The sequence below is a fragment of the Mustela nivalis genome (genome assembly GCF_964662115.1).
Source record: "Mustela nivalis genome assembly, chromosome: 3".
Lineage (NCBI taxonomy): Eukaryota > Metazoa > Chordata > Mammalia > Carnivora > Mustelidae > Mustela > Mustela nivalis.
In genome coordinates, this window is record NC_139022.1 from 139877867 (window position 1) to 139949637 (window position 71771).

At 41.3% G+C, this 71771-nt stretch overlaps 1 protein-coding gene across 14 annotated transcripts; it reads left to right on the forward strand.

The window, feature by feature from the left end:
* The first annotated feature begins 3827 nt into the window (after positions 1-3827).
* On the forward strand, positions 3828-47386 carry CSNK1A1 (casein kinase 1 alpha 1). Of its 14 annotated transcripts, none has more exons than XM_082724422.1 (12): positions 3851-4556; positions 5183-5289; positions 21584-21710; positions 23569-23667; positions 26078-26161; positions 30222-30361; positions 32132-32210; positions 33408-33482; positions 35912-36018; positions 37466-37614; positions 39393-39449; positions 41143-41587. In XM_082724422.1, the coding sequence occupies exons 1-11, from the start codon at positions 4434-4436 to the stop codon at positions 39425-39427; spliced, it is 1125 nt and encodes a 374-aa protein (XP_082580548.1). In that variant the 5' UTR covers positions 3851-4433; the 3' UTR covers positions 39428-39449; positions 41143-41587. The 14 variants fall into 14 exon arrangements, 12 of the variants coding, with proteins under 12 accessions (XP_082580544.1, XP_082580548.1, XP_082580549.1 ...); XM_082724423.1 differs by having other exon boundaries at positions 41315-41587; XM_082724426.1 differs by having other exon boundaries at positions 3864-4556; positions 37466-37578; positions 41315-41587.
* The last annotated feature ends 24385 nt before the right edge of the window (positions 47387-71771 follow it).

Sequence of the window (71771 nt, forward strand, 5' to 3'; positions counted from 1 at the left end):
AGAGGTTTAACTAAATAAAGGTGCCCCAAATATTTGTCACTTATAAGAAAAAGAACAAAGTCATTGGGTAGCATATGATGGAACTTACAGAATCTTGAAGTCACATGGGTGAAAAGCATAAATAAGTTCAAAGAATGAAATTAATTGAAATAAACCTATGGCTAATGACTCCATTGAAAGTAAGAAATGTTCACAGCCTGCTTCAAATGTGGCTGAAGTAGCTATGGTAGGTACTATCATAGACAGCTACTTCATAGGTATCATAGGGGCAGCAACCCCTTTTTATAAAACCTCATGAACAGAGCAGAGGGAGAAAAGAGGAATTGAGATAAGAAAGGGACACAGAAATTGCTGTCACTATCAAAGACTGGAAAAGAGACTAAATGAATTATCACTCTGATCCAACAGGACATTTCTGATGGTCTTGTTTTAAAGTACTCCACTCACTCACTCACTCATCTGATCCTGATTGTGCACAAAGCAATAAAACAATGGAACACCACCTAAGAACCTAAGACAGTATTTGACATTTTCTAAGACATTCCATTTTTTCTATTTATTTGTCCCAAACAACTCTGAGATGGGCAGACCATCCTTGTTTTCATTTTCCTCCTTACAGCCTCTGTCTATAATTGTTGTGCTTTTCTTTATTATCTTATTCAAATTGCACTCTGGTTACCAGTGATCTTTCCTTGGGTAAATACTGTGGCTTTACAAAGATGTTTTCAATTCATCTTGACCTATCTATGAACATGGAAGTAATCACTAAGGCGTGATTACTCCAATCTCCATTCTACTCCTTTTTCTAATTCCTTTGGTTACAGGTTGGGGTTCTAGTTCTTTTTTTGCTACGAAGACCAGTGTGATCTTGGACAAGCCTCTTGTGTCCTAGTGGACACACTGTTATGTGTGAAGCCACTCTGTACATTGCAAAGCATTTCAAAATATGATCATTGAAGCAGGTGATCTCTAAGTTTCCCTCAAGGTCTAAAATTTTTAGTCTATATTTTTGGTTATATTTTTAGTGAATTCCTGTGATCTAAGAATTGCATTTTGGCACATTTTAGAAGACTCCTTCCATTACACCAAAGCTGCTGCTGATTCAATAAGTACAGAATGATTTGTAACTTTAATAGTAACACCAAAAACAGGTACTTCTTCAATTGCTGAAGTTGAAAATTACCAGAAATGATGCTTGATTTTAAGGAAAAGGCTGTGTTATAGTCTGTGCCTAAAACCTTTATTTTCTATGTTAACCACCCTTCAACATTTGCCCTTCTAAAATCTGACAAATTTAAATTTTTTTTTTTTGGACAAATTTTAAATCTTAACATAGAGGCAACCGAAATCAAATTTGAAAAGGGTATGACTACTCATACAGCATTTTGCTGGATATTGTCAGTGTTGGAATAGTGACTATAGCAGGCAGGAAACAAATGAGGAGGCTCACCACATATATACATAGAATCATCATCAAATCTCAGAGGTGGAAGGGCTTCTAAAAGTCATTTAGACTGGTGGGTCCCAGAGGGTTTGATTTCAAAAGCTTATAAAAGTTCAAAACAGGGACGCCTGGGTGGCTCAGTGGGTTAAGCCGCTGCCTTCGGCTCAGGTCATGATTCCAGGGTCCTGGGATCGAGTCCCACATTGGGCTCTCTGCTCAGCAGGGGGCCTGCTTCCCTTCCTCTCTCTCTGTCTGCCTCTCTGCCTACTTGTGATTTCCCTCTGTCAAATAAATAAATAAAATCTTAAAAAAAAAAAAAAAGTTCAAAACAAACAGCAACAACAAAAAGGAGGGCAAACATAAAAATGTCAGTTTATAATTTGACAAATAAGTATACCAACAAAAGAATAAAATAACCATCTATCATCAGCGCCATTTTATAAAAAAGGTTGCTTTAATGACATGTGTAGGACGATAAACTCTCAGAATAAAGTATGATTTGAAATTAAATAAATGAAGGTGCACCTGCGTAGCTCAGTCCTTAATCATCTGCCTTTTGCTGGTCATGATCCTGGGACTGAGTTCCAGGTTCAGCTCTCTGCTCACTGGGGTGCCTGCTTCTCCCTCTGCCCCCCCCCCCCCGTGCGCTCAATCTCTCTCTCTCTCTTTGTCCCCGTCAAATAAATAAAATCTAAAAAAAAAAAAAAAAAAATTAAATGAAGAAAAAAATGCATTATACGGCTCATAGTTTTCTAATATCTTTATGGAAAACTGTTAGACTTGGCCCATCTCTGTACACATACCTTTGGGAATCCCTAATCTAGTGCATTCTATGCACACCTCTACCCCCCACCCCATCCTATCTCCCACAATGGAGCAACTGTATCCTCACTACACCAAGAAATCCCTTTAAATGTGTACTCCACCCACTGTGGGGAACTCCTCAAGCTTTGTAGTCCATTAAATTTTGGAGTCTGGTAGAAAATCAGCATAAGAGCTGCTATCCCTGGGAACTTCAAGATGCTTACACTTGGCTTTTTTTTTTTTTTAAGACCAGACTCTAACAGCAGAGAATTTTAAGTAGGCCAAACGTGCCTAAGAGTCACTAAACAAAAATGTCTAACAGTGCTGATTTGGGAGTCAGGCAGCCTGGGTTTCGGTAGTGCATCAAAACTCCATTCTAAACCTTAGAGGATCTGTTTTCACATTCAACACATTTGGATTAGAGCTTTATGAATTAGAAGTATTTAAATCGGCATTAGAGTAGCAGGGAGGAATTTCAGTTATCTCTCAGGATGAACTCCACTAATGACTCGATCAGCTTTCAAAGTTGCAGTTAAGTCTACATTTTTTTCCACTTCCATTTTAATGAAATTATTTTGAGAGATTCCGTTTAAATTTTTACAACCGAGGTTTGATTCATTCACCGGGGTTTGATTCATATTACAGACGACAGCATCAACTACAGAGCTTTCTTTTGTTATCATTACTACCAGGCCGTTTCCTCAGGTCAAATTTTGTAAACCCAAATGTGGTCAAGATTTGATTTTTTAATCGATTTTTAGTAAAAAAAGGAAAAAAAATTACTGTATAAAGGTTAACAGTAACTTTTAACGTTTACTGCTTCAAACGTTATCAATTTTATTAATAGTTCTTTCCATCCTGTTTTTTGTATCAGTACTGCAGTTTTCAACATGACCAAGATATGATGATTATAGAGGTTTTTTTGGGAGGGGTGGGGTGGATGGGGATAATTTCTACTATGGCTTTTTCAGGGTTGTAAATTTTATTCTTTTGAGACATCTGCTACTAAAATAATGAATAGGGCATTGGGGGTTTTTTCCCCCTTGGGGACCAAATTTATCAGTGGAGCAACAACACAAAGGCATAGGATAATTCCTGCTTTCCCTCTTTTCGGTAAAACGATTCTCCAACAGTCTGTGGAGCGCAGAATCCTAATGCTTAAGACTTCATCAACTGCTCTCCGCTAAAACCGGGAGCCAAGACTAAACCGAGCCCGGCCAGGGATGCTTTTCTCTTCCTCTCCACCAGAGGCGATAGCCTCTCGCAAAACAAAATTGGGCTGGAACAGGCTGGTCTGAGGGAGTGGCCCAGAAAAAGATCAAAGGTTAAAAATCGCCTTAAACAAAGAGCAAAGGTCAAAACTCCCAAGGAAGCCAGAAGTTCCCATCCTCCACGAAGAATGAAGGTTACTCCTCCCTAACGTGCTCTCGGGGCCCGAGGACGCGCGGCCTTTCAGAGACCAGGCGGGTCGGACGTGACTAACAGGTAGCTGGATCCAAACAGCCAAGAACCGGAAGTGGAAGTGAGCCCCGGGCGGGGGAGAGGAGAGGCCACCTCACGCCTGCGCAATCAGCAGGTTTGCAGTACGCATGCGTGATTGGGCGGTGACGGGGTGACGCTCGGAGCGTGGGCCGTGACTATCACGGATCCGGTTCCGCCCTCCCTCTCGTTGCCGACCCTCCGGGTCTAGCGCCCGAGATCCCTTTCCCAGAGTGCTCTGCGCCGTGAAGAAGCGGCTCCCGGGGACTAGGGGCATTTTGTGTTGGCTGGAGCCGGAGTAACAAGATGGCGGCGTCGGCGGAGTGACAGGGGTCCCTCCGGGCGGGAGCCGGCGGCAGTGGTGGCAGCGGTATCGCCGCCCTAAACCACCGCGCCCCTTTTCCAGCCCGCGACGTCGCCTTGAAAGCGAGCCAGCGGCGGCCGCCCAGAAACAAGTGGCCCAGGCTGGTAACCGCGAGAACCCCCTCAAACAAACTGCGGCCTGGCGAAAAGAAGCCTGAGTGAGCGGCGGTGATCAGGTTCCCCTCGGCCAATTCTGGGCCTTGTAACGCCTTGAAAGAGCCACCGTTTTCCGTTTCCTGCCGCCATCCTCCGCAGCCTTGTTCCGCGGACGAGCCCCAGAGGCCTCCGTCCCCCCCTCAGAGGTGTCGGGGCTCGGCCCCAGCCTCCATCTTCATCTCTCAGGATGGCGAGCAGCAGCGGCTCCAAGGCCGAATTCATTGTCGGAGGGAAATATAAACTGGTACGGAAGATCGGGTCTGGCTCCTTCGGGGACATTTACCTGGCGATCAACATTACCAACGGCGAGGTAATTACCCGGGGTGGGGTTCACGACCACGCTGCGCCAGTCCTCACCCCCCACCCCAACCCCCGAGTGCTCGGGCTTTTCCCCATCACACGCACGTACTGGGGAGGGGAGTCCAGAGAGAGGGAGCCAGTTTTCTTGGCTTTAGGAGCCTCCCCCGCTCTCTTTCCCTAAAAGGCAAAGAACCCGACAGAAGGGTTGGGAGAACCCATGAAGTTTCCCAGCTTGTTAAAAATGGATCTTGGTCGAACTTTTTAAGGTGTCGTTTAAGGTGAGATCGGCAAAATTGTATTTCTCTAATCCCCATGTTTCCCTACTGTATGGATTTATTTCATTGGGGTTCTTGATTTCGATCGTCAGTTCCCTTCAAAATCTCTCATTACGTTTTCTGGATGAATCATTTTTCTGCACCTTGGAGGACGTGCCGATTTCGTCACTACCCCCTGAAGAGGCCTTTGAGGCTATTTGCCTCATTTTATAATTACAAAGAGAGCTTTCTCTTCTGAGCCTCTTATTTCTTCTCCTAGTCTCGAGTTTGAGTTTTGCTAATGTCTCCCCTCCTCCCAAGTGACATTGAATCATTGAATCCTTAGGGATGTTGATGCCATCGTCCCCTTTCTTCCCTGCAGGAAGTGGCAGTGAAGCTAGAATCTCAGAAGGCCAGGCATCCCCAGTTGCTGTACGAGAGCAAACTCTATAAGATTCTTCAAGGTGGGGTGGGCATCCCCCACATACGGTAAGAACTCGTGAGCACACAGGCTGTGCACCTAGGGAAGTAGGGCATGGGGGAAATGGGTAGAGGCAAGCAATAGCACCAGCTGAATCCGGGCCTTGTTATCTGAGTTCCCTGGGTTTACTAGCGCTGGTGGTTTCCTGAGAACCGAAAGACACCACAGTCACTGAGTCAATTTTTAGTTTGGCAACTTCGTTTAGAATTTCAGTTGGTTGCACTCTGCTCCATGTAGCTTCCGTCATTCTTCTCGAGGCTTTCATTTGTAGTTAAGTATGCGGGTCATCTTTGATCTCTGCGCGGCAGGGTTGTCTGCTGCTTTCTTTATGCCGGCACCTCTGATGTTCTTAGATTTATCCAGTGAAGTGGATTTGAAGGTGCCAAGTGACCGGGTTCGGCCAGTTCGGGTTGCTATTGGAGCTGGCTTGGGAAATGGCTGCTCTTTTGTTGTGTTTTTGTTCCAACATGTCTTCCTCCTCCGCTTAGAAAATGGCGGAACGACGTGACTCAACCGCAAATTCCTGCCCTTTTCTAGGCTTGGGTTCACAAGTTACTCTTCCTTGATTGGCCCTTTAGCAGCTCTGAGTGGATTAAACCTTTGAAAAGCCAAGAATAAAGGTGCGGCGGCGGTGGGGTTCAAGGAAAGAGATGGCATAATGACAGCCTGTTGGTGATCTCTGCAGCAGATGCGACGTGAAATTGTTAAATTATACTATGGAAAATCCCTCAGAGTCCATTTAAAAGTGTTAATTATTCTTTCTTGAAGGGTAATGTTGGCTGCATTTCAGCTTGTGTACTAAATTTCTGTGAGTAATGGAAGAGGCAGTTTGACCACTACTGTGTTGAAATTGACTCAAATCTTATGTATTAAAAAGATTAATCAGGTAACCACAGTGTGATAAGTAACTTTAACCTGTTGAGTTACTTGTTCAGTAACTCCTCACCTCGGGGAAACTGTGGCCTTTTGGGGGGATGGGATATTGGTGAAGGCAAACAGCAGTAGTAATCAGGATAAAAGATGACCACATAAAAACATTGTGGTTTGTTAAATGGTTAACTTTAAAGATTGGTAGTTTGACTTTGAGATTAGAGATCATCTTCTTTGAATAGGGGCTAAAATGTACTGTAAAGCCAAGCAGTTTTTCAACACACAAAAATAACATTTGTAAAAAAGAACCAGAGACATTTAAGAATTAAGTGGAGCAATAGTTATATCTCTTTATCTGCTTGAGTTTATGTTTCTAAATCTTGAGTTAAGGACTAAATTGCGTATATTAATTCAGATGTGGAAACAACCAGAGTAGAGTGCTGATAGATATTTTTAATGGAGAAGTTGAATGATAAAATATTCTATTGGTTGTAAGTGAAAAATTATTTAGAAGAAACTTCCAGGTTTATTTTGTAAGGTAAATTAATGGGAAATCCAAGATGATGGGAGATTTTAAATGATTACTATCCCTCTATCCTAGCTCCCAAAAAGCTGCTGGGAAGAATGAATGTCATTCTGGGAGAATGAAAAAATTGTCATTCTGGGAGAATGAAAAAAATTTTTAAAGAATGGAAGTCTTACTAAAATGTCTAGCTTTTTATTCCTTCAAAGTAAAAAGTCCATTGCATTAGGCAGAAATTAAAATGTCTTGTCTTTTGCCTTTAAACATCTCTCTCCATCCCGGCCCTCATTAATTTGCTTTCCATCACTAGTTTTTCCTAGAATTACACATAAATACAGTATACAGTATGAGGTAATATGTGTCTGACTTCTCTCACATAATGCTCTTGAAATTCATCCATGTTGGGAAGTTTTAGAAATTTCACAAATCATGTTGAATTTAATGTATTAGAAATAATTTTCAAAAAGCATTAAAGCATCTGGCATTTTCAGTGCTAAACCTTTTATCTGGTAGCTTTTATTTAAAGGCAGTGCTGATACAGAACATCAAGAGCTGTAGTTAATACACTGAATAAACATGAATAAATGAAAATAACTTGTGAGCAAAATAATAGGCATCTATAATAAGATGTTGAGTGCAGAGAGAGTTGTAGTTATAAACTGTGGGTGGAGCTAAGGAGAGATTAACCTGGCTTTCAGAGTAATGCTTCCTGGGAGAGGAAATGGGTTTTCAGGATCAGGCTCTAAGGAAGAAAGCTTGGTTGAACTGGTTGGGGAGGGCAGCCAAGAATACAGTGTGGCTTCCTGGAGTAGTCTCTAATGCAAAAGGTAATAATTGCATGAGGGTGGGGAAAGAGTAAATTTGCTTTAGGAGTGGTAGAGTATGGTACACAGAAACAGTAGTGGTTCATTGGTTGTAAAGTGTGAGAACGGTTTTTCTCCTGAAGTGAAAGGGTAGGAAGGACTTTACATAAGCATTTTTTATTTGGGTGGCAACATCATCTTGTCCCCTCAGTTTGTTCTCCACTATTTCCACATCACATCTATATAGCATACAGGTAAATATTTATTTGGTAAATACTGGACTAAGTTGACTTTAGTTTATCGAGATTAAATGAAGCAATCATGTGTTATTCATTGTTTTAGATGGATATAAATATAAAAATTTTAAATTTGAGGTGTCTGGCTGTCTAAGTTGGTAGAGTATATCGCTCTTGATCCTGGGGTCATGAGTTCAAGCCCTGTGTTGGGTGTAGAAATGACTTGTAAAAAACAATTTGGATTTTGCTGCAATTACACTTAACTCCATCTTCTCTCCTGCACCCCGCAGCCCCTTGAATTTACTAAGGTACTTTGGGATATCCTAAAACAAGGGCTGAAGATGATCTGCCGGCGCAGCCTACCTAATGTTTACCTGGCAAGGGATCTGTTGTTATGCAGAAGCATGACACTCAGTGTATAAGGAGCCAAGTAAGGGTGGTGTTCAGACTCCATATTTTTAGGAAACTGAGGACATTGTTTAGTTAAGAAACTGAAATCGTCAATTAACTTCTGGAAGCTCATTAAAAATCTCTGTTTCTGTTACAACCTTCTCTATCTTCCGTCGTGCTCAGTTTGAATTGAATTAATGTGATCTCTAAAGCATTTATGATAGCAAGCTCTAGATCTATCATATGGTATTGACAATGAACTTGGGTCAGTTAGTCCGTCAACAGTTCTTTGGGCCTATCAGTTAGTTTGCTGATCTGTTAAATGCAAAAAGGATTTTACCATGTTACCAATTTTTTAATTCTTACGGAGTAGGAAAGAAGAATACTGGACAGAAATGTTTAGAGTTTCCTACTCTTCTAGAAAAAGTTTTGCATACTGAGCTTTTGGATAGGGTTTTATTTGAACAGAGTTCACTATTTAAGTCACTGGCCTAGTTGATCTCAGAACTTCTGGCTCTGAAATTTTGAGACTTCTTTTTGGATGATAGTAGCTAGAAAGCATTTCATCACAGTTCAATGTTAGGTCTACATCTTACTTTTAAATCTTATATTTTAGTACAGAGACCTCTCTCAAGACTCTAAAAAATGCCATCTGCATCAGATAAAGTTACCAGTTACCATTTAGAAGGAAGTAAATTAATGGAATATATTTTTATAGGGAAATGAATAAAGAAGATGGGAGGGGGAATGGAAGAATTGCTGCCTTCTTTTCAACCACTTTTTGCCTTTTCAGTGTCAAGTATTATAGAAAATATTTGTAAAGAACTAGTTAACCCTTTTCAGTGTTAAAAGCAGCTTAAATTTTAATATTAGCTTTTTGGCACTGAGCATATATCTTGCAGATAAGTTATAACGCTTTTATCAGAGAACAAAGATGACATCTGCACTGGATATGTATTTATTACAGATCACTGAGTCCATGAGAAATGTGATTCTTAACTCAGAGTAACTGAATCCCTATAGATATGCTATATGTAGTGTATATATATCTATACACAGTATATTACAGGTGCTTTACATTGGCATGTAATGGATTTCTAGTTACTGAATAACGTAACGATGCTTAAGTAGCATTCGTGAGCTAAATGAATCCTGAATAAAGCCTAGTATCTCACAAATTAGAATTCTTTCTCTGAAGGGTTACTAGAGTCTCAGCCATTTTCTGAGCCATTTTCACCTTTCCGTCAGAGTCAGCATGCCTGCTTGTATACCCCACACCTTTTTTATTTGATGCTACAGAGCCATGCTATGCCTCCTTTACTTAAAGGCATTTGGCCTCATTCAGAGAAAATGAAAAACTCTTCTGTAAATGTAAGTAACTTGTTTGTATTAATTGGATGCTTGTAAGTTTTTCAGTAAGTTTGTTTTTTAAAAAGATAAATTTCTTTTAGAGAGAGAGCAGCAGGGAGGGGCAGAGGGAGAGAATCCCCATTATACCCCTGTGGAGTGGGAAGCTCAATGTGAGGCTCAGTCTCACAACCTCAAAAGCCATGACCCTAGCTGAAACCAAGAATTGGACACCTAACTGACTGAGCTACCCAGGTGCCTCCCTCTAATAGTTCTCAAAATATAAGTGAATACCTAGTTAAAATGAAGGGTTTTGTTACTGTTTTTGTTTCCAAAGCAATCCGAGGTGGCTCTTGAAATTTAAATGACCAGTAATCACATAACATGGGCTAATGCATGTTTTATTTATTTTTTTTTTAAAGATTTTATTTATTTATCAGAGAGAGAGAGGGGGGAGAGAGCGAGCACAGGCAGACAGAATGGCAGGCAGAGGCAGAGGGAGAAGCAGGCTCCCTGCTGAGCAAGGAGCCCGATGTGGGACTCGATCCCAGGACACTGGGATCATGACCTGAGCCAAAGGCAGCTGCTTAACCAACTGAGCCACCCAGGCGTCCCCTAATGCATGTTTTAATGCTTTTTTTATGAGATGTAATTTATTTATAGTGAAATGCCTAGCTTTCATTGTGCCATCAGATAGATGAGTTTTGACAAATGTCAAATATATACACTGGTATAGCTCACACTCCCTACTGAGATAAAGAATGTTTTATTTTTTGAAAATAATCCATTGTAAACTGGATTTTGTGGCAAGAAAGGGGTTTTTTTTTTTTTAAGTTGGTCTTTTGGATCATATTACATGGTTTTGTTTTTTTTTCTGGATGTGATGTTGATTTGTTCGTATACAAGACTGTAGGTTAATGTTTCTATCTCCATGAAGTACTCTCTACGACTTGTCTAATAAAATAATCAGGTGGGGGTGGTGAACAATGAGTTGCAGTTGAGATCTTTGCCTCATTTTCCCTTGTAGAACAGGGATACTGCCTTTTCCTTTTCTGAAAGTCCTCAGTGGGGTATGTTTTACGGGGACTTTGGAGGTGTTGTACAAAAAGATTCAGCTGGAGAGTACATTCTGATCCTCAGTATAATAGGAAATGGTAGGAGCATTGTATTAGAGTCGAGTTAAGGATCCGCCTGCCATGTCATCTAGATTTCAACCTAGAATGGAATTTGAAATTTGTAATGTCAGCTTTTATTTAGAAAATGGATTCTTAAGATCATAAGGTCTTGGGAAATTTTTTTTAAAGCTTTTATCTATTTATTTATTTGACAAAGATAACCCAAGCAGGGGGGAACAGGAGAGGAGAAAGAAGCTAGTACCCCACAGAGCAGGGATCCGAAGGAACCTGACTTGGGACTCAATTCCAGAACCATAACCCGAGCCAAAGGCAGACGCTTCACCAACTGAGCCACTAAGCGCCCCTTAAGTTTTTGTTTTTGTTTTTGTTTTTTATTATTTTTAAAGATTATATTTATTTATTTGACAGACAGAGATCACAAGTAGGCAGAGAGGCAGGCAGAGAGAGAGGAGGAAGCAGGCTCCCTGCTGAGCAGAGAGCCCGATGTGGGACTCGATCCCAGGACCCTGAGATCATGACCTGAGCCGAAGGCAGCGGCCCAACCCACTGAGCCACCCAGGCGCCCCATGTTTTTGTTTTTTAATTCATTATATAAATTGATGAAATCGGGGCCGCTGGATGGCTCAGTTGGTGAAGCATCTGCCTTTGACTCATGTCATGATCTTGGGGTCCTGGGATCAAGGCCTGCATCAGGCTCTCTACTTGCTCAGTTGAGAATCTGTGAGAATCTGCCTCTCCCTCTCTGCCGTGCTCTCCCTTGCTTTCTGTCAAATCTTTTTTTTTTTTTTTTTTAGATTTTATTTATTTATTTGACAGAGAGAGATCACAAGTAGGCAGAGAGGCAGGCAGAGAGAGAGGAGGAAGCAGGCTCCCTGCTGAGCAGAGAGCCCGATGTGGGACTCGATCCCAGGGCCCTGAGATCATGACCCGAGCCGAAGGCAGCGGCCCAACCCACTGAGCCACCCAGGCGCCCTTCTGTCAAATCTTTTTTGAATTCTATTTATCTATTAGAGAAAGTGCTTGCGCAAGCAGGGGGAGCAGTAGGCAGAGGGAGAGGGAAGAGCAGGCTCCCCTACTCAGCCTGAGCAGGGTTCCTAACTCGGGGCTGCATCCCAGGAGCCTGGGATCATGACCTGAGCTAAAGGCAGACACTTAACTGACTGAGCCACCTGGGCACCCTGGTGTTCCCATTTTTGAACCTCTGTAATATTAATAATACATTGTATCCCTCTGTGAATAAGGTTAGCTTCTACTCTTCAAACAAAAGCTCAGATGTTCAAAAGTATCTTAGAAACTCTGTACAGTACCTCCTACAGTACTTTCTAAAGGATAAGCAAATATTTCTTTTATTCAGTCAACAAACTTATATGAGTGTGCCTGTTACGTGTCAGACATAGTTAAGATACTGGTCATATTTCAGTGAACAGAAAAAATTTTGTGAGACTTTTAATTCTTTTGAGCAGATGCCATGCATTTGGCAGGTAGTTGTGAATTGGTCTCTTTTGCTGAAAATTAGGAGGAAATATGTATAAATCTCAGACAGTGTGAGGACATGTTTCCTTAACATCAGAGGGATGAGTATAAGCCCTAAACAGTATCTTGAACCATCTGGAGAATGCTTTGATTGGTCAGGTTAGTGGGACCCTCATTAGGGTTCCCTGTAATCATACTTAGCATTTCTCAAACATTAACAATGCATAATAATTACCTACAGAGCTGTAGCACTTACTTGCAGTTTCACGCACATAGTAGGTTCAGTAAGTGTTGAATCAGAGATTGGAGAAACAGATTTTGGGAAAAGGTTGTGGGGTTTTTTGTTTTGTTTGTTTGTTTGGCTTTTTTTTTTTTTTTTAAAGATTCTGTTTTTGGGACACCTGGATGGCTCAGTCAGTTAAGCAGTTGTTCAGGTGTCAAGTCCCACATGGGGCTCCTTGTTCAGCGGGGAGCCTGCTTCTCCCTCTGCCTGCCACTCCACCCTGCTTGTGCACACACATGTTCTATCTCTCTCTGGCAAATAAATAAAATCTTTTAAAAGAGAGAGAGAGATTTTGTTTTTAAGTAGTCTTTGTACCCATTGTGGGCCTCATACTCTGTTCTGACTGAGCTAGCCAGATATCCCTGGAAAAGAATTTTTTTTTTAAACAGCTTTAATGAGATAATTGACATACATAAATTGTCACCTATTCAAAATGTACAGTTCATTGGTTTTTAGTGTGTGTTCAGAGTTGTGCAGTCATCACCATAATCTGATTTTACAGTATTTATTAGCTGGTAAACAAGAAAATAAAGTGATCTTGTTTTACTATGTCTCAAACACGCTGGCTTTTTGTAAGTTTGTTGTGAACACCAAACTTCAGGCACACTAACTCCCATCCACCTCTCTACCTGGCCATCTTCCATTTTATACTTTCAAGAATTAACCATGCTTCTTCATCAGAAAAACTTTCCTTAATGATTCTGTCTAAAAGATGGGTTGGGTTGCCATAATTTGGACCTTCTCAGAACCAGTCTCTCCTCCTCACTTCTGTTTTGTTTGTTTTTAAGTAGGCACCATGCCCAGTCTGGAAGCCCAATGTGGGGCTTGAATACAAGACCTGAGATTGAGACCTGAGCTGAGATCGAGTTGGCCATGGGGCATCTGGGTGGCTCAGTCATTAAGCATCTGCCTTCAGCTCATGATCCCAGGGTCCTGGCTGGGATTGAGAACGAGATCGGAAGTAGCAGAGAGGCAGGCAGAGAGAGGGGGAAGCAGGCTCCCTGCTGAGCAGAGAGCCTGAAGTAGTGCTCAGATCCCAGGCAGAGGCTTTAACCCACTGAGCCGCCCAGGCACCCCTCAAAGCAGGGATTATTAACCTGGTAGGGATATCCCCCATTCTAACCTCACAAGGAGGGATAGGAAGAAAATTACATCTTTTTTTTTTTTTCCTTTTTTTAAGATATTATTTATTTGACAGAGCACAAGCAGTGGGAGTGGTAGGCTCGGAAGAGGCTTGTATGGCTTTTAGACTTTATGGTGCTGTGAAAGTGGTATGTATTCAGTAGAAGCAATGCTTTGAGTTCTGATCTTTCCCCAGGCTAGCAGCTTGTGGTATGACACTCGTGATATTGCTGGGCAGCAGTCGGGAGGCAGCTCCCGGTCAGTCAGGTGATCATGAGGGTAAACACCTGGTGTATTTACAACCATTTTACCCCCATACAACCATTCTGGGTGTTTTGGTTTTTTTTTTTCCTTTCAGTACTGTGTTTAATAAATTGCATGAATTACTGAACACTTTATTATAAAATAGGCTTTGTGTTAGAAGATTTTGCCCAACTGTTGTCCAATTTATGTGTTCTTAAGTACATTTAAAGTAGGCTAGGCTAAGTAAAGACGTTTAGTATATCACGTGTATTAAATACATTTTTGTCTTAGATATTTTCATTTAGGATGGGTTTAACAGAATATAACCCCGTTATAAATTGAGGAAAATCTGTATATGTATTATAAATGTTGGGCGCCTGGGTGGCTCAGTTGGTTAGGCAACTGCCTTCGGCTCAGGTCATGATCCTGGAGTCCCCGGATGGAGTCCCCTACCGGGCTCCTGGCTCCATGGGGAGTCTGCTTCTCCCTCTGACCTTTTCCCCTCTCACACTTGATCGCGCGCGCTCTCTCTTAAATAAATAAAATCTTAATAAATAAATAAATGTAGGCAGGAAATCTCCACTAGTTTAGCAGTACCTGTGATTTTGTCACCACTAGAAATCACAAATATTTCCATAGCACATAATTGTTGCAGATATCTCAGAATATTGTTTATACTCATAATTTTCATAATTAATAGTCCTAATTAGATCTGCCCTTATATCTCATTAATAATGAACATGCACTTTACTGTATCAAAATTAAGTAATCTTAGTGTGGCTGAATTTCCCTGTAATTGTTCTCTTTTATAATGCTATGTATTTTATTTTTTGCATATAAAATATTCTGAGAAGGAATCTGTAGGTTTTATTGGACTAACAAAGATGTGAGATCTATGGTAATCTTTCTGAAAAGATTCAGAAATACTGGTATAGGAGTACTGTACCTCGACTCCCCAAATTGTTCAGACCAGTTCTTTGTTGTGACTAACTACATTTGATGCAAGTTTGGTCACTCACTTGGTAGATTTCCAATATTTATTTTTTTTTCCCTTCCTAGCCTTGTTTAAGTCTCAGTTACTGATATGCTCACTGATGCTCTCCCCAGGCATGTGAGATTGTAAAGATGGGAAAATCAGCCAGTTAAAAAAGGTCGAACAGTTTGAAGAAAGATTTAAAAGTAAATTAAAAGATGGGATAAATACATCTAAAATTTCTTGGTATCATATTTAACATCATTATTACTTTGATTGCCATCCCTACAGCTCAAACTGGTCTTTTCTCAGTTGCTTCATCTCTCAAAGAGTTGTCAGTATGGAGAAATCAGTCTGATCTGTGCTTATGTTTATAGTTCTAGGTATTCCACAGTGTCTGTTGATTAAACCTGATCCTCTACTTCCTTAGAATAGCCAGATAGCATTGAAGAATCTCAAACCATTTCAGAGGATTTCTATAAATCCAAAGGATTATGGATAAAAATTTATGTGTTGCTGACCTTTGAAAATCTGAAGTGTGTTTTTGGCTTATTTAAAAATTTTTTTTTAATTTATTTGACAGAGAGCGATCACAAGTAGGCAGAAAGGCAGGCGGGGGTGGGGGGGAAATGCAGGCTCCCCACCAAGCAGAGAGCCTGATTCGGGGCTCGATCCCAGGACCCTGGGATCATGACCTGAGCTGAAGGCAGAGGCCCAACCCACTGAGCCACCCAGGCACCCCTTTTAATTTTTTTTTTAATTAGGCTTCATGCTGATTGTGGAGCCCATTGCAGGGTTTGAACTTAACAATGCTGAGATCAAGAGTTGGATGCATAACTGATTGAGCCATTCAGATGCCCCTGAGTTGTATTTTATTTTATTTTTAAAGATTTTATTTATTTATTTGACAGGCAGAGATTACAAGTAGGCTGAGAGGCAGGCAGAGAGAGAGAAGGAGGAAGCAGGCTCCCTGCTGAGCAGAGAGCTCGACGTGGGGCTTGATCCCAGGACCCTGGGATCATGACCTGAGCTGAAGGCAGAGGCTTTAACCCACTGAGCCACCCAGGCATCCCCTGAATTGTATTTTAAATGTGATGTTGCAAGAGAAGGAAATAAATAGATGCTCTTAAATTTTTGATGACAGGTGAAATCAAGTTTCAGTTACTAAGTTCTAGGTACCTTGTATTCAGAGTAAAATGGAGACCACAAATCTAAGGAGCAGTTATGGGCAAGGAAAGTTATGGAGAATGAGAATTAACACAGCAGTCTTGTTTATTTATAATTAATAGAAAACCAAGAGGTACCCCATATTTAGTCCTATGTCTAGTTCTCTTTGAAAAGGGCTGAAGATTTACCATGAATCAGAATGTACTTGAAACTGCCTTGCATTGTTGGTTGTTTTTGTAATGAATGCCATTAATAACATGGAGCTTCATAAGTACTGACAATTTTAGGTTAGAGGTTATAGTGCCAAAGACTCAAGTTCTTAGATTTCTGAGGCTTCCAGAAGTAATCAGATGACTGCAGTACCAGAAGGATGTGAGACTCAAGTATTTAAATTGAGAGTAGAGGGTTTTTTTTTGTGGTTGAAAGTGGCCTTCTGTTCAAGTCTGGTAATTTAGGGGGTGGGGGCGGGTGGTGGTGGGGATCAGCTAGATTCTACTAGACCAGATCTTATTTTCTACCTCATGAAAAGGAACATAAAGATTGGATGATGATGATGGCTTGGCATGAAAGAAAGTTTGAGAGATGGTGTCTTGAGAATGGAGATGCTGTTAGACCTCTGATTCAGTGTTCCTTCTTTTTAGTTGTTCAGTGAAGACTTTGACATTAATGACCTAAAGATGGGAAGATAAGCGCACAGGTGTGCCTGTTAAGAATATCACTTGTAAACTTCTATAATTACTTGGCTAGTTTAAATCAAAGATGAGTAGGTGCTTCCTGATGATTTTATACTTCAAGTACTGAATGGTTTTGGTGCCCTTGTTTCGTTTTTCTTGTGTGCTAAATCAAGCACTCCCCAGGCTTTTAGAGCCTCTAATCTGGCTTTTTAGTCTTTAATTCAGCAAATGTTACTGAGTATTTCTCGCAAGTAAGACATTGTTCTGGATGCTGGGAATATGGAGTTGTGAATGAGACAAATAAAATGGCTGCCCATATTGTATTAGTGAGGACTCTCCAGAGAAACAGAACCAATGGGTGATACATAGATAAGCAGAAAGAGATTTATTATGAGGCATTGGCTTACACCTGTGGAGGCAGAGAAGTCTAGTTTGAGGTGTGCAAGCTGGAGGCCTAGAAAAACCAGTGTTGTATTTTGGTCCCAAGCCTAAAGGCCTGAGAACTGTAAACATAGATAACTGAGGGCGGAAGGTGGATGTCTCAGCTCTAGCAGACGAATTTTTCCTTCCTCTGCTTTTTAGTTTTATTTCCTTTTGTTCTGTTCAAGTCCTCCACTTGGGGGTAGGTTATCCTCTTTACTTAGTCTGTCACTCAAGTGCTAATCTTGATTCAAAGACTCAGGAGGATTCAAAGATTCAGATCTCTGGAGACATCTTCACAGACACCCCCCCAAAAATGTCCTATCCTATCCCAACATGTTCCCAAAAATGTCCAGCTATCCTATCCCAACATCCCTTACTTAGCCCAGGCAAAAGATTAACTAACCATCACACCTATCAAACTGACTGTGAGTGGAGGACCTACATTAATTACACAAGTCTTCTGTTATTATTATCCTAGTCACAGAGATGGAAAACATATTTTAATGCTTTAATCTGAACTGCATACTTATTTATTTGAGAGGGTGAGAAAGCATGAGCACAGGGAGCAGCATGAGAGGGAGAAGCAAGCTCCTAGCTGAGCTCAGTCCCAGTACCCTGAGATCATGACCTGAGCAGAAGGCAGATGCTTAACCGACTAAACTACCCAGGTCACCTGAACTGCATATTTATGATAATTATACTAATTTATGGTTCTTGGAAGCCCTTAGGTCTCATAGTAGTACTTAAAATATTTCATTCATTTTATTTCATTTCTAAGGGTTTTTTTTTTAATTTCCATAAAGAGATATGCAGAGAAAAATCCCTAACATCAGATCTCCAACTATAACACTTAAAAAAAAAAAAAAAAAAAGATTTATTTATTTATTTACTTGAGAGGGAGCGTGTGAGAGGACTAGTGGAAGAGGGAGAAGGGGAGAGAATCTCAAGCAGACTCTTCTGAGCATGGAGCTGGAAGCAGGGCTCAGTCTACCATATATAGCTTATTTCCAGGTCACAGCCTGAGCCAGAACTGAGGTTTGGCCACTAAACTGACAGTGCCACCCCGCACCCCTCCAGCCGTGGCACTTCTAATTGGTCACTATGTCATTCTCTTCATTCTCCCACTCCCCCATTTCTACAATGCGTATTGATGCCAAGGCTAATCTTAAAATGTTGATTGAATTCTATTATGTCCCCCACCACACTCTACTGATAGTTCACCAGTTATTTAAAGAACTTAAAGCTTTTGAGCTTGGCTTTCAAGAGTCTATAATGAAGCCTTGAATTATAAGTCACCTTGACTTTCCTCTTAATAAGAGCCTGGAGTTTATTCTTGCCCCTGCCTAGCATGCCCCTTGACTACTTCCTTTTCAAAGTATTATCCCTTTGTCAAGATCTGACTGGTGATAGACCATTTTTACAAGGGTTCTTTGGATAAATTTAATTACTGTTGATCTTTTGGTTTTCTGAATTCTCTTAGCACTTTCTGTCAGGCCCTCTTATATTCTCCTTTTCATGTGTCTTAATTTTTTAACTAGTTTGGATATGGGTTTAGAGGAAGGGAAGTAAGAGCAAAGAGGTGGATCTTGCCTTTTTTAGCATCTTCTTTAGAACTTAAGGTAGCTTTCTTAATGCTTTAAGTCATGACAGTTATATAAATTTCAAACTCATTCTTTGGCCTTCGACTTTGATTGGTCAGGCAACTCTAGGTCTGAAAGCGTTCATTTAAAACAAGTAAATGGGGGTGCCTGGGTGGCTTAGTGGGTTAAGCCCCTGCCTTCAGCTTGGGTCGTGATCTCACAGTCCTGGGATAGAGTCTCGAATCAGGCTCTCTGCTCAGCAGGGGGCCTGCTTCCCTCTCTTGCTTGCCTGTCTGCCTGTTTGTGATCTCTCCTACCTGCTTGTGATATCTCTGTCATATAAATAAAATTTAAAAAAATAAATAAAACAAGTAAATGGAAAATGAGACTCTTGTACTTTTTTTTTTTTTTAACTTTCGTCCATTAAATTACTTGGTTTTTCTGCTTGTTTTGAAACTTTGTAAGAATAAGGTCCAAATCAAACCAGAGTTCGTTCTTTAATTGCATAGATATTTGAGTACCTACACTGTATATGTACATCACTTTATCATATTCTAGCAACATACACCGTACATTAAAAAGGTCTAAAGATAATATCTGAGTTTTTGTATTGGTTAGTTTCAGATTGTCTGCAGACTTAAATGATCTCAGAGAATCAGGTTAGTGTTTGCTTGCTCATTACCCAGGTTCTTTGAAGACAATTTGAAACCAATAGTAAGATCTGACCTAGGTATGGAGACAGAAACACCACAAGATGACAGCACCCACATATTGTATTGTCAGGGGGTTTGATTGTGTATACAAGTAGCAGTCAGTGGCTGTGGGAAGTCAGAAATGGAGCAGTGTGGAACAGGTTACTTGAGGATGCTTTTTTTGGTGTCTGGGTGTTAGGACTTTGGGGTTGAAAGTAGAGAGTTAGAAGCTCATTTAGAATAAGAGTAGAAAACACAGAGGTGAGGGTAGAAACTGAATAAGTAGGATTTGGATGAGTTATAGACTGTTCTTAGCTCCTAATCTGTGTGTAATAATGTCTGGATGAGTTAGAGAGGTGGAAAGCACAGATGGGAGGGTTGTGGGTTAACTTTAGAGAAATAAGCTATATATTCCTTGAGACCAAAAGGAAGTATGAAAGATAGAAACACACCTGTCACTTAGGTTTAAGGAGTTTCCGTACCAGTCTCTGTACAACAGGAAGACCTAATTCAGAAATACATGGTTTTTCTGTGGAGAAAATGAGTTTGAACATTCCTATTTTAGCTGCCTTTTATGGACTGCTTATTATTATTATTATTTTGACGTTGAGAATAGCAGATATGTCTTACACACTTAATGCAAGTAAGGAGGGAAATGCCCAATAACTTTAGCGTTTCTGAAATTCTGAAATTTTAACAGAATATTCTGTTAAAAGCTAATTTTGCAGATGACTTCTCAGAGTTCTTTATGAAGTCCCATGTAATCGCATGAAGAAAGGAAATAGGAATTTTTGCCTTTTACATTTCAGGTTGGTAATTGTGTTAGATGGATGATTGTAAAATTTACTCAACTGTTTTAGTTTTCTTAGTGAGCTATCCAGTGGAAATCTGTCATGCAGAGATGAAATGTGGTCTAAGGAGAGTTGGTTTTTGCTTTCCCCTTTTACCTTTATCTTTTTGTACCTTCTCACTGCCTTAGCTCTTTCTGGATTTGGTGGTGATGTTTTGTTTTGTTTTTGATGCAGAAAAATGGTTTATTAAAGCACAGGGACAGGACCCTTGGGCAGAAAGAGCTGCTGCCTGGATTTGGTGTTCTTGTATGGAATATTTCTTTTTCTTTAAAACCTAGATAAATTGGGGACACCTGGGTGGCTCAGCCATTGACCATCAGGGTCCTGGGATCAAGCCCCTAGTGGGGCTCCCTGCTCAGTGGGAAGCCTGCTTCTCCCTCTCCCACGAGTCCTGCTTGTGTTCCCTCTCTCTCAAATAAATCTTTGGAGAAAGAAAAGGATCTTTGCTTTGTAAGATTGGTTGTTTCCTTCATTTCTTTTTAGGAAGTAGTATCAGGTGAGATTAAGGAACTTAACAGAGGTCATAGGAATCAGTGGCAAATGGATATAGAATTCAAATGCTTTGGTAAGAGGAGTGTCAATGTTACCATGCAGGTTCTGTATTCTATCTTTTTTTTTTTTTTTTTAAGATTTTATTTATTTATTTGACAGAGAAAGATCACAAGTAGGCAGAGGGGCGGGGGGCAGGCTCCCCGCTGAGCAGAGAGCTGATGTGGGACTTGTTCCCAGGACCCTGAGATCATGACCCGAACTGAAGGCAGCGGCCTAACCCACTGAGCCACCCAGGTGCCCCTCCCTGTATTCTATCTTAATATGGCAGTGGGACAGCTTGACAGAAGAAACTCTTCTTATTCTTATTTTCTGTTGGGCAGTATAGTCAGTCAATGGACTCATCATCTGAATAGAGGAAAACTTAATCTTTTTTTTTTTTTTTTTTTTAAAGATTTATTTATTTATTTATTTGACAGAGATCACAAGTAGGGAGAGAGGCAGGCAGAGAGAGAGGGAGAAGGCTCCTTGCTGAGCAGAGAGCCGTATGTGGGGCTCCATCCCAGGACCCCGGGACCATCACCTGAGTGGAAGGCAGAGGCTTTAACCCACTGAACCACCCAGGCGCCCCGAGGGAAACTTAATCTTAAATAAAACCTAACTGGGGCACTTGGCTGGCTCAGTCAGTGGAGCATGCCACTCTTGATCTTGGGGTTGTGAGTTCCAGCACCACGTTGGGTGTAGCAGTTAAAATGTAGATTTAAAAAAATACATGGTACCTTTATTTACTTACTTATTTTTTAAGATTTTATAAGTAATCCGTTTACCCATTGTGGGGCTCAAACTCTCATAACCCTAAGATCAAGAGTGGCATGCTCTACTGACCAGTCAGCCAAGTGCCCCATAGTAACTTCAATAAAATAAACAGATAAGGAAAACTATTTTATTACTAGAGCTTTTTAGAAATTTAGTGATAGTAAGTGCTAATCACCTTTTCATAAAGCTTTCCCTTTCTGTCTTTTGTTAGGTGGTATGGTCAGGAAAAAGACTATAATGTGCTAGTCATGGATCTTCTTGGACCCAGCCTCGAAGACCTCTTCAATTTCTGTTCAAGAAGGTTCACGATGAAAACTGTACTTATGTTAGCTGACCAGGTATGTGAAATTTTGATGAAAATAAAAATTGAGAATACTAATAATTTAACTGTAATGTAAATTTTTATAAACCAGAGTATGTATAATCCTGTGCTATGTAACCTTGTGTTCAGCAAAAATAAAAAAGACATAATAGTAGGTATACTCATTCAAGTATACTACTTTAATTCAGTTTAATAGAGGTTTTCCTGTGACATAGGACAAAAGGTTATATTGGTTGCTAACCTGTAGAATAGTAGTTTTCACATTGTTTAATCAGATGGAATCTGTATTTTAGTGAAGAATATAGCGGGTTTCTTATAAGATTTTTGAAGAAAAGGCTTGATACTGTAAAACTGCTGTGGAAGAGAATAACATTTTTAAAATTTAGATTGGACATCAAAATAAAATGAGATGATACACTGGCATATGAGGTACAATTTTTAAAAGTATAAATCAGGGGATTAGAAAATAGTGTTCATTCTCTGTAATCAGAGCCTGATATTCCAGTAAGATTAACATAAAAATACTGAGTGACTCAGGGAAATATTAGCAGATTACATTGTTTTAATTGTGGAATGTTAAGAACTCAAACATTGAAGGTTAGGATCCTCCTCATATATTTTAATTAACATGTAAATGAATCCTAATAAAAGTTTATATTCCATAGGTTCTGTAACACATAGGTATTCATAGGTAAGCATTTATTCAGGGCTTTCTGCTTTACTTGGCACCAGAGAGTGCAGAGAAGAGTAAGAACTCTAGTCCCTTTGCCCTAGGAGTGTATGGTTTAGTAGAGAAAAATGGAAAAGGTACAGTGTTCAAGGTTTTGTGATAGAAGTCTATACTGGGTACACTGGTAATAGGAAAAAAATGTATTTCAGGGAAGGGGGTTGCAATAAAGCAGTGTTAGGCTTAAGGAGTTGGCTGCTAAGTCTTGGCTCTGTAGGTGATAGAGAACACTTGAAGGTAAGTAGTTGGTGCCATTTATTATCTTTGGCCACACCTTTTCCCAGTGAATCAATGATCCTGGTTTAATGATGGGTATCAGTTAGCCTAGGACAACTAAGTACATTAAGTGAGAGAAACGTTCTGTTTTTCTTCCTTTAATAAAGTACAAGTTGCTGCAATAACTAAATGTGCTGTTTGGACATTGTATATACATCTGCTTCCTTGAAATTACAGTTTAAGCTAGAGATTATAGATTTAAGAGACATTTTGTCAAAGTTCAGAATCTGTATGGTATTAAAAGCTCTAGAGAAAGTGGGGGCAAATAAAAAATAGAATCCTGACAGATATACTGAGAAGAGTAAGAACATATGGGTAGAAAGATAAAGTTAATCTTTGGTTATTGAAAACATTTTCAAATACTTTTAAGTGTCTTCCAGAGAAGATAGACATATTTGATAATTTGACAGTTTATTCTAGAAGTGATAGGGGAAAAAAGTGATGCTGTAGTAACAAGACAGTTTTTAAAAATTGGAATTTATTTACATAACAAATGAGAGATTAAAAAAGATTGTTATATGCAAAGAATTCTTAAATTTGATCAAGAATCAAATTTAAGAGAAGAATTTCTCTTAAAGAGAAGAATTGACAGGATACAGATTGGCAGTTTCATAATAGTAAATGACCAGACTTTCAAACTGTTAGTGAAGAAGTGAGGTCAATACCTGTCATTGGCAAAATTTAGAAGGAACTAAAATAAGTTTGCTAATGGGAAAAGGGATACTCTGAAGTATTGCTAGAAAATGAATTAGAGCCTATTTTAAAAGACAGTCTGAAATAATTGAATTATTGAAATAATTGAGAAATAATGTGTTGCTTTTCTTGTATCATAATTCAAATTACATAATTAACCCCCTCTTTTTTTTTCCAGATGATCAGTAGAATTGAATATGTGCATACAAAGAATTTTATACACAGAGACATTAAGCCAGATAACTTCCTAATGGGTATTGGGCGTCACTGTAATAAGGTTAGTCAAATGTTCTTTGCATGAAAGAACAAAGAGTTAAAAACTCCTGAGAATTGCTTTGGTAAACCAGTCTTTAAAAAGTCATAGGAAATTATATTTGCTGTTGATGATTGCTTTAAAAGATTGTGCTAGAAGGATAATCAGCTAACTCTATTAACTTAGTAACTTGAAGTAAATTTTCTCCCAACTTACCCAACCGAGGTTAATTATCTGTATGGAAATAAAAAATTCCCAAGGGCTTTATACTGAAATGTAATACCTGTTATTTAATTATTAAACAGTTGTATCTGTTTTTCACTCATTCAAATAGTAAAAAACCCCATATTCTCTTTTTCCTGAATGCTAAAATCAGATTTTAACCTTTGTCTCTGAAGTGTGGGTTTTTGTAATATATGTGCTTGTGCCAGCGTGGGAACCACTGACCCATCTGTCACCATGGCGTTAACATTTGCTGACTGAGCATGATCATAATGAGAATTCTTCAGTCCTTGGATTTGTGTATTCAAAAGGATAACTTTTGGGTCTGCTTCAAAAGTAGTTGACAGTTTTTTACTTGGGTGCCAAGTTGGGTAGATCTCCACCCCACCTTCCCCTTTCAAAGGAAGATGCATAGTCAAGTGAAACAAACATTCATACAACAAAATTAGTGTTCATTGGGGTCTCAGAATGGTTAACATACGGGGTGATCGGGTTTTAGCTAGTGACGCATGACTGCAGTTAGAAACTGTGTTGAAATTTTTTCTGCAATGATTAGTTTTATTGAGTGAATTGCTTTTATTTATCGATTCAATGTTGAGCTCGGGCAGACAGGCAGCATTGGCAATGCACTAAGCATGTTATGATCTGATGATCTGATAGAAATTCTCAACTTCAGGACAACTTGGGATTTTTTGGTTTTTGTGGTTTTTTTGTTTTATTTTGTTTTTGGAAAGAAGATTCCCATTTGTTTTATTAAGTAACTAGGAAATGTTTGGTGTTTTTAGGTCTGGCTATAAATGTTTACCTTTGTTTGCCTGTATGAATGCCAACTTGTAGCCATTACCATTAGAACTGGTGTTATTTGTTAATGTGTGAGACATTAATGTTGATCTGACCAAGTTTCAGGAAATTAAATTTTTTTGTTGAAAGCTAAACTTTAAATAATGAAAGGTGTATATATCTACATATAACTTACCTTGCCATTCCCAGATTGCTGCTGCTGCTTATTTTTTTTTAATACTATGTAGCTTCTGTCTCTGAAGCATCCAGGTTCTTAATTGTTACTATAAAACCTGGTAATTAAATTGAAAAAAAAATTACTAGTCTTAATTTGGGGGCAGTTTTGTTAGTTTGACCCTGATCTTTTGGCCATTTCCCAGCCCTCTTTCCCCATTTTCTTCCTGCTAATGACCCGTTATCCTCTTGTGATCTGTGTTCTGCATGTCGACATTGCAGTACATGGTTTTGTCTTTAAATGACCTAGATAATACCTCTTTGCTTCACCCCCCCCCCTTTAAAAATAGCTTGTTAATTACATAGTTGTGTTAGGATATCCAATTTGCCCTGTGATGAAAACGTTTTTAGGATCTTACGTCCTCAAGAGAGAGAATTTAAAAAAAAAACACTTTGGAGCTGCTTGCTGTTAATACAGTTCAGAGAGACCCTAGAGTAGAAGTGTAGTGTTTTCACTTAACTAAGATTCAAATTCTAAATGTTGTTCTTGAACATTTTAGATTAGTGTTTTGTTTATGTAGTTGGTTTTTAGTGTTTCTTTCTGTATCGTAGTTTGAAAAAAATGCCAGTTTTATGAGACTGGATTCTTTGGTTAGCTTGTTGTTGTAGTATTCTATTCATGGGGGAAAAAAGAGTGGGGGGCTTTTGAGGTGTTTTTGTTTTTGTTTTTTAAGTCAAATTTCTTACTCGGAAAATTGTTCTGAATTTGATATTTTAGGAGTGACCACTCCAATCTTAGTGAATTTGTTCATCTCTTCCAGTAATCAGCCCTGCATGCTTATGAAAACCAATTTTGAGGTGACTAAATGCCTTCTACCTCTTCCTTACTGAAGATTTTTTTCCCCTGTACAATCTTTTTTGGGGAAGGGCAGATTGTGATACCAAATATTGCAGAGCCAAATTCCCCGTTTTTGATTAAAAAAATTAAAAGAGCCAAATGTCACCATTGCTATCCCTGATTCAGGCAGTGACACAATATAGTGGCATTAAAAACTTGAGTACTTTCCAGAATTCAAATGTTCTTGAGCATGTGATTCTTATTTGGAAAACTGAGAAGCTACAGTGCTTGGTGGAAGAAGGATGGCATTTGGCTACCCTGTTCTTTCTCTAATGCCTCGGTGTTGCCTGTCTGCGCCGGCCATTGTTGCAATGTAAGCAATACTGTTTGATGCACTGCCACCCTCTATTGTCTGTTTAGTGTTTAGAATCTCCAGTGGGGAAGAGGAAAAGAAGCATGACTGTTAGTACTTCTCAGGACCCATCTTTCTCAGGATTAAACCAGGTCTGAAACTGTCTCCTATTCCAACCTCAATCCCAAATTCATGTGCTTTTCTTTCTTATTGTTTTATTTTGATTATTTTTGTTTTGTTTTAATTCTGGAGAATGTAGATCTTGCTCAAGCATCTCTTACGTTGGCATTATTCAGACATACTTGGCAAACATATAACATTACTAAGATTTTTTTTTTGTGGCTTTTGCTTAAAATTTGTAAAGTTTAGAGAAAACCTAAATGAAAATAGGATTATGTTTAGATCTCTAACATCCTACATGAGGAAATGATATGTTGGTCTAGTATTGAAATTCTTTGTCTAATGGTAAACTTGAGATAGACTGTTTAGTTTTTAAAAATGTATTTGGAGTTGAAGAACTTAATGCATGAAATATATCTAAATTCAGTTGCATCAGTGCTGTGTGATGAATATATTCTGCCTCCACTCTCTTCCCCTTCCCTAGGGACCTTCAGGTAAGTGTAGATCAGATTTGAGATCTAGTTTCCTTAATCTGTGAATTCTCCAGTCAAACAAATCGCATGAGATGATGAAAGAGCATTATGTGCCCTGGAACTAGGAGACATTGCAGTCTGACAGTATAACAGTAACATCATTGGAGCACTTACCAAATAATTACCAATTAATGACACATAAGATAAATTAAAGGAATGCATAACCTGATGATTTAGTGTTTGGCAAGCTAAGTAAACACCCTAGTAATTTTCTTTAAAGTATTTTTTTATGTAGGTAGAACTCTTAACATTTTCTTTTACTTTCATAGAAGTTAATGAGCTTTGTTAACTTCTTGAGCAAATGAATCTTAATGGTACAATTTAGTGTATACTGAGAAGGAAGTGTATATTGGCATGAGGAATCAAAAGAGAAAAGTTGTACCTGGTTTATGAGCAGACTTTGTAGTTTCAAAGTGTGTTCTATATTTTGTACCACATACATCATGGGTGATGATTTAATCCTCTTCCATACTGCCCAGCATTATTCCAGGTACCATCTTCTGCTGTTAAATAGGTTTCCGAAATTCAAACTGAACTTTCATTCACAAAGAATTAATAATTGTGACTGATTCTCAATTGGAGGTAGGGAGAGGAGTTGCTGGGTAATTAGGCACATTATAAAGTACCTAGTGCCCTATGTTTGCTTATCCATTTATTCACACATTTAATTTATATTTTGTAGTATAATCATTTAATAATTTACATAAAATTGAATTGTTTATTTTCTCTACATACAAGTTAGCTAGGTTGTGAAGAAAAGTTATCTTGTGTGTGAATTTTGGGGAAGGTCAGAGAAATGTGGCCCCCGGTTAAGAGAAAAATTGCTCGATATACTAAAAAATGAGAGATAGTATTTCTGAGAACAGTACACCTCTGCTGGATGGAGTTACCCCAGTATGTCCAATATTAGTTCATCCCCACATGCCTTGCATTCTATAAGACAGGCACAGATTTTACTTGGAACACAAATACAAATGCACAGGAAAGCAGCTTGACCTACCAAAGAAATTAGACTTCTTTTGCATATGCAAACCTATGAAAAATACATTCTCTTTCTTACAACTTACTGAATATTGACTTTTCCTTGTTTGATTCTTTATATATTTATGGCTGTTTGGTTGTATCTTTGGTTGTACTGGTGGTGTCATGTAAACACTTCCATTATGTTTATATTCATTTTTAAATTCAAAGCAGAGAGGGCTGCTAAAGAAGCTTGATAGTACCAGATGATGAGCTACCCAGAGATTTAGATTTTTTTTTATTTTAAATAATCTTCCTCTTCAGTTATTCGCTCTTAAGATAGCTCTGTTTAGCAGTTTAATTCTTTTTTTCTAACTCATTCATTCTCAGTTTTTATAAGAGAAAGTTTAGAGTTGATTTGGTTTGTAGCTTTTGTTTTGTAATAAAGTTGGAGATATTTAAGAAGATAGTGTTTGTTTTCTTAATAAATTACATTTCATCCTTTAGAGTTGTGGAAAGAAAGAACTCTAGTAAATGCTGAGTTTTCATAAAATAATCTTTTATAAAGTTCTGAGAAAATGTCTGGTTACTGAGTTGCAAATGGAGCTGCTGAATACAGACTTAGACAAGGAATGAAACTATTAGGTATAATCACATGAGAGTTGTTCCTGTCTTCTCCTCTGCTTTGAAGTACTAACAGAAGCAATCCCAGAAAATATCCTTTAGAGGAGGGTCTATGTCCTAATCATCTTTTGTTTAAAACCCACATAATTCTTATGGGTATTCTTAAAGATACTGTGAAGCTGGATGTCCTTTTGTATTTGTTTTGCCTTCTTTTCTTTTCATTGTGAATCTGGAGAACTTAAGTCATAATTTTTGGTTTGCTTAACAGAAATGTATTATTTTGCTCATTTTAATATTTGTATGCTGAGCCCACTTGAGTGTGAGCTTTATTTCTCTTTGTTTTGTAAGACTTTCTCATAGACGTATAATAATGCAATTGCTGAGGAAGTGAATTTAATCTTACTAGAGAGCCCTCATCCATTTAAATTTTATTAAAATTTTAGTCTTCATTCTTTTATAGTAGACCAGGTGAAAATAAGCATCTCCTTGTTACACTGGTGACACAAGCACAAACCTCAATGTCTTTCCCATCCCGATGTCCAGTTAAGGCTAGGGTACAATGCCTGCCTGATACAAGTGTTTTTTCCCTCTTCTCTTCTTCTCCCCCCCTTCTCCTTTCCTTCCTTCTATCCTTCCTTCCTTCCAAGATTTGTTTATATTTAAGTACTCTCTATGCCCAATATAGGGTTTAAACAACCCTGAGATTGAGTGTCATGCTCTTACAACTGAGCCAGCCAGGAACCCCTTGGTCAAAGTGTTTTTCATGCTCCTAAGAGAGGCAAATATTTGATCACATCTTTTCTCTAAATCAGTCACTTTATTTATTCTTACACAGACCCTGGTAGGCTAGGTAACAGGTTTCCTAGGACATCACAGTTTATAAACTAGGCAGAAGGGATCCAAAATTTACTTAATGGAAAGAACTATAAAATGTAGGTATAACTAGAAAGAAAAAAGTCTAGGACTTTATACTGTAAGGCCACATAGACCTGCCTTGTTGGATAATTTTTGTAAACATCACTTTAATAAGTGAATTTATGATCAAGACTAAAAATTGAAGTTTATTTTGCTTTAGAAGGTAGGTAAATATGAATGTATTTTGGATTTTCTTTCTTTTTGATCAAAACCAGGTTTTTTCCCTCCTTTTAAAGTGTTAATCATGAAGAATAAACTCCAGTTACTTTTAAAAATTAGCTACATTGTAAATGAGTATCTTATTCCCTGTGTACCATATAAATAAGACCGCACTAAATATTATTCTGTTCTAAAATATTATTCTGGTTTTTAGTTATTAGTTCCTTTAAACTAATTCTAAGTTATCTTGATATAAGCAAATACTAAGTACTTCTTAAGATCAACTTACTGTATTTCCTAGAAGGTTAACTTGATACATGGATAAATGTCAGTGAGAAGTTGTAGAATGTAATGCATGCTTTTTTTTAAAAAGTCCTTATTTTTTGTTAATAAAAATCTTGGTTTTGTTGTCCGTATCAAACTTAGAGTTGTCTAATTTTAAATAATGAACATTCTGTTGGCATACTGAATGAAGAATGGCCTTTGTAAAATGGAAGAATTCCACATAGTTTATGTTTAGTTTTTGAAACCTCATGCTTGTTTACCAGCAGTAACAGGATGACAGATTTCATCATGGTACACAGCACACTTTTCAGCTCTATCAAACATGTATATATTTCTCCGATACTCTTCTAAAGACAGGCTCCTGAGTGTGTAGTAACTAGGCCTGTGATGTTGGTTCAACTTACAAGGATCAACCACTTAACTGTTTTCTTTTAACTTGTTCTATTGATGAGGACTAGTAGAAGCCTGTTGAAGTGTTAAGTTTATTCATGTTTTCTGCCTGTGACACTTTATTTTGATACAGTTGAACTAGATAGTATAAATGCCATTTAATGACTAAGAAGCAGTTCATTTGAACAAGGTTGGAAGCCTAATACCTCTTTATTTTCTTTTAAAGTTATTCCTTATTGATTTTGGTTTGGCCAAAAAGTACAGAGACAACAGGACAAGGCAACACATACCATACAGAGAAGATAAAAATCTCACTGGCACTGCCCGATACGCTAGCATCAATGCACATCTTGGTATTGAACAGAGGTGAGTTTGAAAAATTAATGTGTAAATCAGCTCCATAGCTGTAGTCACTAAAGGGTTTTGGGAAATAGTTTAACTAGTTTCTTCTGATACATAAAGATGTTTTTTGACTGAGGATTTGAAGGTTGCTTGTTAATCCTTTTACCTGTTGGCTTTAATCCCTGCTGAGAAGCCAAGTAAATGAGAGACCTTTTGTTTTTGTTAAAGGTTGTCTCTTGGGGAGAAAATACTACCTGATGGAAAGTTAGCATACATGCAGTTTTATCTTGATGTGCATTTTTTTTCTTGCAGCTGAAGATAGTACTTACTTTCTTAATGCTGATCTTGGACTTTTTTATGTTTTAGTAATACAAGTTAAGTTTTGGAGAAGAATGTATTAGTTTCTTATTTTTATTTTTATTTTATTTTATTTTTTTAAGATTTATTTATTTATTTGACAGAGAGAGAGATCACAAGTAGGCAGAGAGGCAGGCAGAGAGAGGGGGGGGGAAGCAGGCTCCCTGCTGAGCAGAGAGCCTGATGCGGGACTCGATCCCAGGACCCTGAGATCATGACCTGAGCCGAAGGCAGCGGCTTAACCCACTGAGCCACCCAGGTGCCCCTAGTTTCTTATTTTTACAAGGAAAAGGTTATCTGAGTCCTGGTGGACCAAGAGGGCCATCCTCTCATGTTTTACCCTCACTCCTATGTAAATTAATAGTATCTGGATTGAGGTAAACATTGTCATGATCTCTTTGCTTTTTCTGTCTTCTATTTTCTATTCCTGGTTTTTTGTCGTTGTCTTTTCTCAGTCAGTTTTTGCTCCTTAAAACAAGCATAGAAATGATAAACGATAGGCTTCCAGGTTAGGGAACTTGAAGAGAAGAATTTTAAGCTTAGGAAATATTCAGTGTATGTGGGTGTATATATTCATATAGATGTTTAATTAGTTTTATTTTATTTTTTAAAGATTTTATTTGTCAGAGAGAAAGAGCACAGGCAGGGGGAGCTGCAGGCCAAGGGAGAAGCAGACTCCTCACTGAGCAGGGAGCAGGATGAGAGACTTGATCCCAGGACCCTGGGATCATGACCTGAACCGAAGGCAGACTGAACCACCCAGGGGGAGCCTCTCCCTGTGCCTACCACTCCCCCTGCTTGTGTTGTCTCAGTTCTGTTTTAAATAAATAAACAAAATCTTTTTATAAATAAATAAAATGTTAATTTATTTCAGGATTCCTCAAGTTTATTTTATTTCATTTTTTAAAAGATTTTTATTTATTAGTGAGAGAGAGCATGAGAGGGGAGAAGGTCAGAGGGAGAAGCAGACTCCCTGTGGGGGCAGGGAGCCTGAAGTGGGACTCGATCTCTGCAGTCATGACCTGAGCCAAAGGCAGTTGCTTAACCAGCCGAGCCACCCAGGCACCCCCTCAAGTTCTTTTTTATAAGCTTCTATAAAACTTAAAAGTGGCCTTCTACTTTGTTCTTCCATCTTCATTAACTTCATTTAGAAAGTTGTTCAGCTAAATCCTTTTTGTTCTTTGGAAATCAAATTGCAGGACTATTGGATTCTATGATTTCGTGTTCTGTGAGAAAATTTTGTTTAAAAGTAACTCTTTATGAACAACTTCTTCTTCTTTTTTTTTTTTCTTTTTTTTTTTTTTAAACTTTAAGCGCCTTCTTTCACAAGTCACCAAATTGCTCTTTTTCCTCACTTGGGAAAACTTCTTGGGTACCTGCCTTTCTTTCACATTTCCATAATAATTCTAACTCATAACTTTACATTTTCTTTTCTAGTCGCCGAGATGACATGGAATCATTAGGATATGTTTTGATGTATTTTAATAGAACCAGCCTGCCATGGCAAGGACTAAAGGTAAAATGAGACTCTCGTTACCAGTTTTTTGTTTTAAGAATAAAAATACATATTGGAGATGAACTTTAAGATCCCTTTCAAACATGAGGCTTTTCGAGAGTGAATTATCTTTACTTTTTATCTTTTGGGAAGATAAAATATGATCATTTTAGCAAGAATAAAGTTAATCGAATCCTGTAGTCAGGCCTAAAGAATAATTTCCTTTAGAATAGTAAGCAGGTACCCATTGGTAACCAGTAGTTTTATCTGAATGGAAATTGACATGGGCTAATTAAAGGTGGAGACGGTCTCATTTTGATGTATTTCCGGTATGTTGAAAATACATACTTTTATGTGTATTAAAACTGGTTCTTCTAGTAATACTAGCTATCTTACTTAATTATCCTAACATTTGTTTCTATTAATTAGGACTTTCATCTTGACTTTTGTGAGTGTCTGTTAATGATAACTTACCGTGTCCTAGAATTTAAAGGCTATTTTGACACTTTATTGGTCCTTTATTTATTTACTTATTTATTTTTAAAGATTGATTTTATTTATCTGAGAGAGACACACATAGTGAGACAGCCCAAGCAGGGGGAGTGGGAAAGGGAGAAGCAGGCTTCCTGCAGGGCAAGGAGCCTGACACAGGGCTCGATCCCAGAACCCTGGCATCATTACCTGAGCCAACAGCGGGCACTCAACGACGGAGCCACCCAGGTGCCCCATTTTATTGGTCCTTTAAAGGAAAATGGTCTCTGGGTTTTTGAGCATCTGTGAACTAAACAGTTGCTCCATGCTTGTGTGGGTAGCTCTAACCAATATGAATTATTTTTACATTGGAAAATTATTTTTACTTCACATAATAATATTACTAAATGAAGGGCACTGTTTTGGTTATTTATCTCCTTCCCTGGTGTTGAATATGGGTCGTGAAAACTCATTTCAGATTTAACTTTACCCATTAAATCATGTTCTTATTAACTCACTCTTTTCTAACAGCTAAAAATGTTTTTAAAGTAGAAACTCACATAAAACTAACAGCTTAGGGTTGGAAAATTTTTGTATATTGTACTTTGATTTTTTTTTTTTTTTTTTTATTCTAGGTTATGATTTCTCTTGAGTCTCAAGTTTACATTTATGTCTAGTGGGTTAAACTCCAAAGGTTCTTCTCAGTAGTAGTAAGTATGTCTCTGGTTTGATTCTTTTTTTCCACAGGCTGCAACAAAAAAGCAAAAATACGAAAAGATTAGTGAAAAGAAGATGTCCACTCCTGTTGAAGTTTTATGTAAGGTAAGTGTACATAATGGCTATTTTCTTTCCTTTTCTTTTCTTTTCTTTTCTTTTCTTTCTTAATATAAATAATCCAAGAGGTCTGGAATTTAAACATCCTACTCGGTACCTGTTTGCCATTTTAAACGTATGTTTTGGTAATTCTAAGTATCTTGGAGTGGCTTGAATATATGGGTCATTTTAAATAAGCCTTTTATGTTTCTCGTTTGTTTGGACTCTATAGTCTGTTAAGATTTAGAGGAAGAAGAGGGCAGGTAAAGTTTTCTAGTGGAACCTCACCAATTTTTGACAAAATTAGGAAATATTCTCCTTAACCCTAAACTGGTGCTAGCAAAGAAGGGATATTGACAATTGTCGGGGACATGAAGGAGTAGAGAAACAAAGGCAGATCACAGCAATCCAAAATAGCCAGTGTCCAACAGTATAGATGACAGTTTGAGTCAGGCTCATTTTCCTGAAATCTCAGACTTCGTTAGAGAAGCCTGTTAGTTGAGAATGGAGAAGGAGCTGTGTCAGGATGAATAACCATGGTATTTTCCATTGAAAGAAAACCACATGGTCCTCTCTGAGACAATTGCATACCTGAAGTTATTAGGAAACAGGATATAATTATATAGTTGTGTGTTAGAAGGGGGAAGTGAACATGATATTGAAACAGTACTTTGTGGAATGGGGAGAGGTGATGTTTTTATGTCTCCCTGTCCACAAATTTGCTTTTCCCATCTCTAGATCTATAGTAAAGGAGGAGGGGTTGGGGTGGGTAAGAGGGTGTCATCTTTTCTGAGTGTCTTTGGGATTTGTTTTAAATTATGAGATACATTTTAGGTCAGTGAATAAAATGTTCATGTGTTACAGTACACCCAGTTAACTTTAAAATCTGTATAGTTCAAGAAGCAAAATTTGTTTTCTGTACACTACTATATCTGTGCAACATCATGATTGATTTGGATTACTGGAAAAATCAGACATTTTTACAGGAAAAGAGGGAGGATTAGTACATTGCTTCTGGGTTATGTCTTAATTTTGATCTAGAAATAATGAGCTAGGTCTTTACAGACTGGCCACATAGAATTGATTGAGGGTGCAGTGAACACATAATTTTAGTGTTACTATAAAGTAGTGAGATTTTTTTCAGTCTCATAGTCCAGTGGTAACTACATATTTCATATCTGTAATAACTTAGGATATTGGTAGTTTTCTTATGTTAATAAAGTTTTGCCTGTTTTCATAAGGTAGGAATGCATGAAGTAAACTATTTGATTTGTAGTTGTTTAGCTCTATTTGTGATACACATGAAAGCAATTTCATTTGGTATATGCCGCTTAACATTAACATAGACCATGAATGTATATTACAAATTTTAAAAGTCATGTTAAGAGTTTAAATAAAATGTACAATGTATTTATCACTTCAGCTGTCCACTCTTGGAGCAGTGAAGTAGCATAAAAATTAAATCTGTTTATGTCAATGCAGTGAGTAAAAGTACTGCAAGTATGTCCATTTTCTCCCACCTTAACCTCCTGCATGTGAGAAGTTTCTCAGAATTGGAAGGTTGTGGGAAGAGATTTTCTACATTCCTGCTGGCAAAAGCTTTTTGTCGGTTAACATCTGTAGGCTTATAGATGTGCTAAATACATTTTTGAGAATCTTTCCTGGGAAGCTGAGCACATAAAGAGTTTATGCCCACAGCTGTACTTATTAATAATGTTCATAAAAGAAAAACTTTAATCACCTAAATGTATAGTTATAGGAAACAATTATGATGTATTCACTGGTCTAGATATTATGTACCCATTCAGAAGCTTGTGAAGAGTTGGAAATAACACAGAAGTGTAATTGCAATATAATGTTAGTGGGAAAACAGAACATGTTATATATGCATTATGATAATGTTACGGAAAAAAACCAGATCCAAACCCAGTCTGTTCCTGATTGATCTGTATGACAACAGTGGTTGTGCTATATGTTTGTACTCTTGGTGATTTTACTTTTCTGTTTGTATAGGTATATACAGTTACACCAAATAAAGTAATTACACAGTTGGGGAGAAAGTGCCAGTTCATTGACCTGTTGTGGAAAAGAACCTTGGTGGCTTTCATTTGATCATTTCTTCATTGTTGCCATTGAATTATTATACACTGATAGAATAATAGCAAGTTGGATATCCAGATTATTTAAGAACGTTATACTGTAGGGAAAGGATCCATGTTTCCCCTGCCAGTATTAAAAGATGTACATGATCAGGTGGTCAGGATTTATGAGGATACCAAGTCATATTATAGTTTAGTTCTCAGATCTTGTGGCAAAGTAGTGAAACACTCTCCTCAAAAACACTTTTTACTTGTATTTAATTATTTATTTTCCTGTCTTAAATAAACTTTTTCTTGTTTTTTTTTTTTTACTTTGTGTTTTAACTTTTGAACTTGTAGGGGTTTCCTGCAGAATTTGCCATGTACTTAAACTATTGTCGTGGGCTGCGCTTTGAGGAAGCCCCGGATTACATGTATCTGAGGCAGCTATTCCGCATTCTTTTCAGGTCAGTTTTTTTGGTTTTGTTTTTTTTTTTTTTAAGATTTTATTTATTTATTTGACAGACAGAGATCACGGGTAGGAAGAGAGGCGGGCAGAGAGAGAGGAAGGGAAGCAGGCTCCCCGCTGAGCAGAGAGCCCGATGCGGGGCTTGAACTCAGGACCTTGGGATCATGACCTGAGCCGAAGGCAGAGGCTTTAACCCACTGAGCCACCCAGGTGCCCCTTCAGGTCAGTTTTTAGGGTGTTTTTAAGACTGTAGACTCTAGTGAGGGAAACTAGTTAAATCCACCCAACACATCTGTTCTGACAAGTAGCAAATTAAAAGCAGGCCTAACCCATATCAATAAAATTTTAAGAAACTGAGTTTGGAAAAAACTCTACAAGAGGGGCACCTGGGTGGTTCAGTCAGTTAAGCATCTGCCTTCAGCTCAGGTCATGATCCTGGGGTCCTGGGATCGAGCCCCACATCGGGCTCCTTGCTCCGTGGGGAGCCTCCTCCCTTTGCCGCTCCCCCTGCTTTTGCTCACTCATGTGCTTGCTCTTGCTCGCTGTCTGTTAAATTAATTAATTAATTTAAAAATATTTTTTAAAAAAATCAAGAGACTGAGTTTGGCATGTTCCCATTTGTGGTGCAAATGTGCTTGGAATTTATTTAGTTTAGGATGGAGAAACTGTTGATTCAGACTCCAAGTAGAATCTAACTTTTCCATGATAATTGCCATTCATATTAGAAGTGATTATTGGTGGTCCTTGGAACTCTACAGCTTTGCTATAGTTGTTTTGTTAATAACAATACAGCTTGTTTTGTTAATAACAAAATTAACTAATTAAGATAGTTAGGGGGCCTATGATTGTGTGGAGGCAGGCCTCAGACTCTAGGGTTCCCTAGGTGCAACCCAGAAGTGGTCTTGAGCATGGAGGGAATAAAGTACATGTGGTCCGGATTCTTTGTTGGAAGAGGGTAAGAATTGGGGGTAATTTTCTAACCCCAGGAAAGTCATCTTTCCAAGCCACCAGCATACACATCTCCCCCACAAGCTTGTGTTCTTAAACTTATCTGATTAGTTTTTAGGAGGTACCTCCTGGTTGCGTGGTTCCCTAGATAATTGACAGTTTGACTCCATGTTTTCATGGTGCAGTTCATTTTCACTCCCTGCCTCTTTCAAGAAAGTAATAAAGGTGGCTTCTTTTTGAAAAAGATTATTCTTAATGAATACATCAGACTGAAGTGGTGACATCATTCTCCTTCATTTGTGACTTGTAAAAAGTGGAATTAATGAACTGAACAGTTAAAAAGTCATGTATATGGAATGAAATCTTCTAGAAGCTACCATACGTAAGAGAAAATGCTCTGATTTCCTTAGAAAGTGCCCTTACTGTCTTGAAAGCTCAATAGAGTATTTAACGAGACTATTATTAAGGATTGACATATATCATTTTATGTTTTCCAGGACCCTGAACCACCAATATGACTACACATTTGATTGGACAATGTTAAAGCAGAAAGCAGCACAGCAGGCAGCCTCTTCAAGTGGGCAGGGTCAGCAGGCCCAAACCCCCACAGGCAAGCAAACTGACAAAACCAAGAGTAACATGAAAGGTTAGTAGCCAAGAACCAAGTGACGTTACAGGGAACAAATTGAATACAAAATTGGGTGATTCATTCATTTCTAACAGTGTTAGATCGAGGAGGTGGTTTTAAAATAAATAAAAATTTGGCTCTGTGTTTCTAAAAAAAGACGTCCTTGGAAAATTTGACTACTAACTTTAAACCCAAATGTCCTTGTTCATATATATATGTATATGTATATACATATATGTGTGTATATATTATATCATTCTCTTGGGATTTTGGGTCATTTTTAACAACTGCATCTTTTTTACTCATTCATTAACCCTTTCCAAAATAAACATTTGGTGTTGGGAATATGGTATAATCAATCAATCCAAAATCCTAGACCTAACACTTGTTGATTTTTAATAATGAATCTGGTTAGTTATGGTATTTGGACTTTATTTCAGACTAACAGTGTTAAGAATATTTTTCTGCATGTTAATGTTTTAGCATTTAAAATGGGAAATTGTGAACATGATCTAATTTCCGGAGGTGAGTCTGGCATTGCCCCCAAAGTGTCTATCTTCTCAGTTTCAGAGCATCTCCTTTGTGCTCTTTAAATGCTCAAATAACTGAAAAGCTGGACGCGTCTTTCCTAAGTTGAAAACCAGATGTCTCTTTTAGTGACTATTTAACTACATAAGGTTCTTAATGTCAAAACAATTGTTTTGTTTTGGACTCTTATAAGATTTGGAAATATTCAGGGTCTGGGGGCTCATTATGTTAAACAGCTTAACAATAACCCACAACCTTCGGACCAACTAGGGGGCTCATTATGGAATTGAATTCTGCTGTTAGGCTTTGCAAAATGAACAGAAACTTGGGGCAAATGCCACCAAACTACTACTAGTCTGTTTCCAGTTTGTCTCTGGCACTCTCAGTGCTACTAAGGAGTGGAACTGTTAGGGCACAGCTCCATTCTTGTCACTGTTGCCGTACAGTTCGACTCCTCAGTTTCATTGTTTTTGTTTTTCTTTCCGCCCTTTCTGGGGCTTACCTCCTGATACCTGCCTACTTTCTGGAAGTGGTGGGCAGGTAAGGTTTGGTCTTTGGTTTCTAATTATTTAATTTCTGAATGACTGCTTTAGTCTGAACTTAGTCTGTGGGTCTATATTTTTAGTATTGTGTTTTTTTTAAAGTTTTGTAATTTAAAAATAGACACTAACCTGAGGATACTGTTCAAGAAGTATAATTCACTGATGTCATCCTCATCCCAGCAGCTCATCTATTAGGAATGAAGTTGAGATTCTTCTCTTCCATGTTTCTGTATTTGGGAAGGATTCGCAGTTGAAGGCTTAATGTAATGGGGGTTCTTAGATGATGAAATTTCAGCTCAGGATAGCAGACAGTAGCGCTTGCCTCTGCGTCTCAGTTGGGACTTAATTGTCCCTTTTGAGTGTTTTAATCATTGCATGACTAATAACAGTGCCAACCTCTTAATGAGGTAGGTTGCTAGGTAGTATCTCTCAGAAATGGTCATACCAGTGTAACGTTCTAGATTTAGGACTTGTTACACCTGATATTTATAGGGTATTTGCTTTTTTTCATAAAATGAAACCAATTTTTGCCTAAAGCTAGCTGGGATAATAGGATCATCATGAGTTGCAGTTTCTAGAACTAAAATTAGATTGAAATCTCCTCTGATATAGAACATTTCACTTCAGGCATTCAGCAGCTTTCAGAAAGAATTCCCTTATTTTGAGTTGGTTCCACTGTGTGTCTTTCTCAATAAACAAGAAGAATTTTTGTTCTACCTTATCTAGGTCTTAAAGATGAGAAGTTGGATCCACTGAGTTAGTATGTTTCCTTGGAAAGAAATTGTAATTAAACTTAAGTTTAATCCTTAATTTTGTATTGTAACTATTTTTCATAAAAGCAACTTAAAAATCTTATAGGATGTTTGGGGTGCCTAGCTGGCTCAGTCAGAGCATGCAGCTCTTGATTTCGGGGTCATGAGTTTGAGTTTAATTTTTTAAAAAAGAAAGAAAAGAAAATCTTGCAAAATTTTCGTAGCAGTGTTAGACCCAGGGTTTATACACATTATTTTTCATAAATACCAACCTGTAAAATTTTGAAGAATTGGACTTTGCAGAAAATGTAACACTTAACCATTGACTACTTTCAGAGAAACATTTGAAAGTAGTATATTTTGATTTCAAGTGAAATACTGCTTGCTGCTAAAACGTGCCATGCCACAGAATACAAACAACAGAGTTGTATTTGATCTTTTCCTTCTTGAAAACATTTATTTTGGTTATAGAGCTTAGTGTCCCAAACAACTATCACATGAAACCCCCTAGGTATGAAGCTAGGAAAAAAGTATAGCAGGTTTGAGAGTGGCATGGAATGAGAATGGAGAGCCCATTTCCTTAACTCCAACCCCAAATCTTTTCTGAGGTCTGTAGTTTGAAGACAGTCACTCTAGATTACTTACTCCTGATTTCAGTCTCTAATTAATAAGAGTGGTTGAAAGCACATTCTGTCAAGGTCCAGTATAGTAGTTTTTTATTTAAGGAAGAGCTCATTCAGCTCAGCTATTTGCTGATTCCAAGAAATCTGCTTTCAGTGATGATGATAACACCATAGTACATTTTCTAATTAAAATTTTTAGAAGATGCTTTTTAAATACATCATACCAGTTTCCGTTCATGGTGTTATAGTCTCAGGTTTTCCACAGAGAATTGAGTTTCTTAATGAATCTCCAGTAAGTAGGGCTATATATTGCAAGAATATGTATTCCTGGAAAAATCCCCCAAATGGTGGTGGGTGACTAACATTTATATTACTTCTATTTTTTGATAAATTTGTATCAAATGTTTCTTCCATGGAAAAGTGTAGATTGTTTCAGCAGTTCACTAAGAATGTCCAAAGACTCTTTAAAGTCTGCCTTAGCTGAGATGGGCTTGTTATATGTAATAGACTTCTTTGCTAATTACTTTTCTAAAGATAAGATCTTTTGAAATACTCCATTCCAAAGCCCATCAAAACTAAGAAACAAGGCATTTCTTGTAAAGCATGCTATGGTCTGTACTAATCTGAAGTGCTCATGTGCTATGAGATTATGATTACTGTTTTCATACATACTAAGGAGAAAAATAAAAGATTCATATCTGAGGCACTTTGAAATTTATTTCACTTTTTTCAACTATATGTGATTATCAGGAGGAGTACTTTTCAAGACATTAAGAAGTACTAAAGGAAAAAGGAAATACTTTTAGGACATTCAGAATCCAGTTAAATCCACCATTTCTTTAGTTGAGGTCAGAGATGGGGAGAATTTCGGAAGGTAGTGAAGCCAAGTTGGTTCCTCACATTTCTTTTCTCATCATCTTAATCCATCTGTTCACTACTGCAACCATTGATATCATGTGTAGTTTTATCATGATATATATGGATGTGAGATTGCTGATAGAAGATCGGAGTATTTTTCCATCACATTTTCCTACCATGTCCGTGGTCTTCCTTGAATTGCCTTCCAGTATTAACTGGGATTCACCTACCATTTATCTCTAGCTTAACTTTTTCTGACTTCACCAATTGCTGCTAGGAACGTGGCTGGTAACTCAGCAACGTAACCTAAATCACAGGGGAAGACCTTGAAATATCTGGAAACTGATCTTCTCTGAATACACGCAGTCTAAAGAAGTGCCAGGGAGCTACATCTGCTTGCTGAAATTTTTGTCAGCCTTTTTTCACTGTGGACAGTACAACTGGAGAGGAAAGAGCCCAGTAACCCAACAGGAAGTGAAGAGAAGTGTCCCAAGAATTGATTTGTGGTGATCTGAAGCCCACATCTCCAAGGCTTGCTGGACCTGTCAAAAACTTCAACTTGTCAGATTGTCTGGATGGATACCACAACAGTTGGAAGACCTAGAAGAATACAGTGTGTTGCTGTGACTCAGTGGTGTAGACCACTACCAGACCATCTACCAGTTGGGGAGGACTCAGTTGTAAAAGGTATTTTAAAATTCAACAGCCTCAGAATTCTGTAATAGGGAAGACAAAAGAAACCAGATCGTTAGTCTGGGTTTTTTTTTTTTAATGCATTTTAGCGGTAATGTGTATTTGTATACTATACTTGTTTATTTGTAATGATAAAAGTAAAATCTGTCTTCTATCTTTCCCAACTTTTAATACATTTTTAGTTTAGTTAGGAAAAGTTACTGTAGTTGTTTGTTTTTCTTTTTTAACTTTTATAGTGCCAGTCTGGTTCAGAATTGTCCAAGCCTGATTCTGATTTTTGTACAACAAAAAAAACCAGACAGGCATGTTGTAGAAAAGTTGACTGATAAATGACGTTGCATTTTAAGAATGGATCTTGTCTTCAGACTCCTTTTAAAAAATTATGTTTTCTAGAAAAAATGGTTTTCTGCTGTGAAAGGATCCTGAAATTTCAAAGGTCCATCACAGACTTCCAAGCCATACTGTTACATAAATAGCTGTTTGAACTAGTTTGTGGTTCTATTAAAAAAAGAGAGAGATGGGGCACCTGGGTGGCTCAGTGGGTTAAAGCCTCTGCCTTCGGCTCAGGGTCTCAGGGTCCTGGGATCGAGCCCCGCATTGGGCTCTGTGCTCATTGGGGAGCCTGCTTCCTCCTTTCTCTCTGCCTGCCTCTCTGCCTACATGTGATCTCTGTCTGTCAAATAAATAAATAAAATCTTTAAAAAAAAAAGAGAGAGAGAGAGAGAATCAGGGACATCTGAAGTGAATTCACAAATAAAAGTCAATGTATACTTTTCATATTTTGGAGTAAGGTATAGAAGGGGAGAATCTCCATAGTGAAATAAATACAAACATTTTTTTCCTTTTGCAGATTTGAAAAGAAACTTAAATGTAGTTATTAACTCAGTGGTCCCAGTGATCATCCAACTCTGTTTTAACTTTGTTTTTTCCTCTTTTTTTTTTTTTTTTTAATTTTTATTTTAAAGGAACAAAGGGATCCATTCCTTATTTTAACTGTTGTTGCAGTGAAGATGGGTTTTGGGACTTTTAGAAGCCAGAAGCCAGGAGAGACCACCTAAACCACAAGATAAAAACAAAGGACTCATGAACACTGGGAAAAAGAATACCAGCACTTGAAGATTAAATGTTGGATACCTGCTGAATGCTCCCATTGAGATTTTTCTTAAACTTCAGTAACATCTTAGGACAGTTCACTGGAGAAACATTGATCCCTGGGTGGAGTATCCTACCATTGACCAATCTGAAGAGTTAAATCTGCGTTTGACTGCTCTCTTTTATCGGGAATATTTTTAGGCTAGCCTTTATCTGATCCCCTAAGCAATTGTAATCATTAATTGACCCAGGAATCTCTAAAATATCAGATTAAAAGATGAACAGTACAATTCTTATCTAGATACAATTTTTGTCCCTATTAAAGACGAGAGTTTTCTAATATTTTGACTGACAATATAACTTAAGCTTTCTTTTTAGTGACAGTGGTTTCCATTTTGAAGCTGTTTGGATATTCAACATAGTCATTAAATTGCTCAATATAATGTAATTGCATAGCTATGATAAATCATTTTCGTAGTTGCGTAAACATTTTTCGTTAACCATATTTAAGAATAATTGCGGGACTTAAATGCTCATCTGGGCAAGGGTCATTTCTCTTTAGCTAATTCATAGTTTTAATCTGCTTTATAATACTCTTCTCTTCTAACATTGGCATTAGGTTACAGAATGTGGTCTTACTTTAAAATTTAATTCAGGTTTGGTTTGACGGGGTTCTCTTTATGCTTACCATGGTACTGCTGTTGAGTGATAAACACTAAATAGATAATATTCCTTGTGGCAAAGTACATTTTTAGAAAGTTTCACTGTTTTTCATTTTTGGCATTTGCTTTATGAATTTAGTACTTGGGCAGGGAACAAAGGTCTGTTTTTTACCAACTCCCATTAGTTAATGTGGAGAGAGAAAGAAGTGTTTTGATACTTGTTTGTGCTCAGGTCTTTAGCCCAATATATTTTTAAGTGGATGAAGATGACTTTCTGCGCTCAGATGGAAAAACTTTTAAGTTACCAAGTCAGACAGTATTAACCAAGAAATGGTATATAAATGTCTGATGTTATCTTGGAAGAGAGGGACATACATTCATGCAAAGTAAATTATAGAAGCATAGTATTTTTATTTGTCCCACAAAGCTCATTGGAGATGGTCCAACAAATGCTTGAAAAGCACAAAAAAGGGGGAGGTTCACTGATTAACAAAAACATGGTGTCAGAGCTGAAGAAGTGAGAGATCAAAGTGAGCTACAAGGAGCAGTAATGAGGCAACTGTAAGAGTTTGCGGGGGGAGGGTGCACCAAGGGGCACAGACACCTAGAAGGATGGCTGTTACAAGAGAGGTGGTACTGATGGGATTTTGCAGTTGGTGAGAAGTGGGCATATTTCCTTTCTGCCTTTAGCCATAGATGGAACTTGTAGGTAATAGAGATCATCATTTCCTCTAGTAGTCTTTAGCCACAGATGGAATATGGAGCTATTACCTGAAGCTGTTTTTCTATTCAAACCTCCCTGGATGTGGAAGTCTCAGAGTCTAATTGTGTGGGAGGAGGGTATTGTTTATAGGGTGGGAAGGCTTTAGTAAATAAAGACAAACACACACATACACACACCGCCCCAAGGCCTTAATTATATTTTCAAACCGGGACAAAACCTCACCTTTGTAATGTGATTGATGGAAGCAAAGAATTTTGAAAGGTACATGGTTTCTGTATAAAAGTCATATACTTACCAGGATTCTGTTCCATGGAATAATTCGGTTATATGTTGAATACATTTGTTATTAAACCTTATTGTTCCTTACTTGTATCAGAAACAATGTGCAGAAAGTTTCCTTCCTGCACTAGTAGATTAAAACATTACATACTTTCTAGTTTTAAGCCAAAGGTATCTATTTTTTATTCATTTGATAGATACTTAAACATATAGGTACAGGAGATAATGGAAGTAAACAAAACAAGCTCATTGAAATCACCAGTAATTCTTTAGCTTGAGAATACATGCTGACTGGGAAGACTGACTCTATACCCCTCCTATCTAAAGGCCTCCAGAACAGAAAAGGGATTTTTGTTATTTTAAAAAATTGAGCTCTAGTCATTTTCAAATAGATAAAAATGTAACATGAGTCACCACTCTAAAATAATTATTAGCTCAGTTTCACCCAATTTCCTAATTTTGGGTGTAGTTTTTTAAAAATATGTATTTTTTAACTTGGAATTTTAACATTGTTTTTTGTTTTGATTTTTTTTTTTTTAAACAGGTTTCTAAGCATGAATTGAGGAACAGAAGAAGCAGAGCAGATGATCGGAGCAGCATTTGTTTCTCCCCAAATCTAGGAATTTTAGTTCATATGTACACTAGCCAGTGGTTGTGAACAACCATTTACTTGGTGTAAAGAACTTAATTTCAGTATAAACTGGCTCTGGGCAGCATTGGTGATGCCGTGTCCCGAGTTGTAGCCGCTGTAATTGTGAATATTAACTGAGATAGTGAAACATGGTGTCCAGTTTTCTATTGCATTTTTTCAAGTGGAAAAGTTAACTAAATGGTTGACACACACAAATTGGTGGAGAAATTGTGCATATGCCAATTTTTTTGTTACAATCTTTTGTTTTGAACTATACTGCTTTGAGATCTCATTTCAGAAGAACGGCATGAACAGTCTTCAGCCACAGTTGTGATGGTTGTAAATGCTCACAATTGTGCATTCTTAGGGTTTATCCATCCCTGGGGTTTGCAAGTTGTTCACTTAAAACATTCTTAAAATGGTTGGCTTCTTGTTTGCAAGCCAGCTGATATGGTAGCAACCAAAGATTCCAGTGTTTGAGCATACGAAAGACTCTGCCTGCTTACCTGTGCTAGAAATAACAGCATCTAAAGTGAAGACTTAAGAAAAACTTAGTGACTACTAGATTATCCTTAGGACTCTGCATTAACTCTATAATGTTCTTGGTATTAAAAAAAAAAAAGCATATTTGTCACAAATTTAGTTAACATCTTACAACTGAACATGTATGTATGTTGCTTAGATAAATGTAATCACTGTAAACATCTATATGATCTGGGATTTTGTTTTTATTTTGAAATGGGAGCATTTTTTGTTTACAAGTTCATTAAAAACTAAAAACTGTTTCTGTAAGGAAATGAGATTTTTTTTAACAAAAATGCCTTGCTGACTCACTATGAAATCAAAATCTCCCCAGTTTTTTAATAGACTACTTCAAGCCATTTGTTACATACTATTCCTTTGCAAATCATTTTAGATTTAGTGTTAATAACTTTTCCTCAGATTTTTTTTTTTTTTTTTTTTTTTGGGTCTGAAGGGGAAAGGCATTCTTACATTTTTCTTTTTTTAGTGATTTGCAGGCACAGTACCTAGTGCTGCAGCGGCCAGGGCTTGGTGGTGTTAACTCCTGCAGCCTCAGACTACACAGCTGGACTGATTTTGAGTAAGAATGAAAGCGTTAAAGGGTTTAACTAACATTTTGTAGTTTTTCTTTAAATTCGTGTTAATTGGAGTTGAGCAGATTCTTAACCTTGGAGAGCTTCCCACCAGGTGAGGTTCGTGTGATTCCTGACCCTCCCTGAGCTCCTGTTCTTTTCCCTCAGTTATCTGCACTTCCTCTCAATCTTAAATGCACTCTTTTCTTGCCTCTCTCTGACACAAGAGAAAGAAAAACTTACTGACAGCAATTCTTTAAATAGTGTAATTTATTCATTTATAGCATGTCAAGATAAATTAAAAGAACCTTTGTCTGAAAATGCTGCCAGAAGCCTGTTGTGTAAATGTAGGTATTTTGTAAAAATTACCTTGAAACTGTACATTGACACATGTTTGGTCAGATTGTGTCAGGTTTAAGTTTTATTTTTTCTCTTTTAAAACTACTTTAGCAATAATTAATCCCATGATTACCATATTCTGCTATTAAAGGATCTGTTAGCACCATCACACTGCAGAAAACTTAATGAGTGCAAACTTTTGGGGTAGGCAGCTTATTTGTTTCTTTTCTATCCACCTGTGTCAGTTAAGGTATTTGTTTCTTGACTAATAAACCCTTTGATACTTTTAGCCAGAAATCAGTCTCATAAAGCTATTTTTGAGTATAGTTTGTGTAAAATAAAAATGTTTAGCTTTGGTAATAACTTTTCCAAGCTGAACTCCCTCTAGCAAGATATTTTTCAGTGCTTTTATTTACTATGCACTTAGACTATGCACTTTTTCTGAAATATTTTTGTAACACTTAACTTTTTTGTATTTTTGCCATTTGAAAAGGTTGTGGTGTAGTTGGTCTGTAATTAAGTTGCAGATTTAAAACTGCTGTTAGCTTTGTAAATCAAAATATAGGTGTTTTTGTCCTGGTATATCTTCATTCCACCTGCAGCTGGAGCTGGAATCCCATTGATCTTCTAGCTACCATTCATTTTCTTCACAGTTCACAAAAGAAGAATGTGAAATTCAGTGAATGCTGTTACTAATCCTGTCGGGAGATGAATCTCATTTCACCAAAATTAAATTATGTTTTTCCACTAAAATGATACAAGTTGAAGACACATCACTCTGAAATTGGAAGACCTCACCACTTAAGGCTCCGCAGTGGCTTACCCAGCTGAACTCTAGGTTACCACTCTACTTTGTTCACCCATTGGGGGGTGCAGTTTTTTTTTTAATGTTGGGAGATGGCCATTCTAACTACTGTTGAATGTCTCTGTTTTGGGAAGGTATAACAAGAAAATAAAAAAGAATATATATGAAGGGAGAGACTGGTTATCTCCTCCCATACGGTTGTGCTCATGCTCCTATAGCCTACAAATGACATTTTGGAGGTTTGTGTTAACTTTTTCCATCAACAAATAGCAAAAGATTTTTCTATTTCTACTAGTCCTTGCAACACAATTAAAACGTTTCAAGCAGAGAATACTGTAATGATTATAAATGGAATTCTATTGTAATAAGAATAACAAGATTTAGAACCCAAGGCAATAAGCTAGTGTTCCCTAACATTTGCTGAAATAGAGAATGGGTTCTTTCAGCTTGAGTAGAATGAACTGTCGGGCTTCTAAGAAGGGTGCCTTAGACTTCCAGCTCCTGAAAATTCAATAGTCTGCTATAGACTCTACTGAGCAAATGGGTATGTAGCAACATTTTAGGTTTTCTCTTAGTTTTTAAATGGATAATTTGATCAAAATATGAGTAGGTCTGTATGAGGTATAGCAGAGTGTCCATTTAGCTCTGATATGCTGTCCCCTTTAAAGTGAGACAGAGACTATACCTTGACAGAGTTGGCTTGTGTATTTATTTTTTCGAAATGGCCAAAGATGGTAATGAGTTGAGAGTAAGGTGATCTAATCAGGCTGTGCATTACCAAACAGTACCCTGTTGAAGTAAAATGACTTGGTTTTCTGAAATGGCTTGTTAGACAAGTTTTGAGGACATAGGCAAAAGTGCTGAGAATGTTGAGCAATAGGAGAGCTCTTAGACTTAGCTGTCTGATGCATGTTTCAAGCTGCGGTCAAATGGCATTGTGTCTTGCTGAGGCTGTGGACCCACAGTAACTAGAATTTGATGATGAGAAGGAAAACTTGCCAAAGCTGTAGAGACCTGGGTATTCACACTTCAGTTGTTTGGTCTCTGCCCTTTATCAGCCTGGCAGGGTGAACTGATTGCTTCTACCTTTTGCCTTTACCAAACCTGATCCCTCGGAGTTTTTTGAGGAACTGCTACTATTGGCTACTGTGTACACCCATCTGGATCAAAAATTAGGAAGACATGTTTGTAATGGTGATGGTTTTAACTACTAGGAGCAGTTTGTTGGTGTCAGTACCACGGAAGACCTGAGCCAGAGCTCCTGGCTCCCTAAGAGACTTCTGAATGGAGAGAAAAGTTAGGTGGAGATGGATGAAGTGTTTAAGTAACCAGTAAATGAGATTTATGTCCTTCATAGTGGGGAGGCCAACCAGAGTATGCAAGAGTTGTAGTTGGAAGTAGAAGTGTAGACAGATGTGGGAGCTGATAGATGAGTGGGGAGGAGCTAACGAAAAATCTGAAAGATGGGACTATGGAAGGTCGAGAAGAGCTGCAGGACTGGAAGGGGATGGGTGCAATTCAAGTGCTCTTTGGAAGGATCACAGAGGCCTCTGAGGAGTCAAGTGGAGGTTGCGATTAAGCTCTAGCCTAGAGACCAGGGCTGTTCGTGAAAGCAAAAGAGCATGGAAAACCTGCAAGTAGGAAACCAACCTATTGAGAGTCCACATAAAGAGCCCTTTATAGTTCATTTTAGTATAGACAAGAACGGCAGGGGAGGGTTGGTAGTGAAAAAGTATAGTTGGAATCTGCAGGTTATACCCTATTCTGTCAAAATGATGAAAAATACTGAAGGAGACTTTTTAGAGGAATTTATGGTTCAGGTCCAAATCCCAAGTTCTCCCAATATAGTATCTTATTTGGAGGAAGTGGGGAGAGATTCCATATTAGGATGAAATTTAGCAGCTGTATGAAACTACTTTCAGTTCCTGGTTCCCCAAAGACACTTTGTAACAAAATATAGATGTTTTATATATACATTTCTTTGCCATTAAAGATTGATTTATTTTAGACTGGGGGTGGGGAGAGTATTAAGCAGACTGGTTGAGCGTGGAGTGAAATGCTACAGTCTCATGATCCTGAGATCAGGATCTGAGCTGAAACCAAGAGTAGGATGTTTAACCAACTGTGCCACCTTTGATGCCAATAAAAATGATAATACTGGGGCACCTGGATGGCTGAGCAGGTAGAGCATGTGGCTCTTGATCTCCAGATGGTGAGTTTAAGTCCATGTTGGGTGTAAAGCTTTACAAAATGTACAAAACGTAGCTTTATTCTTGAATTAAGAAAATTTTTGTTCCTTTTCATTGATAAAAGCATGACTTGCACAGCTACCCATGAAATCGCATGGTTCAAACATCAACAAGGCCAGAGCTGGGTCACCTTCGTGAACTGAGTCAGTACCTGCAGAAATAGTATGTGTTTTATGTAGACCTTTAGTCTGCAAGGTGCTTCTTAAACTTTTTAATTTTGTTACTTTGGTATCATTTAAAGGGCACCTGGCTGGCTTGGTCCTTAGAACATGCAGTGGCATGACATCAAGAGGGATCTCAATGGTGTGAGTTCAAGACCCACATTGGGCATAGAGTTGACAAATTACAATAGTACAGTGGTTTCTCCTTTGTGCTCAACATTTTTTATGTTTACATTGTGCCCCTTTATTTGTGCGTCTTCTCTCCAAACATGTGCTTTAACACTTCATTTCTTAAAACCGGGTTGGGGGGGCTTCTGGGAGGGAGCGTGAGGCTGTGCCGCAGAGGGGGAGGGAGGGAGAGGGCGTTCTAAGCATGCATGATGCCTGGCGTGGAGCAGGATGCTGCGGGGCTCCATCTCAAACCTGAGATCACAACCTGACCTGGAATCAAGTCAGATGCTTAACTGAGCCACCAAGATGCCCCTGTACCTAATATTTTAATGTAGGTTTTTGTAAGAATAGACATGCGTGGGGCGCCTAGGTGGCCGAGTGAGTTGAGCCTCTCTGCCTTCTGGAATCCAGTTCCTTGTCAGGCTCTCTGCTCAGCAGGGAGCCTGCTTCCACCTCTCTCTGCCTGCCTTTCTGCCTACTTGTGGTATCTCTCTCTCTGTCAAATAAATAAAATCTTAGAAAAAAAAAATAGAAATGCTTATACTAACCATGGTACAATTATCAAAATCAGAACATTTAAAGATTGACCCAGTTTTCTAGTCCAGCCTGTTCCATCAGTTATCCCAAGTGCCATTGATTGTACTTAGTTGTGTCTGTAGTGTTTTTTAATTTGGAGCAGGCCCTCACCCTTTTGTCTTTCATGAGTTTCTGTGTGTGTGTGTGTGTGTGTGTGTGTGTTTTCCAGCTGTGTTCACTGAGGGCCTGGAACCTGTGCTAGGACAGTAGCAGTGAGCATACCTGAGCACCAGTTCTTCATTTCTAAATACTGAAAGGAACCATGGCTCCTTGGAGAAATGTTTAGCTTTAGGGCTGGGGTGCAGAAAATAAAAGATGAACCTAGAACATTCTGTTGTGCTAGAAAGAGAATTCTCAAAAAAACGATGAGTGCATGTCAGACCACTGGAGCCTCTCAAAAAACTCATACTGGCCAACTGTGTATCAAGTAGATTATGAAAGTTTTGATTACAATATAACATTAATATCCATGATTTCTGTATTCATATAAAAATGGGGAGAAGGGAAAACATTTTTAAAGTATCAGCTAAGAAAAGTAATGCATTTGAAAAGTCCTTTTACTAAAGGGAGAAAGCATAAGTTTGATGAACAAGACATTTACAGTGTCCTAAAAATATTACTTGCCATGCAGTAATAGCATTACTTGCCAGGGGACATTATAAAAAAATACCTAATCTGGACACTCCATTGGAAAGGTGGTGTGATCATTCCATTTTAAAGATTGAAATACTAAGTTTCATAGAATGTTTTGCAGATTAAGGAATTTGAATCCATATAGAACTTCACAGCTGTCAATTCTGTGCATCATCTGACTTCATCCTTCTGACATCATGGAACAGTTACTATTCCTCCCATTAGAAAAGAATAGAGAAGGGATGCTTGGGTGGCTCAGTTAGGTGACTGCCTTCGGCTGGGGTTGTGATCTGAGTCCTGGGATCGAGTGCCCCATCAGCAGGAAGCCTGCTTCTCCCTCTGCCTGCTGCACCCTTTGCTTGTATCCTCTCTCTGGCAAATAAAATTTTTTTAAGAATTGAGAAAAGGATTAGTCAGGATGTGGCATCTGTGAAGTTTTACAGAGCCAGAACCGAAACCTGATTTCCTTTAGTTTTTATATGGTTAGACCCGGTGTCCTGTTTTTGTTTTGTTTTGTTTTAAATTTTATCACCATTTGAGAACCAGAGTTTGCTAATATTAACCATTTATTAAATGCTTTATGCCAGGCATGTTACATGTATTAATTTGCCTAATTGTCATAACTTCCCAACAAGGTGAGTCCTGTTGTCTTTTACTTTTGTGGATCCTGAAGCCCAGGGTTGCAGGGGAGTACTTTCATTCTCTTGGATTTTCAAACAAGAATTTCCCCCTTTAGAATAATTTATGTTGCCTATGTATCTTTAAAGTAACATCAAATAGGATGGCAGCTTAGGAGTTTAAAAAGTCCAAGACACTGTCATCAAAGGTTTTCATTAAGTCATCGGTCCACTTGGGATGTTAGTAGAGTTTGTGTTTAGGACCAAATACTAGATCTTGTTTTCTTCAGTCTCTTGAAGATGATAGAAGTGAAGCCCCAAAAGATGTACAGATGCGCTGAAATTGCCAAAACCAAGACTAGAATCCAGGCCAAAAAGAATTTGTTTCCCTTGGTGGCACTGGCCATCAGAGCATTTATCAACCAGCTTTTACCTAGTTACCACCAAGTACCTCATCTGCATGCTAATGATAGCAAGAAGGTATCAGTCAATTGTGCTACTCTCCAGTCTTAACTAAAAATTGAAATTGGTTTTTTGAAATCACCTTAAAACGATTAAAATTTAAAATGAGGTATCAGTGTTGGATAGTGTAGGATAGGCTCTCCATGTCTAGTCGAGAGTGGAATGCATTAATAAAATTGCATTCTGCTAGAGAAACGAAATTATTTTTCCTTGGGGTTGTGAATATTACCTGCACATTTTTGGAGCATTTTCACATAACCCGGTTTGTGCAGGTTATCCTAGTAATACTAGTACATTAGGGGTACCTGGGTGGCTCAGTGGGTTAAGCCTTTTCCTTGGATCAGGTCATGATCTCAGGTCCTGGGTTCGAGCCCCGCATCGGGCTCTCTACTCAGCATGGAGCCTGCTTCCCCTTCTCTCTGTGTCTCTGCCTACTTGTGATCTCTCTGTCAAAAAAATCTTTAAAAAAGTAATACTAGTACATTGTCACTGAGAAGGATCTAACCCACCCACCCCCAGTTCTGTAGTACTTTTATAGCCCTGATGATGACGTAGAGGATAGTATCTTAAGTAGAAAAAATGTAGCCCTCTCTCAACATTACCATATTAAGTCTGAAGTGTTACTGACCCAGAGAAGTAAATAGTTTGAATAACCATTGGAAACAATTTCTGTGGGATGTCAGGCAGCCATACATTGGTTCTCTGCCAGTGGACAGTGGCACAAATCTTAGTGGTGTTAAAGTGCCGCATTAGATATTTAGGATTGGAAGAAAGGGGGGAGAGGCTATTTTTAGAAACTGCTCTCAACAGTTGCTAAGTAAATATTTTCTATTAATTGCAAAACTGGTTTGCACTGTGGTAACATGCAACTCCATAAGGAGTGTAATGTTTTAGTCCAGGTTTAGAAGCACAGGAAAACCAGTAAGTTAGCCTCTAGATGGGAGGTGTGTGTGTGTGTGTGTGTGTGTGTGTGTGTGCGCGCGCGCGTACACGAGTGCTCATGTGCAAGTGTGAGTATAAACCAAAAAACATGGAAACATTTTTTTAAAGATTTTGTTTTTTCATGAGAGGCAGGGGGAGAAGCAGGCTCCCTGCTGAGCAGGGAGCCCAATAGAGGACTTGATCCTAGGACCCTGAAATCATGACCTGAACTGAAGGCAGATGCTTAACCATCTGAGCCACCCAGGTACCCACATGAAAATACTCTTAAAATAAAATAAAAATAAAAATGTGACCATTTTTAACATTTTGACCAGCCTGCCCCTTGCAAAATGGTGAAGAAAGTGTAAACTGCTGCTGCTTTATCTTAATTTTCTATGACAACCACGTATGGGGTTTTTTTTAAGCCTGTGTACAAAAGTGCAAGTTGTGCACAAATAGCAATAGGGATTCAATTTATTCACAAATAGATCAGCAGTTAAAGAGCATTTACTGAGTCCTTAAGTGCCAGGTGCTGGCTACTCTCTGCGAATTCAGAAGCGACAGCTCGTAGGAGACAGTTCACATGAGATTCTGTTGCCAGAATGAGTGCGCACCAGTGAAGCAGATGGAAGTCAGAGGAGATAATCTCTGAATTGCATTTTGAAGGATGAGTAAGATTTCATCAAGCACAGGAGACTCCTCACATTGAGAATAAACGTATGAGATAAACGTATGGCAGCAAAACACCCCCACATGAATAATTTAGTCTGGCTAAATACCCAGCCCTTTAGCACAGAACCCACCGAGTGGTTCAGGCCATGTGCCTTCTAGAGGTTTGCATCTCTTACAATGAGGTTACCTGAGTAATACGTAAATTGTACGGAGGTTTTTACAAAAAGTTGAGATAATTCAGAAGTAAAGGCAGTCTCACTGGAGTACAAGTCCTTGCACTGCAGTCAAGGAGGACATCTGAGCACAGGAATAATGAGAGAAAATGACCTCGTGTGGTAGGGGCAGAGGAGGATAACAAGGTGCTGGGAAATCAAGCAGCAAGTGGAACCTGAGGTTTCAGAAACGTGTTGGGCGGGGGTAGGTGGGGGTGGAGTTAAGGTAGTTCTCGGAGCAGATGGCAGAATATCCCGATCCCCTTGCATCCGGTCCCATGCCTGTCTACAAGGTCATGCTCAGGGTGCTAAGAGTTGCTTCAGTTACCTCCTAAATTGGTGGTGGTGGTTAGAAGTCCTTGGGTCCTGTTACATACTGAAGCAGGTCTTTTGTTGGGTTTTAAGGTTGGTAATCTGCCCTAGTGGGATAAATGTATTCTGTGTCATTTTAAGTGCCATTTGTCTATCTTCAACGTCTGTCTTTAGAGGAAAACATGCTGTGCTATAACATCAGGAAGGACAATATCATACATTAGTTTTACTCGGAATGTGTCTTGTCACCAGGAGAATATTAAGCCGAATGGGGGATTTTTGCTGCTTGCAAAATCTGGAGATACCCAATGCTCTTGTTTTTTTGTCTCCAAACACTATATATGGAATGGTAACAGAATAACAGTAAATGGAAAGTAAGCAAGATCATTGAAGCCTGAAGCTGTGATCTTCCTTTGGAATAGAGCCCTGTTCAAGGTCACAGAGCTGATTAGCGGCTGGTCTAGGAAAGAATCCAGCTGGAAACTTTTTGCCACTAAGCTGCTGCTCCAGGCACAGGACAGTGATTGTCGTTAAGTATAGTTCCGGGGACCAATAGCAGTATGTGGGAACTTATTAGAAATACAAATTCTCGGGCGCCTTGCTGGCTCAGTTGGTTAAGCGACTGTCTTCAGGTCATGATCCTGGAGTCCCGGGATCGAGTCCTGCATCGGGAATGAGGAATACAAATTCTCAGGCCCTGCTCTAGACCTACTGAATCAAACTCAGGATGGAGCCCAGCAGTCTGTGTGTTAAGAAGACCCCTCAAGTGAGTCTCATGCTCACTAAAGTTTGAGCAGCACTGGCAAAGGAGAATGAGACCAAGTGGGAAGTAGAGGGAACCTTGAAAGGCATCTGGGTTTAAGATACATGATTTGTTTCCTTACCTATAAAAAGGGAGTAACTCCTAGAATGTCAACCCTGCTGGTGGCTGTGAGCATGGAGTGAAGTCAGAAACACCGTGTAGGTATAAGGATTTGCCCCAGACAAGGGAAAGCTGAAGTTGTGTGCATCTCTTCCCAACTCCACATTCGGTGGCATGTTGGTAGCTAGGAATGAGCTGTGATGGGAAACTGGAAAACCTTGCTCAGGACTTTCCTGTTCATCTACAACAGGTTCCAGATTACAAAGCTTATCATGTTTCTTTGTCCTAATTTGTAGCCCTCAGAACTTTAAAATTTAAAATTACGTCTTGAATGATTGACATAAAATCCGTTTACGTTGCAAACTTTTAGAGGAGAAACCTGAGTTCTACGTCTTAACAGGACTTCATTTTCTATCAAAACCCCGTTATCCATGAAGCCCCACATTTTGCATAACTTTAAGGCATAGGGTCAGAAATACCCCAAGCCAGAGATGTAGATTCGGAAGTTGTCGACATAGAGACTGTAGTGATAGTGGAAATCCCAGGACTAGGTGAGTTTTTCCAGACCCCATTTTGATCTGTATGTGAAGAGTGTTGAACACACAGCCCCAGGGGCATACAAAGATAACGGGTAATGAACTACTAATAAGAACAGGAGTTGTCACAAGGGCTTCCTGAAAGACAGCAGTGCCAAATGGAGAGCTCAAGAAGGAAGCTGCCTGGTTTATATTCGTCAAGAGACCTCATGCTAATTGTTGCAATGGCCAACCTTGAGAATAACAGATTTATGCAAGATGTATCTCTCACATTAAGGAGAAATACATCTCTGCCTTCCAGGCTGACGCAGCAGGGAAAGATGCTAGAGATGCGTCAACAGTGAACGCGGTCAAAGGGAGTGACGTGTATCTTTTTTTTTTTCCATCAGCCATTGGCCAGAACTCGGCAGGCCCACTCTATCTCCAAAGGAGACTTACAAATGTAGGGGAGAAGATAGGTGTTTAGGTAGCTCTAATTTTTTTGGTCCCATTGTTTCCAAGTACTGTTGGGAGGAAGTTGGATGTGTCAGAAACGGCCTCTGGCTGTTCCTACTCTCAGGTATCCAGGCTAGGTTTTCCAGGAAGGCAGAGCCTGGAGCCAGTAAACTCCCACGGCTCTCTGGCACAGACTCCTTGCCTCTTTCAGGGCTTGTCACATAGGAAAACAAGCATGCAGTCCCTGTTGCTAGGAAATCTATAAACACAGCAAGAAATAATCTGCTGTCTGCTGAGGGTTTAGCGTTGCAACTCTCCCATAAATGACCAACAGTTGTCTGACCTTTGGTGGGGGGGGCGGGGTGAAGATAAGTTGGCATAGAAATATGAAAGGAGAGTGTGTATCTGTCCTGCCGGAAGAGGAGTTTCTTTTAGGATAGAAGCCATAATTATTTTTTTCCCTTTGTGTTCAGAGAGTCTAGCACAAGAAGATGACCAGGAAAACTGCTGTAGAATATTAATGTAGACCAGGGTAGTATTAGCTTTCTCTCAGCAGTGGTATGCTGTTGGTTCATTGGATTTGGGGTCACTCAATTAAAATCCTGAATTATCGCTTTTTAAAGATCTGTTGCCGGACCACATCTATCTTGAACCTATGCAAATAATAATAGCCATTAAAAAATAACTTGTTTGGGGGCGCCTGGGTGGCTCAGTGGTTAAGCCTCTGTCTTCAGCTCAGATAATGATCTCAGGGTCCTGGGATCGAGCCCCGCATCAGGCTCTCTGCTCAGCAGGAAGCCTGCTTCCTCCTCTCTCTCTGCCTGTCTCTCTGCCTGCATGTGGTCTCTGTATCCGTCAAATAAATAAATAAAATCGTAAAAAAAAAAACCAAAAAACTTGTCTATATGCTGATTTTATGTGTTTTTTCCTAAGTGAGCTCTATGCCCAACATGGGACTTGAACCCACAACCCCAGGATGAAGGGTCCGATGCTCTACCAACTAAGCTAGCCAGGTGCCCTGTCTACATGTTGAAAATCAAAGCTTTAAATGTCTCTCCCATCAATCAGTACCACCCCCAAAGGAGATCAGCAAAAGCTCCCCAATTTCAGCCTCTTAGAAAACAGAATTATAATTCTATCCCTAACTATAAAAGGGATTTTTATCAATACTTGCTGGAGGTTTTGTGTGTGTGTGTGTGTGTGTGTGTTGCATTGTGTTTAAACATGCTCTCTGGGGCACGTGGGTGGCTCAGTGGGTTAAAGCCTTTACCTTCGGCTCGGGCTCCAGTCGTGGTCCTGGGGTCCTGGGATCAAGCCCTACATCAGGCTCTCTGCTCGGCGGGGAGCCTGCTTCCTCCTCTCTCTCTGCCTATCTCGTCTGCCTACTTGTGATCTCTGTCTGTCAAATAAATAAATAAAAATCTTTTTAAAAATATTAAAAAAAAAAAGTGCTTTCAAAAGGCCAGTGTTGCAGGCCTACCTAAATCTGAAAACTTAAATGCTTTTTTTTCCTCCAAACTGTGCTGATCCTTCAAGAAGACTCTGAAGCTGAAGTAGTTTCTTACGCTTGCCTCTTGCTTCAGAACCTGCCATCTCTTCTGCTTCCCCCAAATTCATGGAGGTTGACTTTAACACTTGTTTGAATTAGGTTAAAAACTGACTTTGGAGCCCACACTGGAGGTGGCTTGTTGCTTTGGTTACACGGAGTGCCCTGTGATTAGCCATGCACAGCGTGTGAGAAATTCTCAGCTCCGGCTGCTGTGCCGCTGGAGCTCCAAGGCCCTCACAATGGCTAGCTGAGCATCATGACTCACTTTGTCTCCACCTGAGTCTACTCTTTTGCTTCCCTAAACCTGCTCTTCCTCCTATAATTAATTCTCTCTTGAAGAATGGAAACTTCCACGCTGAACACCTGAGAGCGATCCTTGACTCTTTATCAAAGTCCAACTCCTTACTGTGCTTACTGGTTCTGCCATCGTTGGGCCTTTATCATCTCTTATCTGAACCACACCAGTAGCCTCTGATCAAGCCTCCTCGCCTTGGGTCTAACCTCTCCAATCCTTTCTCGACTTCATTCTTCCCGGATGTGTTCCTTTCCCCCTCCTCTCAGGATAATGACCAGACTCCATGATCCGTCTCCTGCTTCACCAACCTATCCCAGCTCATCCCTTGACTTCTGTTCTCAGCCCCAATCTCCATCTCGACTCTCTGCCCTCCAGATACACTCGCAGTCCCCAGGACTCACTGTGTCATCATGCCCTCATATACTTTTCTGTGCTAGAAATACCTTCCACTTTCTCCTCCAGTCTGCCCACGAGTTCAGTTAAAGTGTTTCTAGAGTTTCACCAGTCCCACCAGAAGAGTCAACCACTCCCTCCCTCTGGGCCCTCACTGCAGCACCTTCCTGTGTTTGCATTTGTATTTCTGTGATTACTCAGCCACACATTGCTCCCTCACCAGACGGAGAGCTGGGACTCTCACCACTGTCTGTAGTCTTCATGCTTGAGGAATGGCGCGTGAGTAGTAGATGCTTAGTGAATAGTTCTTTACTGATGGGCGCATGGACATCACCAGCTCAGTTAGAACTAAGACAAGACTGTCTGGGACAAGGGACTTTGACCCAGACAGAAACAGATCTATAGGACACAAGGTCTCAAAACTGGCATATGTTTCACCCAGAGATGTGTTCATTCCTCAGGAGCCTAGTGGGGAGAGCAGGAGAAAACACGAGATTTAAATATTAAATAATAGCTAAGAGTCTAAAAATCTTACTATATTTTTTTTTAATGAAGGAACATTCATGATCATAAACCTTTAGTATAAGATTGTGCTTTTTAAGTGTACATTTAAAAATATGATCCAGGGGCGCCTGGGTGGCTCTGGTGATTAAATGTCTGACTCTTTGGTTTCAGCTCAGGTCATGATTTCAGGGTCCCAAGATCGAGCCCCGCATCAGGCTCTGTGCTCAGCTGGGAGTCTGCTTGTCCCTCTGCTCCTCCACGCCCTCTGTCTCTCAAATAAATAAAAATTTAAAAATATATGACCCAGTACTCTTTGCAGAGAGGAAACTGAGGACCAGAAAGGAGGAACTGGGGCACCTGGATGGCTCAGTCAGTGGATCATGTAACTCAGGGTCATGAGTTCAAGCCCCATGTTGGGTTTAGAGTCACTCACAAAAAAAAAAAAAAAAAAAAAAAGAAAGAAAGAAAGAAAGAAAAGAAAAGAAAAAAAAGAAGAAGAAAATGACCACACTGTGAGGCCACAAAGCAAGTTAGTGGCACAGTGGTTTCTTCCCTCTTAATCCTGCTTTCTGGTCACACTATACCAGAGTTCTTTTTTTTTTTTTTTCTTTCTTTCTTTCCTTTTTTTTCTCTATACCACAGTTCTTGGTGCATTGGGTATAGGTCAGAAAAGGGGGAGAGCAAATGGTTCTTCTCGCTTCTCCCAAGATAAGGAGCTGGAAGTTAGGTAAGAGTTTCTTTCTCCTTTCTTTTTTTTCTCTTCTCTTTTCATTTTCCTTTTCCTCTTCTCTTCTCTTTTTTTCTTTTCTTTCCTTTTCTTTGTAATCTCTACACCTAACATGGGGCTTGAACTCACAACCCTGAGATGAAACGGTGCATGCTCCACTGCCTAAGCCAGCCAGATGCCCGACAGATAAGCTTCTCGAGCAGAGTGGAGTGTGGATCAATCATCTTGATTGCTGCTGCTGACTTTGTCTTTATATTCTTTTGCTCACATGTCGCCTAAAAGACATTTGAAAAGTGGTGTATCCCTTTGTATGCTTTTAAGCTGACATCAATTTTTTTTTTGTTATAACCTTAAATAGCTGCAAAGGATGTACCTGGAGGGTTTTTGCAAGATGCTGCACGTCGGCTCCTCTTTTTTGAGCATTAGTAGAAGGCAATTTTGAAATTTTTATCTTCAATTCTATCCCCAAAAGTTGCCAATAAAAGGCATCTACAATGTGGGCTCCTTTCAAGTACAGCTTTGTTGGGCCGGGACATTTGTCGAGAAACTGACAGTAAACCTTTCAGGGGTAGCCCTGCTCGCCATCATCCTTTGAAAAAAGTATACGGACAAATTCTGGTCAGAAATTTTACATTATTCCTCTCGCTCTTTCCAACTCCTATCTCCAGCCCATTGGCATCACAGGGTTTTATCCCACATCCTATTCATTTTCATGCCCTACTGTCTTTCAATGATTGCCATATTATACTTTTTTGAAATAAAAATACGCACTTAAATTCGAATGTTAATTTTTAAAAGTAAGCTCTGCGCCCAACGTGGGGCTCAAACTCACAACCCTGAGACCAACAGCCGCATGCTCCACTAACTGAGCCAGCCAGGCACCCACCCCACTAACCTTAATTTTCTTGTGACTGTAAACCTTGGAGTGTTGTTTCTTCCGGCCAGAGATGCCATTGCAGTCATTATACCTAATTGATCAAAGTCACATGAGTGCTTTACAGATATTGATAGCAATTTGAATATGGGGAGTTAAATTTTATTTAGATGGATTTTTAAAAATTTTTTATTCATTTATTTGACAGAGAGAGAGAGAGACATCACAAGTAGGCAGAGAGGCAGGCAGAGAGGGGGAAACAGGCTCCCTGCTGAGCAGTGTGCTCGATGCGGGGCTCAATTCCAGGACTCTGAGATCAGGACCTGAGCTGAAGGCAGAGGTTTAACCCACTGAGCCACCCAGGCGCCCCAGATGGATTTTTTTTAAATGCACATTCACATATACATGCATCTGTGTTCTTTATTCCGAGACAGAGCTAGGAATCACCATCAGTACTACCCTGAGTACATTTTAATCTATGTCCGAGTTTTGAAGCCTGGCTCACATAATCAGAGCTGGAAGAGGTTTGGTTATTGCAATGTCACTCAATTCTTTGATTCTGTTCAAGATATATGCTATAAATTAGAGATCTTTTATAAAGAATTAGTGAACAATTCCATTAGATCTTCCTTCAGAGCTGTGCCATGGTGACCTCTTTGCTCTAAGGCTGTTTCCCCAAAGGAGCTTCCAGAACAAGATAGAGCAGTTGACAACAGGCCCCTAAGAGCAGAAGCTCCTTGGGTGGAATTGCCCGCAGGCCTCACAGCGGGAAGCCTCCAAGAAGCCTCCGATAGTCCCCTTCCAGGTCTGACTCTCTGGATCTGGTTCCTGAAACTCCCTGGAGCTAAAAACCAGGGCTGTTTTGGCCTCCCACTCTAACAAGTCCTCTCCCTGAGCAAACCATCTCCCCAGGCAAAGACTCAGACTCACCCTGGGTAATTAGCCCGTTAATCCAGGGGTCTAGAACAATGGTGCTGCTCTTAAAAACAGCATCAGCAGAGAAATGGCCTCTGCAAGCTGGCCTGCCACATTCACCTCCTGGGTTCGAAATGACTATCTCCCCAGGCAAAGACTCACCCTGGGTAATTAGCCCATCAATCCAGGAGTCTAGAACAATGGTGCTGCTCTTAAAAGGCCCATTTGCGGAAAGCTTTCGGTGTCAGCTTTTTCAACCATTTACAATCAGCTCCCGTACCAGAGGGCTCTACTCCCAGCTCACCTGCACTAGCATTTCTAGTTCAGGGCATTCACTTCCGTAGCTGGGCCTGGCTTGGATTCCTGCCTCTTTCTGACCGCATTCATTGTCTCAGGTTTCACCAGGACCCTCTGCCTGTCTTGCTCCCACGTCTAATAAAGATGAAGTCACAACATCAGAGCTGTGCACATATCCGTAACTTCTTGCATTATTAACCTTTGCTCTGAAACAGAAACAGAATCCTCTTTGCTCCTGGAAGGCAGCTTGATGCCTTGGAAAGAGAGCGCGGGAGCTGGTGGAGGCCAGTGCCAGGGTGACCTGACTTTACTCTGTCACTGCCGGCAAGTCAACTTCGCTCCCTTCTCCACCAGTGACACTCTGTCCTGCCATGTATACAGTTGGACGCAAATGTTTGCTCCATCTTCTCCCCCTACCCAGGATCAAGGGAAATTCAAAAGCTTTCTTCTGTTTAGATAGTGCCAAGCATACAGTTGGCTGCTGACGAATGTTTAGCGGCCATTGTTAATATCCAAGAGGACAATATTCCCCAGAATCGGAGGCCTGTTACAGGAGGAAATCTTTCTCATGATTACAGAGAACATGGAGGATCAGGTATATATATATATTTTTAAGATTTTATTTATTTATTTGAGAGAGAGTGAGAGCTAGAGACGAGTGTGAGCACACACAGAGGGAGAGGGAGACGTAGACTCCCCCGCCCCCCCTGCCGATGAGCAGGGACCCCGATAGGGGGTCAGATCATGACCTGAGCCGAAGGTGGTTGCTTAACCGACTGGGCCCCCCAGGCGCCTCTGGATCAGGCAGATTTTGATGGAGGAAAGCTCTAACTGGTAAGCGGACCTGGAGGTTGGAAGCCTTAGCTCCTTAAGCCCATCGACCCAGTGGGAAAACTGAGGGCCACACTGCAGGGACCCAAGCTGGCAGGGAAAGTGGGTGGAAGGGCTGCTTTGCCAGCTTGGCCTGACCCAGCTGGTTTCCACAGGTAAGAATATGGAGAGTGGGGCGGTGCCCAGGCTCTGGGTGAGTCATGGGAGCCACAAGTCTGGGCAGCAGTGAGCCCTACCCGCCCAGTGGAGGGAGCGCTGGGGCACCTGGGTGAGCAAGGCCTGCCCTGCAGTGGCTGCTGGGAAGAGCCAGCTCTCCCAGCCCTGAGCGGGACAATAGGAAATGCTCCCTATTTCCTATGGGGACCTGGACAACCGCGGCCCATGTTGGGGAGCCGGAGGCGGCCCAGGCCCTGCGGTGGTCCACCCCGAGCAGAGAGACCCGCATGGAGACGGGGTGAAGGGAGAGAAGCCCTGCGAGCGATCCAGGTCTCAGCCCTGGAGCTTCTGGAGATCTGGGTGTGGTTTCCGGCCGCCTCACCGGCTGTGCGACTCCAGGCAAATCCCTCAACTCGGCTCCATGGGGTTTTTTATAAACATTCAGTGTTTCATAAACCACAGGTCAATAGAAAGGACTCTGCAAATGGCTAGTTGACAGACCGAGGGTATGCCAGGCAGAGCCCGGTCAGGGCCTGGGCTGGACAGTGATGTCCCTCTGAGGTCTGACGAGGCTGCGGAGTGGTCCCAACGGCTGAGTGCCTCCACCACGAGGGTCGCGGAGACCAGACGGTAGAGGCAGGTGGTTGCTCCTTAAGTCCCGGGAGCCTGTGACTGTGTCTGAAGCAGGAGGGTGACTTCAGGTGTCTGGAAGGCAGAGCTATACTGTGTCTTTAAACCTAAGTCTTGGCAGGACTCAGTTGGTTAAAAAAGGAAAGAAAGAAAGAAAAAGAAAAGAAAATCAAAAAGTATAAGGCTTGTCATGTTTCCTTGGTGAGGCGACATGGGCAATGAGGACAAGGCAAAACGTCAGCCTGCCTGGGACACACTCGCACTTCACCCCTGGGGAGTTAAGACAACCCTGGCCTGAGCTCCTGGAGGTCGAGGCCCTCGTGCCAAGTCCAGGTGTGCTGACAAGGGCTACCATTGTCGAATGAACAAAAAATCAGGAGGGACACCTGGCTGGCTCAGTCGGTAGAGCATGGGACTCTTGATCTCAGGGCCGTGTGTTTGGGTGCACCACCTTGGGTGCAGAGATGACTTAAAAAGGAAATCTTAAAGACGTGTGGGTGGCATAGTCAGTTAAGTGTCCAACTCTTGATCTCAGCTCCGGTCTCTGATCTCAGGGTGCTGAGTTCGGGCATTGCGTTAGGCTCCACACTGAGCTTGGAGCCTACTTAAGAAGAAAAAAAAAAATCTTAAAAAAAAAAAAAAAAGAGGAGACTCTGTCCCAGCCCCTTATTTTATAGGAAGGAGAACAGCCCAGAGTGGGAGATTGATGTTCTGGCAAGTCACACAGCTGGGAGTGAGAGAGCCATGTCACAAATGTTGTCCCTCCCCTTTTCAAAAAGGGCCTTGTGGCAGGGAGGGAGACCTCTGTCTGGCCCCACCAGAGCCCTCTGCCCCTTCCCCAGGTCCAAGCGATGACCTCCCTGGTCGGGGAGAGGAGGTGAGGTCACCAGTTCTCGGGGAAGGGGAGAGGCCGTGCCTGCCTGCCTGGGATGGTCCGGTCTCCACCTCACCTCACCCTCTTTGGCCCCAGGCAGGAGCTTCTAAGGAACCTGGCTGGGCAGCCTTCGCCTCCTTGGAAATCCTCCAGAGGAATTACAAGGCAACAGTCCTTGTCTGCAGTCTTCAAAGGCCCTGGCACTCCCTGTCCAGAAGGGCTTGGGCTGCCCCTCTCCCTCTCCTGGGACACCAGGGCCCTTCCCCTTCTCTCCACGGCAGAGGTGCGCCTGTGGGAGAGCAGAGGCACAGCGCCCTTGAAAGGCACAAGCGCCCTTGCAGAAACAGTTTCTGCCAAGTCATCCTTCACAAATACACTACCACGTTATGACAGCCCTATGTCTAAAACCCCTCCCGGGTTCAGTAAAGCCCAAGTCTGAACAAGCCCTGACTTTAGAGCCCTCGTCACCTCCCAGACTGCAGCTCTGTGGCTCTCCCTCCATCACCCCTCCAGCCAGCCTGGCCCCTCCCTGCTTCCCTCTCCCCAGAAATGGCAGCCCAGTGGCCTCAGGACATTTGCACCCCCACCAGTCCTCCTGATCTTTGCTGAAACGCCACCTAAGGGAGGCCTTCCTGGATCACCCTGTTTGAAAATGCCATCTGCCCTTCACTCCTCACTTCTTTCCTGGTTTTACTTTTCTCCAACTAACATACTGTGCACTTTACCATTACTTTCAAGTCATAGTCCTCCCCTATGCCAGGATGACCGCCACATGACAGCAGATGTTTTTGTCACTCTGTTCACGCATGGCTGGATCCTTGGGATGTCACATAGTGCCAGGCACACAGCAGACCCCCCACAAACCTCGGGGAACACTGACAGGATGATGAGAGAATCACTAAACAGGTGAAGAGAGCAGCAGAAGCTAGCTCGCCCCCTGGGCAGGAGACGTGCCCGCTCCCCACTCTGGAACTCCTGAACAGTACCCGACTCTCCAGATTTTGTAAAGAGGGAATGGACCAAACTGGGGTCCAGATCTTGGCTGTTAACACCCCCTAGGGCAATCACCACCTCTACCCCACTCCTCCAAGCCCATCTTTTATTTTTTAGGTGCCTTTGTCTGCCCTTTTTACCCCAATCAGAACTCTCTGGTTTCTTTGCATCTGTTTTGTTCTCTGGAGGTACAAATCAGATATAATAAAAGGCACACAGGAAGTCTGCAGGTTGAAGACTTTTTATATCTATGGCCACTGTGGGCCACCTCCCCCCATTCTGCCCCCACCCACCCCCTGCAATCCAAGATGAGAGCCATTTCTACCTGCCGGGGAGGCTTCCCAGAGATAGCTCTCCTCCTCACTTGACCCCCGCAGGACTGGCTGCGTCTGTCTCAGACCATCACCGAAGTGAGGAGCATAGGCGGTGTGCTGTCGTGTCTGACTTTTCCTGCTCAGCCCTGTGTCCACCAAGCTTCCCCCATGTGGCCCCAGATCTCCAGATTTTGTTCTTTTTCACTGCTCTACAGATTCCTTTTCACATCTTCTTGAGTCGTGATTAGGTGATGGGAGACAGTTCCTTCATCAGGCCTAACAAGGAACACAGAGAGCCCCCGTACTTGCTCAGCCCTCTGGTCTCTGGCTTCTTGTAGACGCACAGACTGGAGAGGGACTCCATCGCTCTGCTGCAGACTTGGGGAGGTGGACCAGCCCTTGGAAGGTGGACCAGTGTCCTGGGCAAGGACAAGAATCAGGCATTTGCCACTCCTTGGCGAGGTGACCCTGGGCAAGTCAGTAAGCCTTCTTTCCTTTGACTATAAAATGCAGAGACCATGATATTACTCCCTCTGCATGTGGCTGGGAAGAGGAAAGACAATGGCGCACGAGTCTGGTACTTGGGGCACGGGAGAGGTTGGGTACATGCTTGCTCCTAATATGGGTACATGTTAGGGCTAAGACTGCCATACACTCATCCATCATTGTCTTTACCGGGATCTTTGCCCAAGGGGCCAACCCATAGCTCTGTCCTGGCCATCTCCCCTCACCCCCACGGTGCTGCCTGCTCGGGCCTTGATGTCCTTGGCTTGCGTAACATTTTGTAAGGAGCCCAGAAGAAATACAAGGAAGCACACCTCGGTAGGGACTATTTACAAGCACCATAATGAGAGCTTTGTATCCTCATTAGATAGGATTCATGAATAGACCTTCGTTCCCGACTTTGAACTTGAGATTCGTAAAGTGCTGAGTGAAGACGTAGTTCTAAGTGCGGAACGCAGGCACCAATTTGAGATTCAATCTGCTCGCCCAGATGGAGGACGCTGAGCCGCTCACGCCCACTCATCATGGTCTGCGCCTCCCAGCTCGAAAGCTGCTATCCCCACAATGAGGCCACATGTGAGACACGGCCCCACTGAGGGGGCCTGGGCACATTCTGGGAACACCAACGTCACTCTGTGACTCAGCCCCTCAGGACTATCAGCCGCAGTGACGCAGTGACTGTATCAAGGGGCGCCTTGGGAGACTCAGAGAGCCCTGGCGATGACCATCCCCTCCCCTTCAAAATGTCCGAAAACACTGACAACAGCGGTCATAGTATTTGATAGGGTCACACATTAAATATGTTGGTCACACATTAAATCAGACTCTGAGGGGCACCTGGGTGGCTCAGTGGGTTAAGCCTCTGCCTTTGGCTCAGGTCCTGGGATCAAGCCCCGCATCGGGCTCTCTGCTCAGCAAGGAGATTGCTTCCCCCCTCTCTCTCTGTCTGCCTCTCTGCCTACTTGTGATCTCTCTCTCTGTCAAATAAATGAATAAAATCTTTATAAAGGAAAAATTTTTTAAAAAATCAGACTCTGAGCATCTGGGGAGCCATAGCTGCCCTTGCTGACGGGTGAGGTGAGGTCTTGGGACTTGAGGGAAGTGCCCGCTTCCACTGCGGTCTCTCCTGACGCTGGCCACGCTCCGGGGGTGCACAGTCCCCGCCGCAGTTCCCCCGCTCCCACCGCCCAACCCCTGGCAGGCTGCGACACTCCCGCAGGGAGACAGCTGTATGCCCACAGGGACGTTTGTTGCATGATGACTGTGCAGGTCCTCGTCCACTGGCTCATTGAATCCATTCAGCAAGTCTACGGGGGCAGGTTATGGGTTGAATTGTGCGCCTCCCCCAAAGCAGTTGAAGTCCTCACCCCGAGACCTATGAAGGGGAGCTTCCTTGAAAGTGGAGTGTCTGCGAAGGATCAAGGTCAGATGAGGTTATTCGGGTGGGCCCCGATCCAGCAGGACTGGGGGCCTGACACAAAGGGGAAATCTGGATGCGGAGTCAGGCACATGGGAAACTGGGATGATGGGGTAGCTGTGGTGGGTCTAGAAGGGTCCCCCAGAGGACCTTGGCTCCCTGACAGGTGGGCAGGAGCCCTCCCAGGCTGCAGGTGTCCACACCCACTCACACTCACAGCAGCCTGGCGGCTTCCCCCAGAGAAGGAAGTGCTGAGTCAGTGGCTGGGGGAGGGAGATGCCAACCCAGGCCCCAGGCTGCGGCAGGGAGGGTGGGGGATTGCATGGATGGAGTCTGGGGGTGCTATGTTGAAGACGATGGGGGTGGGGGAGTCACCGGAACAGCCTGTGCCCAGAAGTGGTTCCCACCTTCCCTCGGGGGCCTTTTCTTCCTTGAGGTCCTGCAGTACCCCGGGCCAAGTTGGAGACCCCACCAAGGCCACAGAGTGGAGCAGCCCAGGGCCAGCCCAGAAGGGAAAGTGTGGCCATGGGCAGAGTATGCAGACGGGGTCAGGAGAGGGTAAGGGCCTCCCACTCTGTTTTTTTCACTCCCTGGCTAGGTGCATTTGGTGCATTTGGTCTGATCTCCCTTAGCCTCAGTCTCCCCATGTGTAAATCGGAAATAATAATAATATGGCCTTCCCTTATAAAGGAGAGGCAATTAAAAAAATCCCTCCCTTGGCACAGTGCCTGATTGTAGTAAGGACTCCATAAATATTAGTGGTTGCTCAGCCCTCTGGTCTCTGGCTTCTTGTGGACGCACAGACTGGAGAGGGACTCCATCGCTGATCATTGTTAGGGGAGTGTCCAGGACTGTCCTGAGAATTAACACAGTGTGGAGGGAGCACAGTCACGTGTGCCTTTGACAGGTGCAGCATGAGGCAGCCAGCTGCCAGACCAGGGTCCCCGCCCGGCTCTGCACGACTTCCCTAGGTGAACATGAGTGAGCACAGGGGGACAGTGGGTGACTCTTGCTGTCTCCCTGGCAGGAGTCTGGAGAAGAACAGGACCCCACCAGGAATGTGGCTTTAACTAAGAAACCCCTTTAACATCTCTCTCTCTCTTTATTTTTTTTTTTTTTAAGATTTTATTTATTCATTTGAGAAAGAGAGAGCATAAGCAGGGGAAACAGCAGGCAGAAGGAGAAGCAGGCTCCCCACTCAGCAGGGAGCCCTGTGTGAGGCTCGATCCCAGAACCCTGGGATCATGACTAGAGCCGAAGGCAGACGCTTAACCAGCTGAGCCACCCAGGTGCCCCTCTCTTTTTTCTTTTTATCTTTATTTTCCCCTTTTCCTTTTTTTCTTTTTCTTCTTGTGACAGCAGCAGAACTCTGTCTAAAAGGAATCTTGGGCAGAAACCCAACAGATGACACAGACACCGCAGCACGCCAAGTGGCTATGGCCTCGGGCCCCAGAGTCCCACCCTGTCAGACTCTCCCCACTGCTCCCTACTCTACAACACCCCAGGCCTCCTCAGGGCAACACACAGGCTGAGTGGAGGATCCCCTGGCCCTAATGCCCCAAATCTTCCACCTAGAAACTCATCAGCCCCCTCGCTGGTTTCTCCCAACGTGGAAGAAGTTGTCATGTACCTTGCCTGTACCTCTCCGTGCTTGCGGGGCGCAAGCCTGCTGTGCCCAGGAGTCAGGGTGCCCCTGTGCAGATGTGGAGGAGAGGGGCCATCTTCCTCTCCTTCACATGAAAGCCACCGGGGGTGACCTGCCATGAAGGAGTTAACAAGTTAAAGACAGAGGTCGCCTCTGGCTGGCTTCTTAACTGAACCATCCTGGGCTTGCTCACTTCCAGGAGCTGATGGATGACATTCCAGCAAGCGTGCGTCCAGGGCAGGGAGGGAGTCACCTGGCTTGGTCCACACCTGGCAGACGCCATGGCGAGCCGTGTCTTCAAGCCTGGGGCCCCTGGAAACAAAGGGTGTTGCACAGTCCTCACTTCTGAATTGTCCCCCTCATACTCTCATGGGAATTGCAGGACACAGAGAGAGATGCTCCCCTCCCCTGCCACCTCACTAGAGAGCCTCGCTTTTCCTTTATCTGCATGGCTTGCAGGGCCAAGAACCAACCAGGCATCCCCTTTGCGTCCGCAGGTGGAATTCGCCAATGGTGAGGACTGACCCCAGGGGCTCGGGGAGCTGCTCCCTAACAGGCAGGGCTGTCCTTGTCTGGCTTGGCGGCATGGCTTGGGTCTGGATGCCCTGCATACTGGCCCTTTCAGACCCGGCCTTGATTTACAGCTCTGTGAAACCAGGGTAATGAGCAGTGAGGTCATGGATGTGAGAGAAACGTCTCCGGAAAGTGGAAGGGCTATGGGTCCGCTTAAGCAGAGTGCCGGGAAGGCTGCCCTGTCTCCCACCCTGCTCCTAATGACCCCCCCGGGGGAAACACACCTCATCAGTGGAAGGGCAGGCCCCAGTAGCTTCTTGAATGTGCAACCCTGGAGCCAGGGCTGTGTGGGCCCCCAGGTCTCTGAAGAGACCCTTGGCTGCCAGCTGCGTGTGGTGCCGAGGCTCTTTTGGGTGCCAGGAAGTTGGGGCTTCTGGCTTGTTCTCCAGATGACTTGGGGTGGGAGGGGCTGGACTTGGCAGGCGACAAGGGCCCTGGTCCTGGCTCACCCTGGACTCACATGAGGACCCTTTGCCTCTCTGGGCCCCTGGGTGCTTACGTGTAAACTAACAGACTGCCCTTGCCCATCCAGTGATGAAATTCTGGATTCTCTCTCCTACCTCAAATGGCAATAGGTGCTTACTGAGGGCCAAGGCCTCCCCACACGGCACAGCTCTGGAGGTAGCTGCCCTCATCCTCCCCACTCTACAGAGGAGGAGTTTGGGGCTCTGAGACGCAAGGGGCTTCCCTGAGGTAACGCGGCTGGCAAGTGGAGGGGATGGAATTCACGCATCTGTCGTTTTGTGTGAGGACGTGTCCCCTGGCCTGGCCCTCCCCACGCCCCTTGCTCACATACCACCTCTGGGCGCACAGGGTGGCGGGACGCCAGTCTCCTGAGCACATCCTCCACAAGGGCTTCCTCGTCGGCTGACTTTTGAGGACGGTGTGGAGAACAAGATAAAGCGGTGACAAAGCCAGACTGAGTCATGGAAGCAGGCGGTCACGGGGTGGCACCACTTTAACAGGTGTGCTGCCTACGGAAGGCATGGGCACCGCTCCCTCCGTCCCTTCCTCAGCCTCCCCCTGCTGGGGGCAGCTGGCAGCCACGATGACCAGTGGGAAGGGACGCGTCTCTGGCTGTAACTTGGGGCCCTCCCATGGCCACGATCAACCCAGTGCTCCACCCAGGACCAGGCATCCCCAGGAATGAGGCCTAGCTGGGTCGGTCCCAAGTCCCCATTTGCCACCTTCGCTGCCCGAGGCCCGGCGCATACCTGCCGCCCAGCTCTCCTGACCGTCTCTCATGCCATCAGGTTTGGGCCTTCTGGAGGGGCCTACCTGGCCCCTGCGGTGTGTCTGGTGTCTAGCCTTGCACTGGTCAGTCTGTCTAAGGCAGGTTTCCCCCAGTTGGTCGAGGGCTAGTTCCATAGACCAGGTCTAGAGCCACCCTTGTCCTCCTGCTCCCCTGTGCTTGGCTCCTGTTTTGACTTAGCGGAAATGCTATGAAGTATTGTAAGGGACTGGTACCCTCTGTATGGCCACGTGTCACCCTCTTCCCGTGCCCCTGCTTGGAGCCACTGACCCAAGAAGATGCATGGGCATTGTGGCTGGTCTCTCAGGAATCTGAAAATACTGAGTAGAGAAGAGACACCTGGGCTTAGTCAGGAAGCGCCTGGTTTCTGTGAAGACGAGGCGGGTGGTATTGGTGGCTGTGAGCATCTGGCCGCGTGTGGCTCTGGGAAAACCTCCCGGGTCCTCGCCTCACCTCATCTGCGGCCCAGATGCCCGGCACGACTCGGAGGTCTGGGCAAAGTGTGTGAGAATCTGCTGCCGTCTGGAAGTTTGGTTTCATGGAGCTGATGTCTTCAGCACTCATCCTGAATGAAGCTCATGGAAAACTCTGGAAGGAAAATCCTAGGATTCTTCCTCCAAGGATCCTAGTAAACATGTACAAATCAAATGCCTCAAGTAAAATGAATGCCCTGAATTAGTTGCCACAATTTAAAAGTAAAAGCATTTCAGGGCACCTGGGTGGCTCAGTTGGTTAAGTGCCTGCCTTTGGCTCAGGTCATGATCCTGGGGTCCTGGGATTGCAACCTGCATTGGACTCCTAGCTCAGCGGGGAGTCTGCTCAGCCGGGAGCCTGTCCCCTGGCTCATGCTCTCTCTCGATCAGCCAAATAAATAAATTCAATATTTTAAACAATAAGTAAAAATAAAAATATTTCACATAAAAATCTGGAATTTTGTCTTCTGTTGAAAAATTGGAAAACCCGGAAAGACTAGAGCTAATGCTCTCACGTG

What these genes read in the sequence shown, in the direction of transcription:
- CSNK1A1 (XM_082724421.1), top strand. Translation starts at nt 4,434, where the DNA reads ATGGCGAGCAGCAGCGGCTCCAAGGCCGAATTCATTGTCGGAGGGAAA. An exon ending in CTGTTGAAGTTTTATGTAAG is followed by an intron (nt 33,483 to 35,911) that starts GTAAGTGTACAT and finishes TTGAACTTGTAG; the next exon opens with GGGTTTCCTGCAGAATTTGC. An exon ending in CTATTCCGCATTCTTTTCAG is followed by an intron (nt 36,019 to 37,465) that starts GTCAGTTTTTTT and finishes TATGTTTTCCAG; the next exon opens with GACCCTGAACCACCAATATG.